The sequence below is a fragment of the Tenrec ecaudatus genome, chromosome Y, assembly GCF_050624435.1.
Source record: "Tenrec ecaudatus isolate mTenEca1 chromosome Y, mTenEca1.hap1, whole genome shotgun sequence".
NCBI lineage: Eukaryota > Metazoa > Chordata > Mammalia > Afrosoricida > Tenrecidae > Tenrec > Tenrec ecaudatus.
The window spans coordinates 16,538,588-16,607,254 of NC_134549.1; the positions used below are offsets into that span (position 1 = coordinate 16,538,588).

Sequence of the window (68,667 nt, forward strand, 5' to 3'; positions counted from 1 at the left end):
CATTCGTGGGCAATTGAATGTGGGGAAAACCGCCCAGCCACGTCCAGATCTAGTCCATCAGTCCGAGGCCTCGCTGGTTACATCTTTACAGGCCACACCCACACAGAGACCTCATTGGTTAAATCTTTACAGGCCACGCCCACACAGAGACCTCGTTGGTTAGATCTTTATAGGCCACGCCCACACGGAGGCCTCATTGGTTAGATCTTTATAGGCAACACCCACACAGAGACCTCATTGGTTAGATCTTTACAGGCCACGCCCACACAGAGGCCTCATTGGTTACATCTTTATAGGACACGCCCACACTAAGGCCTCGTTGGTTAGATCTTTACAGGCCACGACCTCACTGAGGTCTCGTTGGTTACATCTTTACAGGCCACGCCCACACGGAGGCCTCATTGGTTACAGCTTTATAGGACACGCCCACACTGAGGCCTCGTTGGTTACAGCTTTATAGGACACGCCATACTGAGGCCTCATTGGTTAGATCTTTACAGGCCACGCCCACACTGAGGCCTCATTGGTTAGAACTTTACAGGCCACGCCCACACAGAGGCCTCATTGGTTAGAACTTTACAGGCCACGCCCACACTGAGGCCTCGCTGGTTACATCTTTACAGGCCACGCCCACACAGAGGCCTCGTTGGTTAGAGCTTTACAGGCCACGCCCACAGAGAGGCCTCACTGGTTACATCTTTACAGGCCACGCCCACAGAGAGGCCTCGCTGGTTCGATCTTTACAGGCTACGCCCACAGAGGGGCCTCATTGGTTAGATCTTTACAGGACACGCCCACACAGAGGCCTCATTGGTTGGACCTTCACAGGCCACGCCCACACTGAGGGCTCGCTGGTCAGATCTTTGCAAGCCACGCCCACACAGAGGCCTCATTGGCTGAGACCCGATGGGCAGCCTAGACTCCGCCCCTTTGCTCCGAATCCCCTTAGGTCCCAGGTTGACACCACAGAGAGAGAGACACTGGCTTTGGGGGCTCCAGCTCACCCCGTCTTCGCAGCAACCGGACCCCATCCAGGCCCCCTGCCGCGGGGTGCACTGCCGCGGGGTGCCCCGACTCACGGCGCCCCTGCAGGACAGGCGCGGCTGCCCCGTGCCTTCCCACGCCTGTCCGTCGCGACGTGAGCAGCCAGCCTCGTCCTGGTCCCGGGAGCGGCTGCTGGATTCGAACCCCTGGGTCTCCGAGTCCCAGCCCGCTCCTTGGCTGGGGGCCCCGCTTTCCTTTGGGGCGCAGACTGACGGGCGGGGGCCTGCGGGAGGGGTGGGGCACAGGCTCAGATGGGGGTCCACCCCCTCCCGCCACGCTGGGGCCCTGCCTGGGGAGCCCAGCCTTCGCTGAGCGTCCACGTGACGGGCCTCGCTCCAGCCCTCCAGTGGGGAGCTTCATTCCAAAGGGCTGGGGCTTCCCAGGAAGGGCCGCCCACTTCTGGGGGGGCACAAGGCCCGTGACGATTCTCCCCTTTACCTGCAATGCCGAGCAATGGCGGGAAGAGGCTCCGGGCCCCCTGGAGGGGGGTGCGCCCCACCCCCGGGTGCTGGATGAAGCCGTCTTGCTCTGGGGGAGAATTGATGGAGGCGTCGAAAGCATTTGCAGCCGAAACGGTGCAGGAAAAAAAGGAATTCATCAGATAGCCGAGCTCCCAGCTGGAAAAGACCCCCGTTTCGCTGCCAAGCCGAGAGGAAATCCAGGGCAATATGATAAACTCTCCTCGCCGGCAGTTCCATCCTGGGTGATGCAGGCAGAGTGCCATCCACCGGGGGGGCCGGGGGGCCGGTGCTCCTCTGGCTGCATCTGTCCTTGCAGCCGGCGTGAAGCCAGCAGGGAGGACGCATCCACCCCGGCTCCGAGCCCCCCAGCCGAGAACAGCTTCTAATGATCTAATCATCTTGCTAATCGCCCCTGAGAGCCTTCCTCCCTGGTGGCCGCTCCGCGTGTGCCGTGGTGACCTGAGCTTCTGAGGGGTCTGCAAGCCCCTGACCTTCTGCCGGGAGCCTGGGAGCGGCCGTCGGGGGGCGTCCGGGGGGCACCCACGGAGGCCTTGCACACTGCACCCTGGAGGGTGCACCCTGGAGGGTCGCTGGGCACCCTCTTCCACTGGACAGCAGGGGAGCTGAAGCCGCCCCGCTGGGTGCCCAGGTCGCTGCCCGCCTCTGCACGTGCTTCTGTGGGGCGGTGGCTCCAGCTGGCGCCCCAAGAGTGTGCAGCCGGACGGGCCGAGGCGCGAGGAAGGTTGGGAACCCCTGCCCTAGACGGACCCCAAAACGGTTCACCCACAGCCCGCGCTTCTGGGGAGAGAGGGCGCCGGCCGACGGGCTCCGTGCACTGACCACTGACCGCGCCCCCACACAGTGACCACTCTGAGCCCACGGTTCACAGCTGAGAATTTTATTGTGCTTTCTTGCCAGCAGGGTCCAGGAAGAAGCCTGTGGTCACTGAAGCCCGGGCATGGCCCCGCCGCCTTCTCCCCGGTCCTCTGAGAAGCCCCAGGGTCTGAGGGAGCCCCGGCCCCACAGCCTCAGCGGGCCTGGCCCTCTTCAGCTGCCCGGGCCGGACTCCAGCTCGCGGGGAGCCCGGGGGACAGAGCAGAACTGCCCCTGTGGGTTTCCGAGCCGGCACTTGGCCTCCCCTTCCCCGAGCAGAGGGGTTCGTGGGTGGTTCTGAACTGCCGCCCAGCCTGGACGGACACCTCCCTCCTTCTGGTCACAGTGACCCTAAGTCGGGGGGCAGAACCACAGCCGGCGCCCCACGGTCCAGCGGTAAGAGCCCCCAGACCGTGTAGGGGCTGCGGATGCACCCAGTCTCAATACTGAGGGAGCGGCCGGCGACGGGCCAGCCCCACAGCACCCAAGGAGACGCCCCGGTCACCAGCCCAGGGCCCACCAAGCCCACGGGGGACCCGGCCTCCCACATCCACTCAAGAACGGGGTCTCTGCAGGGGCGCAAACCCACAGCCGCATGCTTCTCGGCGCCTGGCCGGCGGGCCGTCCAGCACTGGCTCTCCTTTCTGGGGCTGGTCACCCACCCGAGGGGACCGCGTGGTTGGCGCTGAGCTTCCAAGAATGTCCAGTGTGTGTCTGTGGGTTTGGGGGGCAGCGGGGGAAGGGGGTGACTGGTGTTTTTTTTTAAGGGCAAAACTATGAATGATGTTCACTCCCGAGAGCGTAGCCCGGCCCAGCGGGTCACACGCGTCCGGGAAGAGCGAGAAGCTGTGGACGTGGCCCGTGTGCGTGGTCCCGGCCACCGCTCCGTGGACGCCCTCTCCAGGCGGCCACCTGCCTCCTCACCAGGCGTCTCCGCCCGGGGCTCCAGGTGGGTCGAGATAAAGGGGTTCCCCACGGAGCCCTTCTGGAGGGGCCACAGAGGGTGCTGGGCGCCTCGGAAAACCAGTCTGGAGGCCCCGTGGTCTACAGTCCGTGGTCTGGGGGGCTGCTCATTTTTATTTTTTCAAGTTTCCTAATTCCAAAAATGCAAAGCTCCCCCCAAAACCCGCAGGGTGAAGCCACTGCTGAGCTAAGGGGAGGCGTGGAGAAGTCCTCTGGGGCCTGGGGAATCGGGGTTCAGGGGGGCAAGATGAGGAGAGGACACAGATGGGATACGTGGGGTCTCTTCCCAGGGTGCCTCGCACCTCCACCTCTGTGCCCACGGGGATCTCCCGGCGTGCCCTGCCTGCCCCCTGGACTGCCAGCCAGCCGGGGTGTCGGGGTACATGAGCCTGGGCGAGGCTCTGTGGGACTCGGTCTGAACCGCAGTGCCACGTGGGGGCCACGAGCCAGGCCCCGAGGGCGAGGGGAAGGGGGACCGGCTATGCTGTGGATCCGGGGTCTCAGACGGGGTCCTGCTGAGGACCGAGCCTGTAACTCCCCGCCCCTTGGACGCCACGCTCCCTCCACCGCACGGCCCGAGACGTGGCTCCCAGCCGGGGCTCCAGCCTGGACACACGATCCACACCCGGCCGGTTGGGTCGGCGAAAGACTTGCAGCCAAGCTTGAGGGAGAGGCCTCCGCCGAGGCCCCAGGAGACAAGCACGTGCAGGACGGGCCACGGGGATGTGGCCGGGGTGGCCGGGGCCATGTGGCTAGTGGGTGGCCCCAGGGCCCTGGGCCTCCTTGTCACAGCGGCAGGCCAGCCGCGGCGTGGAGCAGCACAGCTGCAGCCACGGCTTCCACAGCAGGTTCCCCACGGACAGCTGGTCGGGGGCGGCGGTCAGCGTGGCCCGGTGGCCGTCAGCCGCCTCCTGCATGGCTCTCAGGATGTCGTGGAACCGCGGCTCGGTCTCGGGGGTCAGCGGCGTGCTCTCGCGGGGGTCCCGGGACAGGTCGAAGAGCAGGGGCGGGTCGTGGCGGGTGACGAAGTGGCTGTGGCAGAAGCACACGTGGGTGGAAAAGCAGCCGTTGGCGCCCTGGGGCGTGAACTTGGGCGTGAAGTAGAAGGCCTTCCAGATGGACGTGCCTGCAGCAGAGGACAGGGCGGCCCACGCTGAACAAGGGCTCTCGTGACCCACAGGTTGAGAAACCCCCCCCCCCCGCCATGCGCGGATTCGTCCACAGCAAGCAGGCCGCGAGGCAGAGGGGGCGGCTCCGCGTGGGCACGCCGTCTGTGTCGGCCGGGAGGGGGGTATCGGCACAGGGTGGCAGCTGTGGGTGCCTCGGTCTGTGGCCACGGCCCCCTCCCGGGCCAGGAGCGTGGGGCAGGGCAGCGAGGCTGGGGGCGGGCGGGGGCGGGCGGGCACTCACTGCCCCTGGGGTGCCAGCGCACGGCGTTCAGGTAGAAGTTGCAATAGTGGAACAGGAACTCGTGCTCTGACCGCGGACTCCGGCCCTGCAGCAGCGGCATCAGGTCGCGCCCGTCGATGATCCTGCGACAAACCGGGAGCGTCAGCACCGGGCGGGACGCCTCCCCACGACCCCGCTCCTGTCCACCCAGCGTCATCAGGCCTCGCCAGGGAGCCCCAGCGCGGGGCTTCCTGGAGGATCGGCCACATGGGACGCCCCATTCCGGGCCACGGCTGCAGCGCTGTGCCAGGCTGTCCTGTTCCGTGTCGGCCTCGCTTCCCACTGCCCCTCTCTCGCACCAGGCTGGACGTCGTTCTTAGGGACCGATAGGGGCAATGGGGAGCCCTGTCTTCCTCCCACGGGGCAGCTGCTGGTCTGGAACGGCCGGCCTCGTCCGTGGCAGCCCCACCCGGAACCACAGCCGGCCGGCGCTCCCACCAGCACGAGCTCCCCCCGCCGTCCACTCAGGGCTGACCCTCCGCGGCCCCCGTGGGTTTCCCAGGCTGGTGCTGCTCACGGGAGTGGACACCTGTCTTTCTCCCCACTGGCTACAGGGCCCTCGAAAACCCAGGGGGCTGCAGCTCCCCTCCAGCCTGCTAGGGTCCCCACAAATTGGGTGTTAGCTGGGCACCAATGGGGTACAGACAGTACCTGGTCCTCAGGTGAGCCACCCCTGGTCCTCAGGTACACCACCCCTGGTCCTCAGGTACATCACACCTGGTCCTCAGGTACATCACACCTGGTCCTCAGGTGAGCCACACATGGTCCTCAGGTATATCATACCTGGTCCTCAGGTACATCACACCTGGTCCTCAGGTACACCACACCTGGTCCTCAGGTACATCACACCTGGTCCTCAGGTACATCACACCTGGTCCTCAGGTACATCATACCTGGTCCTCCTCAGGTACATCACACCTGGTCCTCAGGTGAGCCACACCTGGTCCTCAGGTACATCACACCTGGTCCTCAGGTACATCACACCTGGTCCTCAGGTACATCACACCTGGTCCTCAGGTACATCACACCTGGTCCTCAGGTACATCACACCTGGTCCTCAGGTACATCACACCTGGTCCTCAGGTACATCACACCTGGTCCTCAGGTACATCATACCTGGTTCTCAGGTACATCACACCTGGTCCTCAGGTGAGCCACACCTGGTCCTCAGGTACATCATACCTGGTCCTCAGGTACACCACCCCTGGTCCTCAGGTGAGTCAAAGGGGCAAAGGTCCTGACAGTAGCAAGGATGGAAGTGTGCTGACCAGGCACCCAGGAAGAAAGCCCTGGCAATTCGCCCACACCAACCACCAACCCTACAGAGCACAGCCCTGCCTGGACTGGCGTCCACTCACTCGCGGCACCTGGCTTTTCAGCCACCCCGAGTCCCACACCTGGACGCACAGAGCACGGGGCAGGTCCGAGGTGCAGGGGACAAGCCAGGGTGACCAGAGCAGACTGGGCTGGGCGGGCAGTACCTGTCGTCGGGCAGTGGGGAGCCGGCCAGCTTGGCCACCGTCGGGAAGATGTCCATGTTGCTGGTGGGCTCGTGGACCTCCTGTCCAGCGGGGATGACGCCGGGCCAGCGCAGGATGCCGGGCACCCGGATGCCCCCTTCCCAGTTGTTGGACTTTCCCCCTGGAAGGACGAGAGGAGCAGCCGGCTGAGCGAGCCGTCCTCCTCGGGGTCGGCTTATGCCGGACAGACGCCCTGCGGTACGAGAGCCCCACGCCCTTCCCGCCCCGCCTCCCGCGCCGAGCACGGCGCTCCATCTGCGGCCTCCCCTGTGATCCGGGTCCAAGCCAATCCCAACCCACGGCGATCCCCAGGGACAAACGGAACGTGACTGGTCCTGCGCCCGCCGTCCCCACAACTGTCCTTCCCTCGAAGCCCATCGGGCAGCTACGGTGTCCGTCCACCTCCGTGTGCCCACGCACGATGTCCTTCTCCAGGGACCGGCCTCTCCGCGGATGGACAACAGGCCCACGGTCCGGTCCGTGGGATGGAGTCTCGCCATCCTGGCCTCTAAGGAGCGCCCCGGACGGACGTCTCCCTGGACGGACGGACGTGTCAGTCCTTCGGGTGGTGTCCGGTGCGTGGACTCCAGCCTTCCCCGGGCAGGTCTGCCTGGCGCATTCCATTCTTTTAAGAACCGTCGGCGTGGGCTCAGCGTGACCACCTGGCTCCACAGGAAGCTGCAAACCCCGAGCTCACTGCCATCGAGTGGACGCCGGCTCACGGTGACCCCGCAGGGCAGGCATCCGAGAGGCCCTGGGAGTTTCCAAGCCGGTGGCTCGTGGGTCGGGGCGGCTGGTGGAGCCGAACTGGTGGAGCCCAGAACCCCTCACCATCACGGCATCGCCGACAGGATCGGTGGGAACTGCGGGGACGGGCGCTTGTGTTCACGCGGAAAGAGCCTCTTGGGGAAGGAGGGGCAGCTCCCTGGTCCGACTCCAGCAAATGCCACGCCTGCCGCGGAATGCCACGCGGAGGGACTGCCGGCCCGCGCCCGTTCTCCACCGCCAGCCAGCAGCGCACTCTGCGCTCAGACCCAGGAAGGGCCTGCCCAGCCGCGGGCGGCAGGTGGGGTCGGGTGGAAGGGATCCCGGCCATCGCGTCCTCCTGTGGCCGTCGGAAAGCTGCGTGGCTCCTCCTGCCGGCTGCCTTCCCCGGGGCCGGGTGTCCCGTGCTTCCAGTCCTGAACCGTGGAGGGACGCGGCAGGCGGGGGGCTCGGTGTTCCACGGCGCCACGGTTGCCCGGGATCTCCGTGGGCTGGTGGGCATTTTCCCGTGGGTGCAGTACACGATTTCCAGGCGGGCAGAGGACAGGCAGAGCTAGTGGACTGACCCCTGTCTAGGGGCAGCGCAGGGCGGGAGGGGGCCTGGGGAGCTGACCACGCTGAGGGGGAGAAGGCAAGTCCCGGTAGGGGCTTGTGTGAGGCCTGGCCGGGCGGCCTGCACGGTGGGCGGCGTCGAAGCCGCCGGAACCACCGAAACACGAAAGGTCTTTGCCGGCGCGTCCCGTCACCCCACCGGCGGGCTCAGCGGCCCTTCCTGAGGGCGACGCCTTCCACACGCGTGTCCCGCGAGGGTCTCACCTTTGAATATCCCGTTGCTGCCCCCGTGGCGCTCCCCTTTGGCGGTCACCTCCTCCACGTGTGCCCCATGGTCGGAGGAGAAGTAGACGAGGGTGTTGTTGGCCAGCTGCGTGTCCTCCAGGACGTCCAGGATCTGCCCTGCAGGGGAGGAGACACGCCGCGTGAACACAGCCCCCCTGCTCCCCCGAGAGGGGCAGAGGGGAGGAGCCGGCTCCCAGGGCCCCGGCGGGCACACGGAATGCCCACACGCAGGGCCACGGGGCAGCAGCCAAGACATGGAGCAACCCGTCTCGCCGGGGCATTCTTCCGCCTGGGAGACCCTTGGACGAGCTCGGGCAGCAGGGTCGGGACCCCGGCACGAGCCTGGTATCGGCGATGCCCGGGAGGCCCGGGAGCGCCGGGCAGAGAGCCGGGAGAAGCAGGGGCGCATGTGAACACGGCCCGGCCAGGGAGCCCAGGCAGGTAGCAGTGGCGGCCGGAGTCCTTGCCGCCGGCGTCCGGCGTGGCCCTGCCTGTGTCCTTCCCTGGTGCCGCCCGGCCCCGGCTCTCCTTGCAGACTCTCATGTGTGAAATCCGTCCACCATTTAATTTCTCGTGAGCTCGATCCGATAAAGGTCCAGCCCATTTCTCTCCGAAAATAATTCTGAACAGAAACATCCCGTGGGGGCCCGGCAGCCGTAACCGCTTTGCTCCGAGAGCAATCTGCTGCCGGCCGCAGGTCTGCGCCTAACTTCTCCTCTCATTTATTTTCCCCGCTTCCCCGGCCAGGCTCGCGAGGCACGGTGATGCCAGTTTATAGGGGAACGGCTGCAGGACGGCGATAAATGAAAGGTTTCGTCTCGCCGCCATCGAAAGAAGCAGGGCCTCCAGGTGGGGGGGGGGGGGGTAAAAAGCAAGGACTTGCAGGGAGACGGCGCCCGGCTGGGGCCCCCTGGCCCCGTGGGCTAAGGGCGGGGATGCCACGTGTGGCCGGCAGGCTGCGGAGCGTCCCTTTGACCACGAGCTGGCATGAAGCTGCTGTCCACCACGGCTGCTGTGAGGGGCCCATGGGTGATTCTGACTCACCGCGACCCGAGGGAAGGCCATGCCCGGTCCCGGCCACCTGCACCGGCAGGGCCACGTGGTGCCCGCCCACCCCACCCCCCCGGCCCACGGAGGCTCGTCCACCTGCCCAGGCCGGACGCCCTTCTCCAAGCACCGCTGTTGTCCGCCGGACGGTGCGGTGACGCAGGGACATCCTGCCGTGTGGACTTGGGGAGATCGAAGCGCAGGGGCGGAGCCTGGCCTCCTGTGGGCGTGGCCTCCTCATCAGGAAGGTCCCGGGACCTCCATTCTCTCTCGACCTCCGCCTTCCTGCCGATGGGTCACCCCGAGACCTGCCTTCCAGTCTCCCCAGCACCCTCTGCTCAGCGGCACCCACGTCACGGACCGCCAGAGGAGCGCTGACAAAGTCCACCCAGTGGACGGTGGGTGCCGACTCCCCGGGAGGGGCCTCGTAAGACAGGGGAGCCCCGGAGCTGGAGCCCCCGGCCGGCCTGTGTCTTCCTCGAGTGAGACCCTCAGTGACCGGGCAGACCAGGGAAGGACGGGCTTATTGCCAAGTGGAGGGTCGGCCGGGACACGGGGAGACCCACCGGGAGGTGGGTGAACACGGAGGACCTTGGAGCCCCTAAAAAATACAGGGACCCACGACACCACAGTGGGGAGCCTGACGTAGCGGCCCCCCCGGGGGCGGCCTTCCCGTCCGTGGCCAGGGGTCAGCGCAGAGTGGATGGCAGGCATATGTCTGCGTATGTGTGTGGTGACCTCTCACTGCAAAAGGCCACCGTGGATGGTGACTGGAGGGTAGGGGACGGACAGCAGGTAGCCCGGCACGCGATGGACGGACAGTGTCCACAGCTCTGGGTCCCGGCGTGCCAGCCGCCTTGGGGCAGGACCGGGCAGCGTCGAGCTCTGCTGCTGGGCCAGCGAGGTTCAGAGGCCGCCTGAGGGCAGCCCCCAGAGGCAGGCTCTGCCAGGGTGCAAGAAGGGAAGAGCCGGGCCCAGGCCGCGCCCCGGGAGCCCCCTTACCCAGGCTCCAGTCCATCTCTTCAGCAGCGTCCCCGTAGGCGCCGTGCTGGCTGCGGCCGGCGAAGTCGGGCGAGGAGAAGTGGGCGGTGTGCACATGCAGGTAGGACAGGACCAGCAGGAAGGGCCTCTCGGCGTTGCTGCAAACAGAGCCGGGGCCAGGTGAGCCGGGGGCCAGGTGAGCCGGGGGCCAGGTGAGCCGGGGGCCAGGTGAACTAGGGGCCAGGTGAGCCAGGGGCCAGGTGAGCCGGGGGCCAGGTGAACCAGGGGCCAGGTGAGCTGGGGCCAGGTGAGCCAGGGGCCAAGTGAACCAGGGGCCAGGTGAGCCAGGGGCCAGGTGAGCCGGGGGCCAGGTGAGCCGGGGGCCAGGTGAGCCGGGGGCCAGGTGAACCGGGGGCCAGGTGAGCCGGGGGCCAGGTGAGCCGGGGACCAGGTGAGCCGGGGGCCAGGTGAACCGGGGGCCAGGTGAGCCGGGGGCCAGGTGAACCGGGGGCCAGGTGAGCCGGGGGCCAGGTGAGCCAGGGGCCAGGTGAACCAGGGGCCAGGTGAGCCGGGGGCCAGGTGAGCTGGGGCTGCGTGGAGGGGAGGCGACCATCTCCTCGGCACAGGGGGCCCCGGGAAGCCCAGCCCCCTTCCCAGAAAACCAAACTCACAGTGACCCCACAGCACAGGACACAAGTGTCCCCACTCTTGGACTAGACCGTGCTCCCGAGGAAGGGGGGGGTCAGCTCACGGGCCGCCGGCCGCCACTGGGCCGTCCCACAGAGTGGGGGGCTGCCTGCTGGGAAGGCCGGCGGTTCAAAGCCGCCAGCTGCTCCCTTGGAGGGCGAGGAGGCTCCCTGCCCTAGAGGGTCACCCCGAGTCGGAAGCAACTTGGCAGGAGCGGATCCTGCTGCGGCTTTTGTTTGGTTTGCGGCACGGTGGCTGCTGGCTGCCCGCCGGCCCTGTCCTGCCGGCTCGCTCCGCGTGGGCGTCAAGGCGATGGCAGTGGGCGGGGTGGCTTAGGCCACATGAACGGGGCAGCCCGTGCCTTGTCGGGCTCAGCCCCTCATCTTGCTCCCCCAAAAGGAGGTCCTAAGGAATTCGGAAATGCAAACGCCTCCTCTTTCTCCGGCGGAGCAGCTGGTGGACTTGAACTGCCCACGCCGAGGCTGACCGCTCGGCACATTTACCGTCAGCCACACCGGGGCTGCCCACTCCTTGCCCGACCAGGACTCACTGCCGTCGAGCCGGCGCTCCGTGAGCCGATGGGACGGAGTCAAACCATCCCATCCCCAGACCGTGGTCCGGTCCAGACGGTGGGATGGGAGCCGGAAGCCTGGACTGGCCCCCTCGGAGCGGCTGTTGGCTTCCAACTGGTGACCACGCGGTTAAAGGCACGCGGTGCCAACACAGCCTATTGTACCCACAGCCCCTTGTTAAGCCTCATGCCCCCACTCTGCGCCCCACCCTCGCCACGTACGACGGCGGCTCCCCACCGCCGGCTGCCAGAGCCTCCTCTCTCTGCAGCTCAATCAGAATGCCCCCCGCCCCCCCCGGCCAGCGCACAGGGCTCCAGGGGAGCGAAGAGAAAGCAGGCAGTGGACAGACGTGGCCTGTCCTCACTCCCGCCATCCCCGGAACCAGAAGGGAGGGGAGCCCAGGGCACGGGGTCTGCGCAGGGCGGGCGGGAGAGAGGCCACGGCTCGTGGTCAGCGAGGACGGCTGTCTGTGGACACGCCCCACGGCGTAGCCCGCAGAGAGACGTGGAGGAAGGGGGGCTGAGCCTGCTAAGCGGCGGGCACTCGGCCAAACGAGTCGGCTTGCCAGCTGTGCCGCGGCCCCAGTCTCTCCCGGGAGGCGCAGTCACGCGTGGCCCCGGGTCCCTCAGAACCAGCTTCCAGGGGACACGCCTTACCCACGCCCCGCGGGAGGCAAGCTGCACTGGCATGGGGTCATCCAGGGGAATATCTATCTATCTGTCTATCTATTTATCCATCTGTCAGTCTATCTATCTATCTATCTATCTATCTATCTATCTATCTATCTATCTATCTATCTATCTATCTATCTATCTATCTATCCGTCTGTCTGTCTATCTATCTGTCTGTCTGTCTATCTATCTATCCATCTACATATCTGTCTATCTGTCTATCTATCTATCTATCTATCTATCTATCTATCTATCTGTCTACATACCTATCTATCCATCCATCCATCTATCTATCTATGTATCTATCCATCTACCTATCCATCCATCTATCTATCTATCCATCTATCTATCCGTCTATCTATCAATCAATCTATCCAGTCTGTCTGTCTGTCTATCTATCTATCTATCTATCTGTCTGTCTGTCTGTCTGTCTGTCTATCTATCTATCTATCTATCTATCTATCTATCTATCTATCTATCCATCCATCCATCCATCCATTATTCATGCCTGTCTGTCTCCATCCATCCATCCAGCCATCTATCCACATATCTATCTATCTACCTACATATCTATTTACATATCTATCTATGTATCTATGTATCTATCTATCTATCTATCTGTCTGTCTACATATCTATCTATCTATCCACATATCTATCTATCCATCCATCCATCCATCTATCTATGTATCTATCTATCCATCCATCCACCCATCCATTATTCATGCCTGTCTGTCTCCATCCATCCATCCATCCATCTATTTACATATCTATCTATCTATCTATCTATCTATCTATCTATCTATCTATCTATCTACATATCTCTCTCTCTGATGCTCTGCTGGGGAAACTGGGGACCAGGAAGAGACAGATTCTGCAGCCACGCGCTCCACACTCACACCCAGGGGGATGGAGGCCTTCTCGTCTCCTGGGGTGCAGATGAATCCCAGCCGCATTCTCCTAAGTCAAAGTTACCCCCCACGGGATGTGCCCCCCGAAATAATGCCCAGCTTCACGTGCTGCTTGCTCCCTAGCTATGTGCCGGCTGCCTGCCACCCGGAGCGACCAGAGCGCCCACTGCCTCCTGATCCAGGGAGAAAGCGCCACAGCCCCGGCCCGGCACGTGGCAGCCCAGGACGCCGATGAGGAGCCCGGTGGCACAGGCAAGGTCAGCAGTTAAAATCCGCCAGAAAGACCAGACTGTCTGCTCCTGGTAAAGACCGACAGTCTGGGAGACCCAGGGGGCAGCTCCGCCCTGTCCTGCAGGGTCCCTGTGAGTGGGCGTCCGCTCCTTGGCAGGGGGTTGGGTTTCGGGTTGGCGCTGCCCACCGCGGGCAGCCGCCTGTGGACGCCCTTGAAACCATTTCCGTTGCTACTCCATGGCTGTCGTTAAAGGGCAAGCCCAGTTAAAGGGCCGTTCGACCCCCAGAGGGCTTGCGGCCCACAGGTTGAGAACCGCTGCCCCAACTGGACCTGCTGCCAGGCCGGCCCGCCGGGTGTGGGGGGGTCCGCATGCTATGTGGGAAGGGGCTGCTCCCGGGAGGCAGCGTTGGGGAGGGGCGGGCTTGGCGCCCTCCTCGGAGATGCAAGAGCAGCAGCAGGCAAATGGAGATGCCACCCGGAACTTTCTACAGGACCCTGGGGACGGCAGCTGGACCAGGGTCTTCCCCGAGTGCCCAGGGGGGGGGTCCCCCAGTGTGTGTGTGGGGGGGGCTTCCCGCTGAGCCAAGAGAGAGGGGACCTGGGCTTTCCCCTAGAGCCAAATGGGGTGGGGGGCTTCTCCCAGAGCCCAGAGAGAGGGACTTTCCCCCCCAGAGCTGGCACCCCGAATTCAGGCTGCCAGCCTCCTCAATCGTGATAAAAGGGGGCCTGGAGGTGGAGAGGATGCAGCGGAATTCTGGCGGCGTGCCCCTCTCTGTTGGCTCTGGGTGAAGCCCGCCCTCCCATCCCAGCTCTGCTGGGTCAATTGTCCAGCTGCTAACTGCAGGGCCGGTAATTCCAACCCACGGGCCACTCCTTGGGAGGAAGATGCCCTTAGGCGCGGAGAGAGATTGGCACCCTGGGGAGCCCATCCGTCCTGTCCTGCAGGCCGCTACGACAGAGTCCGCTCAATGGCAGGGAGGTGGGAGCTTGGCTGGCCACCAGGGCGGCAGTCCAAACCCACTAGGTAGATGAGGCCTTGGGCGTCCGTCACGTCCGACAGTTTCTGACACCTGACCGGGCAGTTCACCTCCCTCCTGCGGGGTCCCCGTGGGCCGGAATCAACATAAATGCCCGGAGCGGCTCCGAGACAAACTACTTCTGCTCCTGAAACCCAGCCCCCGGGGGATTTCACAGGCAGCAGCCCCAGACCGCGAGGCTGCCTGGGGAAGTGGCCGCCCACTCCTGTCCCCTGGTGCCCGCGTGCCCGCCCTCTGCAGCCAGGCTCCCGCAGCCCAGTGGTGCCCGCTCACTGCCCCCACCCCCAGGCCGGCCCACACCCTGCCTCCTGACCTCTCTGCACACACTCACCTGTGCAGATACGGCCCCTGGGGCCACTTCCTGACAAGGGATTCCAAGAGCCTGGTGGTGCCCCGAGACTAACGCCCTTCGCCCCATTTCAAGTCTGAGACTAAAGTCAGTGTACCCCACCCACCTCCACCTGCACCTGCACCTCTGCCCAGGCATCTCAAGGTCACTGCCACGCAGCCCAGGCTGCACCAGGGAGGCCCAGCCTGTGCGTTTCCCAGACGGGAGCTCCTGATGGGCGCAGACAGCCGTGTCCTTGGGCCGTGGAGCTGCGGGTGGATTTGAACCTCGGACTTTGTGGTTAGAGCCCTCCGTGGAACCCTCTCCACCCCCAGGGCTCCTGGGGCCGAGCCGGAGCCGGGTCTGCAGGGTGCAGCGCGCCCTGGGGAGGTGACACGCCTTAGAACAAGCAGGTCTGGTTTTGGGGTGGGGGGCTCCCTAGGAGCAAGTGGGGAAGGGTTGGGGAGGGGTGAGCAGGGGTTTGGGGGCGTGGCTCACAGAGAGGGCAGCCATGCACGATGCGAAACAACGTGTCCCAAGGGCGCAACGTGTCCCAAGGGTGCAATGGAAACCGGATGGGCCGGCCAGCCATCGGCAACCCAGGAGGTACAGGGGCAGATGGATCGCGCTGGCGCCCCGCCCCTCGCCCCGCCCCTCGCCTCGCCCCTCGCCTATCGCCACGCCCTCGCCCTGGTCGAGCCCTTGTTCTTTGCCACGCCCTCTCGCCACGACGTCACCCCCTAGCCACGCCCTCAACACTCACCACGCCCTCGTTCCTCGCCACGCCCATCACCACGCCCCCTAACCACTGGCCCCGCCCTTACCACGCACCCTGACACTCTGCCGTCGTCCAGCCTACGCCCTGTCCTCACCACTGGCCCCGCCCCCTCACCGCTCACCACTCCCCCCACCCTCACCTCAACGCTCACCCCCTGCCACGTCCTGACCACGCTCTCATTCTTGGTCCCGCCCCTCGCCACTGACTCCGCCCCCTCGCCACTCGCCCCACCCTCACCTCAACGCTCACCCACTGCTACGCCCTGACCACGCCCTCGTTCTTGGCCCCGCCCCTCACCCCGTCCCCTCGCTACTCGCCCCACCCTCACCTGAACGCTCACCCACTGCCACGCCCTGACCACGCCCTCGTTCTTGGCCCCGCCCCTCACCACTGGCCCCGCCCTCACCTCACTTCTCACCCGTCGCTACGCCCCCTCACCACTCGCCCCACCCTCACCTCAACGCTCACCCACTGCCACGCCCTGACCACGCCCTCGTTCTTGGCCCCGCCCCTCACCACTGGCCCCGCCCTCACCTCACTTCTCACCCGTCGCTCCGCCCCCTCACCACTCGCCCCACCCTCACCTCAACGCTCACCCACTGCCACGTCGTGACCACGCCCTCGTTCTTGGCCCCGCGCCCTCGCCATTCGCCCCACCCTCACCTCACCTCTGACCCACGGCCACACCCCGACCACACCTTCGTTTTTTCACCACGCCCCCTCACCACTGGCCCCGCCCTCACCCCTCGCCCTACCCTCACCTCACCTCTCACCCATCGCCACGCCCTCGTTCTTCGCCACGCCCCCTCACCACTGGCCCCGCCCTCTCACCCCTCGCCCCACCCTCACCTCACTTCCCACCCATTGCCACGCCCTGACTACGCCCTCGTTCTTCGCCACGCCCCCTCACCACTGGCCCCGCCCTCTCTCCCCTCGTCCCACCCTCACCTCACTTCTCACGCATTGCCACGCCCTGACTACGCCCTCGTTCTTCGCCACGCCCCCTCACCACTCGTCCTGCCACTGCCCCTCGCCCAGCCTTCGCCCCGCCCTCACCACTCGCCCCGCCCCCAGTTCTCGCCCCGCCCTCGCACGCACGCACGCACGCACGCACGCACGCACCGTCGGATGAAGCGCGCCGCCTCGGCCGTGAGCCGCTGCGTGAGGCGGTCGTAGGAGAAGGGCTGCTGCGTGACGTCGCGGTCGCGCATGAGGAAGCAGTTGAGCGGCCGGAAGAAGTGCAGGAAGGCCAGCAGGGCGGCCAGCGGCGCGGCGGCCAGCAGCAGCAGCAGCAGGAAGGCGGCGGGCGGCACGCGCACCAGGCCCAGCGCCCGCAGCGCGCCCAGCGTCAGCAGCGCGGCGCCCACGGCCTGCAGCGGCGCCCACACCAGCAGCCGCGCGCCCGACGCGAACACGCTGCCCGCGCCCGGCTTGCAGTCGCGCAGGTTGGTCACGGGCAGCCCGTAGAAGGCGTCGAAGCCGTGGCTCAGCGGGTGGTGGCACAGGTCGGCGGGGCGGTCGCAGCTGAGGCCCAGGTGCCACTTCCCTGCGGACACGGGGCGGGGGGGCGGGGCGTGTCCACTGGGGTCAAGCGTCCACCCAGGGACAGGCCCACCTGCCCTTTCCCGTGGGGACCCCCCACCCCAGCGACCCCAGGGCCCACGGGAGGGGCAGGGGCAGGCCCTGACCTGCGAGGCCGCGCCCACCGCGCCCCACGCGGTCAGTCATCGCTGCCCACCCGCCCCAGGTAGCTGGTCACGGCTGTCCACTCCATGTGCCCAGCCATGCTGCCCCGTAAGCCCGCGTGTCCAGGGCCCCCGTCCACTCCACCCCGCGTGCCCAGTCACCGTCTGTCCAGTGCCCCCACATTCCCAGAAAACGCTGCCCACTCCTGTGTCCACTGCTCCCCAGTGTCCAGTCCGTGCGTGCAGGAGCAGAGAGAAGCTCCCGGTGGTTCCCAGAAGGTGTAGCCGTTCACGGACACCGAGTCCACGTGACACTGAGTGTGCAAAGACCCACACTCAGAAAAACCCAGAGGAGGAACACGGGCCAGTGAGTGTGAGCAGTGAGTGTGAGCAGGTCAGGGGGTGAGCTGAATCTGAGGCATCTGAGTGTGAGCAGGGTAAGGAGTGAGTGTGAGCTGAATCAGGCATGTGTGTGAGGAGTGAGTGTGAGCAGGGTGAGGTGCGAGTGTGAGCAGGGTGAGGTGTGTGAGCAGGGTGAGGAGTGAGTGTGAGCAGTGAGTGTGAGCAGGGTGAGCAGTGAGTGTGAGCAGGGTGAGCAGTGAGTGTGAGCAGGGTGAGGAGTGAGTGTGAGCAGGGTGAGCAGGGTGAGGAGTGAGTGTGAGCAGGGTGAGCAGTGAGTGTGAGCAGGGTGAGGAGTGAGTGTGAGCAGGGTGAGCAGGGTGAGGAGTGAGTGTGAGCAGGGTGAGCAGTGAGTGTGAGCAGGGTGAGGAGTAAGTGTGAGCAGGGTGAGGAGTGTGAGCAGGGTGAGCAGTGAGTGTGAGCAGGGTGAGGAGTGAGTGTGAGCAGTGAGTGTGAGCAGTGAGTGTGAGCAGGGTGAGGAGTGTGAGCAGTAAGTGAGCAGGGTGAGGAGTGAGTGTGAGCGAGGTAAGGGGTGAGTGTGAGCAGTGAGTGGGAGCAGGGTGAGGAGTAAGTGTGAGCAGTGAGTATGAGCTGGGTGAGCAGTGAGTGTGGGCAGGGTGAGGAGTGTGAGCAGTGAGTGTGAGCAGGGTGAGCAGTGAGTGTGAGCAGGGTGAGGAGTAAGTGTGAGCAGTGTGAGCAGTGAGTGTGAGCTGGGTGAGCGTGAGTGAGCAGTGAGTGAGCAGCGTGAGCTGTGAGTGTGAGCTGAATCAGGTGTGAGCAGTGAGTGTGAGCAGTGAGTGTGAGGAGTGAGTGTGAGCAGTGAGTGTGAGGAGTGAGTGTGAGCAGTGAGTGTGAGCAGTGAGTGTGAGGAGTGAGTGTGAGCAGTGAGTGTGAGGAGTGAGTGTGAGCAGGGTGCGGGGTGAGTGTGAGCTGGGTGAGCAGTGAGTGTGAGCAGGGTGAGCGTGAGTGTGAGCTGAGTCAGGCGTGTGCGTGTGAGCAGGGTGAGCGTGAGCAGCGTGAGCGTGTGCAAGAGGACTTGACTTCCCAGGGTCCCAGAGCCCAGGAGCCAAGCTCGCCATGGAGAGCGAGGGAGGGGGTTTTCTCGGGAAATCGCGGGAAGGAGCTGCTTCCGTGGGCAGGAAGCGAGCCGCGCGGGAGGCGCCGGCCGTGGGCGGACCCGTGTCTGCGAAGTGTCCCAGGTAAGTGCTTACCGCGCGGCGTTTCCCTCCCGGCTGGGGACCGAGAGCCAGTCTCCCCGAGGCCGCTGTCCCGCGGGCAGAAGGAAACTGCTGCAGGACTCGGCAGTTTCCGCAATCTCCCAGGGGAATTTCTCACGGAATGCCGATGGACCGCCGCCCGCGGCGATGGCTTCCTGAGAAGGCTGGTGCGCCCGTGGCCAGGAGGCCTTCCTGCTCCCAGAGTCCCGCATGTCCAGGCGTCTCTGTCCACTCCGAGTGCCCACCGCTCTGCCCGCCCCACCAGTGTCCGGTCAGCCCTGTAGAGTCCCCCGCACGGACCCAGGCACTGCCTTCCTCAGTCCACCACTCCCGTCCGGTCCACTCCCCGGGACGGTGTGGACCTCGGATTCATGCACACAGCTCATCACCCCTCCGTCCATTCACCCGTCGACCTGCCTGTCTGTCTCCTGCCTCTCGGTCTGTCTGTCTGCCGATCGAATCATCCATCCACGTAGCCGTCCACCGACCTACCTGACATCTCCTGTCTCTCAGTCTGTCTGTGCACACATTTGTCCATCCGTCCGTCCGTGTATCTCTCTACCTGCCTGCCTGTCTCTCATCTCTGTCGCTTTGTCTGTCCACCGATGGAATCATCCGCCCATGTTCCTCCATGCCGGTGAACTCAATAGCACTGAGTCTGTCTATCCATCCATCCATCCATCTATCTATCTATCTATCTATCTATCTATCTATCTATCTATCTATCTATCTATCTATCTATCTATCCATCCATCCATCTATCTATGTATCTATCTATCTATCTATGTATCCATCTATGTATCTATCTGTCTATGTATGTATCTATGTATCCATCCATCTATCTATGTATCTGTCTATGTATCCATCTATCTATCTATCTATCTATCTATCTGTCTGTCTGCCTATCTATCTATCTATCTATCTGTCTGTCTGTCTGCCTATCTATCTATCTATCTATCTACCTATCAATATCTATCTATCTATCTATCTGTATCTGTCTGCCTATCTATCTATCTACCTATCAATATCTATCTATCTATCTATCTATCTATCTATCTATCTATCTATCTATCTGTCTGTCTGCCTGCCCATCTATCTATCTATCTATCTATCTATCTATCTATCTATCTATCTATCTATCTGTCTGTCTGCCTGCCCATCTATCTATCTATCTATCTATCTATCTATCTATCTATCTATCTATCTATCTATCTATCTGTCTATCTGTCTATGTATCTATCTGTCACCTATCCATCCATCCATCCATCCATCCATCTATCTATCTACGTATCTATCTATCTATCATCTATCGATTATCTACCTCCCAGCTCATCCATTTATCTCGTCTACGGCTCGGATGCTCCACCGGTGAGCTCTCTGTGCACGCACACGCGTGTGTGAACGCACGCATGCATGCCTCCAGATTCCCGCTCCTTCCTGTCTCCCGTGGGAGTGGCCCTGGAGCGCTGTACCGGCGGGAAGCCATCCCGCAGCAGCAGGCTGCTCCGTCGCCCTGCCCGTCCATCCGTCCGTCCGTCCGTACCTATGAGAGCCGTGGCGTAGCCCTGCTCCTTCAGCAGCCGCGCGAAGGTGATCTCGCTGGTGGGCAGGCCTCCGGAGGACGCGCTGAAGAGGAACACGCCGACCCGGGAGCGGGACGCCATGCCTGCAGCGGGGAGACGGGCATGCAGGTGGAGGCCCTGCCGGGTGGCCCCGAGGACAGGGCGGTGGCCCGTGGGTGGCAGCCAGACGGTTACCTGATCTGACGGGGTACCGGCCGGTCATGAAGGCCGCCCTGCTGGGTGTGCACAGGGGGGACGCGGCCAGGTGCTGCGTGAGCTTCACGCCCCCGCGGGCCAGGCGGTCGATGTTGGGCGTCCTGGAACGCGAGACCCGGCGTCAGTGGGGGCCCCATGTGCCTCCCGGGCTGGGCCCAGGGCCCCGCGGGTGGGACGCGCGCCCGACCAGGAGGGACTTCACACTGCAGCGCAACGCAGGCCTGTCGTCCATTTGCACCCCGTGACCCAGGAAAGCCGCCCTCCCAACACCCTGATGCAGCCCAACGATACGTGGGGTCCCAGTGCGCCCGCTGCAGCCCCCCCCACCCACCTGAGAGTCCGGTTTCCATAGCAGCCGGGGTCGCCAATGCCCAGGTCGTCTGCCATCACCAGCACGAAGCTGGGCCTGGACGGGGAGCGGCTCTCGGCACCACAGGGGCACAGCAGCAGCAGGAGGAGGGCGGGGAGCAGGGGACGCATCTTCCTGTGGGGGACACGGCGGACAGGGAGGTGAAGGACATAGGGGACAGGAAGGTGAAGGACACTGGGGACAGGAAGGTCTCAGACAGTGGACAGGAGGCGGCAGAGAGGTGAAGGACTCTGCCTCTGCCGGCCCTCTGCCCTGAAGGCCCTCCCCCCGGGGGCCTCCACGCCAACCCCTGCCCTCCAGTCCACTCCGACATCAGGACCCCGGAGGACAGAGTGGACGGCCCCGGGGGCAGACAGCCTCGTCTCTCCCCCTCAGGGCGGCCGGTGGGTTTGAACCACGGGCCCTGCCACCAGTGATCGGCATGTCACGGCTCCTCCCACGGCTGCCAAAAGGTGCCTTCGAGAGGGCATGAGACCCCGTGCCGATCAACGCCGCTCTCGGGAGGGAGAGGACATGTCCCCCACGGCCGCCGCCTGCACGAGGGGTCCCCACGGTCAAGTAAGAAACAGGCTCTGCCACGCTCTGGAAGACGGCGCCGGGGCAGAGGGGGACACACGTGCACACTCAGGCTCCGTCTTCCCAGGCCTGCACCCTGAGGTCCCCCCCAAGGGTCCTCTGGAGCAAGGCTCTCGACACTCCGGTCCTGTACGGTCACTGTGCGCCGGCCATGGACTCGATGGTGGGGAATTGGGTTTAGATTTTTTGTTTCAACCAGTTAATTCGGACTCGGCTGCTTCTCTGAGCCCCGCAGGCAGGCAGGTTCCACTTAGGCCCAAACTCGGTGCCCTTGAGTCAGTGCCAAGCCCACGGCGCCCCCACGGGAGAGGGCGGAGCGGCCCTGTGGGCTTCCAGGACGGTGACGCTTTGCTGGGCGGATAGTCTCCTCTCCGTCCTCCGGAGCAGCCGGGGGCAAGAACTGCCGACCAGGCCGCTGGCTGCCCAGCTCTCCATGCACCGTGCGCTCCGGCACCGGCCTGGTGATCTAGGTCCCGTCTAACCGGGCCCTGGCGCAGGGAGCTGACGGTTTCCCACCCTGAGCAGGTCCCACCGGCGCGCCTGGGGCCAGGCTGGTGTGACCCGGGCGTCTCGGGTGATGACCCCAGGAGAGGGGAGTGGGCGGCCACCTGGCCCCTCTGTCCTCCCATCTGTCCGGGTGCTGGGACGCTGGAGAGAGGACCTGGGCGGCTTGGTTGCTGTATTCGTCCCCAGCGTGCTTGGCTCTGCTTCAGGGCAGCCTCTCGGGGGACACCAGGCGGCCAGCCCCGGGGGACACACACAGGCCGAGGGGACCCCAGCAGAGCTAGGAAGCCAGCCGCCCAGCCTGGCAGGAGGCCCTGCTCGCTCCGCCCGCCCCACGGCGGTCCCCAGCAAGAGGGCAGGCTCGGGAAGGTGAGCATTAGCAAGTGGTACGGCAATCTGATTTCATCACGGGTCACCGCAAGGTTGCCCACCAGCCACGGAAAGCCATTTGCATCTGACTAATTAGCCTTGGGTACAGGCCTTGGCGAACCTGCCCCGGCTCGTAGGGACGGGAAATCAATGTGGTCGGTGGATCCGTCAACGGGGATGCTGAGCCTGAGGCCCCGCACCGTCCAGGTGCACGGTGAGGACCTGCCGGAGGCGGGTGTGTGTGGGGGGCCAGCCACAGCCAGAGGTGGGGTCCCTGGGATGTTGGCGGTCCAGGGACAGGTGTGGGCGGTCCAGGGGCAAGTGTGGGCAGTCCAGGGGCAGGTGAGGGCTGTCCAGGGGCAGGTGTGGGCTGTCCAGGGGAAGTATGGGCTGTCCAGGGGCAGGTGTGGGCGGTCCAGGGGCAGTATGGGCTGTCCAGGGGCAGGTGTGGGCTGTCCAGGGGCAGTATGGGCGGTCCAGGGGCAGTGTGGGCGGTCCAGGGGCAGGTGTGGGCAGTCCAGGGGCAGTATGGGCTGTCCAGGGGCAGTGTGGGTGGTCCAGGGGCAGGTGTGGGCTGTCCAGGGGCAGTGTGGGCAGTCCAGGGGCAGGTGAGGGCGGTCCACGGGCAGGTGTGGGCTGTCCAGGGGCAGGTGAGGGCGGTCCAGGGGCAGGTGTGGGCTGTCCAGGGGCAGGTGAGGGCAGTCCAGGGGCAGGTGAGGGCAGTCCAGGGGCAGGTGAGGGCGGTCCAGGGGCAGTGTGGGCTGTCTAGGGGCAGGTGAGGGCAGTCCAGGGGCAGGTGTGGGCTGTCCAGGGGCAGGTGAGGGCAGTCCAGGGGCAGGTGAGGGCAGTCCAGGGGCAGGTGAGGGCTGTCCATGGGCAGTGTGGATGGTCCAGGGGCAGGTGAGGGCAGTCCAGGGGCAGGTGAGGGCAGTCCAGGGGCAGGTGAGGGCTGTCCATGGGCAGTGTGGGTGGTCCAGGGGCAGGTGAGGGCGGTCCAGGGGCAGTGTGGGCGGTCCAGGGTCAGGTGTGGGCGGTCCAGGGGCAGTGTGGGCGGCCCAGGGGCAGTGTGGGCGGTCCAGGGGTAGGTGTGGGCTGTCCAGGGGCAGGTGAGGGCGGTCCAGGGGCAGTGTGGGCTGTCTAGGGGCAGGTGAGGGCGGTCCAGGGGCAGGTGTGGGCGGTCCAGGGGCAGTGTGGGCGGTCCAGGGGCAGGTGTGGGCGGTCCAGGGCAGTGTGGGCGGTCCAGGGGCAGGTGAGGGCTGTCCAGGGGCAGTGTGGGCGGTCCAGGGGAGTCAGGGAGGGAGGGTACAGGGCTGAAGGAGGGGAAGGGGCAACGGGGAGGGCGGAGAAGGGTCCCCCCACTAAATCATGCCACCCTGAGCCCTTCTCCGCGACCACGCCCAAAGGCCTTGCTCCTCTGGCTCCGACCCTCCAGGGCCGGCGCTGGCCCCCTCAGAACAGGCTTGAGCAGGGCTCCCAGTTGAAGCTGGGGTTGCTGTGTCCCCTGAACCGTAACGCACGCGTCCACTGGCTCCGTGATGTTTTGCGTCCCTGCCCGGTGCTCGAGGCCCCGTGAGGGTCCCGCACAGACCCTGCATCAATCACCATCCCCTGAGTCCGCAAGGAAAGGCCGCGCCTCCAGGCCCGACGGGGGCCCCGGCACAGAGCACCTGCGGCCACGCCGAGGCCCCGCGCAGTGCCGGGCAGCAAGGAGTCGCTCTGAGGACCCAGGTGCACGTGGCCCGAGGCTTGGCGCTGCCCACACCCCCTGGGCAGGCGCCCCCCTGGTGGGCTCAGAACGCCGCTTGCACCCGGCCTTGCCCCAGGGCCCCGTGCGTCCTGCAGACAGCTCCCGAGAAGTGAGGACAACGAGGCGGCTCCGTACTTTGGGCACGCTGCCCGGAGGGGCCAGTCCCTGGAGCAGGGCATCGTGCCCGGGAAAGCAGAGGCCAGAGGGAGGCCCCCGGGAGGCGGATGGCCACCGGAGCTGCCACCCCGGGCCCCACCGTGGGTGACCCTACGTCCACAGTAGGCCTGAGCCCCAACTGTGTCACCCACACAACGACCAGGGTCAGCACCCCACAGGTGACCAGGATGCCAAGGGCAGAAGAGCTCCTGGGCCGGGCACCCAAGGGCCCTGGGCACCCAAGGGCCGGCGCCCTGGGAAAGTTGCACATGCAAACCAGCAACCACGGAATGGCCAAGGGGCACCCACGGGCCCGACTGTGTGGGTGCGCCCAGCCTGAGGGACCCTTTAACCCCGGAGCTGCCACCCCGGAGGCTTCCTTTGAAGCAAACATGGAAGCCCTGGAGCGCGGTGCTGGGGACCCGTTCTTGGGAAGCCGAGGCGGGGGCTTCGGGGCAGTGCGGTCCCATGGGTGTTGGCGGACAACTGGGGGGGAGGGGGGCGAGAGCAGGTGCCGGCTTGAACCCCTCCACCCCGTCCCTGGACCCCGGACCGTGCAGTGCGGGGGGTGGCGAGTTCTGCCGCACCTGCTCCGACCAGGAACCCTGATGGACAAGGCCACGCTCCCTCATTTGCATTCTCCAGGTGCCCGGATACAGGGTAGCGGCTGCCTTCCTCCCTCCTACCTCTCCCTCTTCCTCTCCTTCCTGTGGTCGCGAGACGATCCAACCTGTCAATCAGGCCACAGCCCGGTGACGCCCCCCTCAGGGCGTGGCCTCCTTATGAGGGAGATGCCTGGTGCCGCCCCTGGGGGAGTGGCCTTGAGGGATATTACCTGGTCCCGCCCCTTGGGGGCGTGGCTTGTAATGAGGGAGCTGTCTGGTGCCGCCCTTGGGGCGTGGCCTCAGGAGGGTGCTGTCTGATGCCGCCCCTTGGGGCGTGGCCTTGAGGGAGATGCCTGGTGCCGCCCCTTGGGGCGTGGCCTCAGGAGGGTGCTGTCTGATGCCGCCCTGGGGGCGTGGCCTTGAGGGAGCTGCCTGGTGCCGCCCCCTTGGGGGCGTGGTCTTATAAGGGAGCCGCTGGGCACTGACTGGTCCTGCTCCCTCTGCCCCTTCACCCTCCTCCTGTCCGGGACTCCCTCGGGCCTGCGACCACTGAACCCCGGGCGCCCCGCCACCTTCCCACTGCCCTGGGGCCCAGGTGGGGCTGCAGAGGGACGGGGGGGCCTGGGCCCTGCCTGCCGCCCGGGTCACCCAGATGCCCGACTCTGCAGAGGGACGGGGGCCTGGAGGACGGACAGACGGACGGGAACGCCTGCTGGACATCACATGATAGGAAATTCTTCCTTAAACACAGATGGGTGTCAGTGGACCACTGTCTCTCCCACACACGCACATGCATGCACACACACACGCTCGCACGCACGCATGCACACACTCGCACACGCATGCACACACTCGCACACATGCATGCACATGCACACTCACTTTCACACAGAACCACCGCCCAAGGACGTCTCCCTGCGACACTGCCAGCATGGCAGCCGGGAGGCGGCCAGTCATTCAGCAATCTCGCCCCCAGATCCCTGCGGTCACGGGTTCCTTCCAAAGCCACGGATGCAGCCGAGGACGGTGTGTCTTGCATGTTCTCTGCGGGTTTCCTGGTGGCTTATTCCGTGCTTGTTTGGGAGGATGCTCTGTAGCGAGTGTGTCCGGCAGCCGCCCTTGGTTCACTCAGCAGAGCCGGCCAGGGCTGGCGGCCGTCTGTTCCGAGAGGACGTCGCCCAGAGGAGACGGAGCACGGCAGGACAGCGGGCTCCGCGGGACTGCAAGAGGCGGGACGCCGGCAGCTGCTGTGACGATGCCTCACAAGATTCTGATCTAAAGCGGGCGGGGGCCGGATTGCCAAATCTCCCAGGCTCCAGGCTTTCTGGGCCTCTGGCGGCCGGACCAACCCCTGGGAGATGGTCCCATAACCGTATCCCGGAAGCAAGCAGCCGTCGGCCACGGCCCTGTTCTGCTTAGACCCCGGCTAACAGCAGCCCCGCACGGTGACATGAGCTGGCGAAGGCCGAGGGGACGTCCCCGGGAGAGGGACCATCCGGGAAAGGCAGGGTCCCCGCTGGAATTGCACATGGAGAGACCGCCGGAGGGGTGTGGTCGGTTTGTCAGCCGCCCAGGGGCAAAGCGGGCTAATTAAGAGCCCGAGGTGGTTTGGGAAAGATGCTTTTACAGAAACAAAACCAGACATGGCTTTAGGCAGCCTGGTTCTCGTGCTCCTAAGAAAATCACAATTCCCCGTCACCGGGCTTTCTTCTCCCCCCGTCCCCTCCATCACGGCTCTCCCACGCTGGGAAGACATCAGAAAACCGGCAGCCGGATTAGGAACGTGTTCTCCATGGTTCTCCCAGGCCTTCCCATCACGGGAGCAAGGAGCCCACGCTGGGCGGCATTCCAGAATCCGGGGTGCTGCCAGCCCGGGAGGGGGGCCTTGTGCCGGGGGCTCTACCGGGCGTTGTTAGGAGCAGATATCTGGGTGCTTGCCGAAGGCTCCTGCTCTGGGGGGGCCGGAGGGAGCGTAATGAAGGCGGGCGCACTTCATGAATTAACCATGAGCCTCCGGAGCGGCAGACTTCTAATTAGCTACGGAGCCTGTCAGCTCCTTTATTCGGCTTTCCTTCCCTGCACCCCGGCCCCCCGGGAAGGCTCTGGCCGGGTGTCAAGAAGGCCGGCCCCGGCGACACACCGAGGCCTGGGGGCTGCCGTGCTCGTCCAGGGGTCACAGCCCACTGGCCCGGAGAGCCCGGTCCGGATGCAAGGCCAGCTCGCTCCCTGGCACGATTGCCAAGGAAACCTTAGAGCCCCCCTCGTCTCCTCTCCGCCTGGCGCAGGGCTCCCCGCCTTCCTCAGGCCGCGGCCCTTCCCTACGGCCCCGGCCAGCACCTTACTTCTTCCCCGCCGGCCTGCTCCCGCGACCCCGGCCCACAGGCTGAGACGGCTGCCTTCAGCTGTCCCCCGGCCAGGCAGGCGCTGGACACACGTCCTCCAGACGTCTGTGTGTCTGTCTCTGTCCGGGCTCAGCTCTCCCCCTTCCCCGGCCGCTCGCCCTGGGCCCGCACGGTCTCCGCCCTGGCAGGTGGGCCCATCCTCCATCTTCCCGGTGCCCTGTCCTGTCCCAGCCGCAGTCCCAAGGACTGACGTCACCCTGACCCTTGACCTCCTCCCAAGGACTGACGTCACCCTGACCCTTGACCTCCTCCCAAGGACTGACGTCACCCTGACCCTTGACCTCCTCCCAAGGACTGACGTCACCCTGACCCTTGACCTCCTCCCAAGGACTGACGTCACCATGACCCTTGACTTCCTCCCAAGGACTGACGTCACCCTGACCCTTGACCTCCTCCCAAGGACTGACGTCACCATGACCCTTGACCTCCTCCCAAGGACTGACATCACCATGACCCTTGACCTCCCAAGGACTGACATCACCCTGACCCTTGACCTCCTCCCAAGGACTGACGTCACCATGACCCTTGACCTCCTCCCAAGGACTGATGTCACCCTGACCCTTGACCTCCTCTCAAGGACTGATGTCACCATGACCCTTGACCTCCCAACGACTGATGCCACCCTGACCCTTGACCTCCTCTTAAGGACTAATGTGACCGTGACCCTTGACCTCCCCTCAAGGGCAGACGTCACCGTGACCCTTGACCTGCTCTCACCGCAGATACAGCACAACCTCAGGGCCTACCAGCGGGCGGCGGGGGCACCGGCGCAGCCTGGCATCACGGCCAGTCCCTGCCCCTCCCCCTGCAGGCCCCAAATACCCTGGGCTCACGGTGGTGGCGCGATGGGGGATGAGTCAGGCTGTTGATCGCGAGGTCCTGCCCCCGAGGCAGAGAGACGGGGCCGCGAAGGCCCAGCAGGCGGCCCCCCGGCACACGGGGCCCTGTGTTCCCTGCGCCCCCCGTCCCCCCGGCAGTGCGGGCGCCGCGTCAACAGGGAGGCAGAAGCGGGGCCTCGTGGACAACACGGAGCAAGAGGGTCTGGTGGCCGCCGTGGCCGCCGTGGCGAGCGCGCCTGGAAGGCAGCCGCGTGCCCGTAGGAAGCGTCCTCACCCTGGCTTTCCCGCGGGGACGGGCGCGTGGGGGGCACTTAGAGCTCGGAGACGGACGGGATTCCGCTCCGACTCCCCCTGCCCAGGCTCCTGAGGCGCGGTCGTGCGGAATTCCGCCCCTGGTGCCCGGCTGCCCGCATTCCCCAGTGGAGCCGGCCCAGCCGGGATAACCATGTCTGTAGATGCCGACACACAGTCCCCACAGCCCAGCGCGGGCGCCACGGGAGAATCCGAGACACCCACTCGCACGAGGCCCGGAGAGGCCATTCCCCAGACACGGGTCCGAGAGCCTCCTCATCCTCGGCTCCAGCTTCCTGGGGACCAGGCCCCGGCGTGATGTTTCCCCTCGGCTCTCAGCTTTCTGGCACCTCGGCGAGTCCCCGATGCGTCCCTCCAGCCGACCCGCCTCCCACAAGAAGGGCGGCCATTCAGCCCCCCGAGGCCGTGAAGACAGCAAGCCCCCTCCCCAGGATAAGTGGGCCATGGGATCTCTTTAGAGCCACGGACGCAGGGCATGGGGTGAACCTGGGCCATGGGATCCCCTTAGAGCCACGGACGCAGGGCATGGGGTGAACCTGGGCCATGGGATCTCCTTAGAGCCACGGACGCAGGGCATGGGGTGAACCTGGGCCATGGGATCCCCTTAGAGGCTTAGAGAGCACGGGATCACGTTGGTCTAAGAGGTGCCTGATTGGCGCCGGTGTTTCCAGCTCCTCAGTGCAGGGAACCGTCGGACACGGACAAGGAAGGCGGGGGAGCCGCTGCTTCTGAACGGTGGAGCTGGCGGAGGACATTGGAAGAGCCCCAGTGCCCTCCCCGTGTTAGAAGGCGGGAGCCCGATGCCGAGCGGCACCGCCAGCCCGGGCCCTCATGGTCCCGGTTGCTGCCGCGAGTTGCCGACCAAGGGCCACCCTGCGGCGCTGGAGGGACTTCGAGGCGGCAGCGCCGGGCTCTCCGCACAGAGGAGCAAGGTGCAGCCTGGCACAGGCCGGGGCGAGGCTTCCCCCTGCTGGGCACAGGCTGCCCTGAGTCGGGGCAGCCGGGAGGCATCGGCATCGGCATCGGCGGCCGCGGGTGCATTTCCCAGGGAGTGCGGCTCAGGGAAGGGGAGCTCCGGGCTGGTGCCCCTGGCGGCCTGCTGGACACACGGGCACCGGGCATCAACAGGAAGAAGGCTGAGTCACCCGCCCGCCTCCAGCCCCGGGCACGCCGGACCCGCCCTGCTGCCTGATTCACGGAGGCGCTTCTGGAATCTGGGCCGCGGCGGCAAGAGCCAGCGGGCGGAGATGCCTCCAGGCGACCTGGGGAACCGGAAAGGCCGGAGGCCCACCTGGGACCCCCTCCAGGGGCAGCTCTGCTCTGTCTGCCCTGGCTCTGTGGGGCCACGTGGCCGGCTCCGAGCCCTGAAGGCCGGGCACGATGACCACGGAGCATCCGGGCCCAGCCCATCGGGCAGGGCAGCCCCCTGTCGGCCAGGCAAGCTACGGGCAAGGGGCAGCTCCGCTCTCAGGGGGCCGGCTTGTCCTGGCTACGCTGGCGTTCTGCCCCTGGGCCACCTCCTCGTCCACGCTGTCCACCCCATGCCCCCTGTGGGCAGGGACTGTGGCCACTCACAGCTATAATTAGGGGTGACCTTCAGCGACCTTGTGCACAGCAGAGCAAAGCAAGGCCCGGCCTGCGCCTTCCTCGCCCGTCCCTCTGTCTGCGCCCACGGTGGCCGCCATGGCCGCCCATCTCCCGGGGGGGGGGGGGTGACTTCCTCCCGGTCGCTGCCCCCTGCCTGACCGAGCACACGCCCTTCTCCAGGGACGGTCTCTCCTGGACACTCGCCCCGAGTCCCGGCACCTCTGTTTCTGATCGTCGATCGTGTACGGATGTATCGATCCTTTATCAGTTGATCTGCCGGGCACACGTCTGTCCATCACCCGGCTGGGTGTCTGCACGCCAACCTTCCAACCCATCTAGCCATCTCGTCACCCACCCGTCCGTCTGTCTGTCTCTCTCACATCCTCTGCATCTATCTGCCTCCATCCACCTGTCCACCCAGCCGTCAACCATCCCTGTCCACCATCCACGTGGCCACCCGCCAGGTGATCTGCTCATCGGATCCGGTCACGCATGTGCGTGTCCATCCAGCGAGCCGCGTTTCTACGGCTCGCCGACTTGTCTGCCGTCCAGCCGTCCACCCCCCGTGTCTACACGGCAGCCATTGTCCCTCACTCTGGTCTGTTCCGCCTGGGACCAGGGACCCCGGTCACCCTGTGGACTTGCTTCCCCAGGACAGCCCCCCCCAGAGCTGCCCCCCAGGACTGTCCCCCCAGGACAGCCCCCCAAGAGCTTCTCCCCCAGGACAGACCCCCCCAGGACAGCCCCCCCCAGAGCTGCCCCGAGGACTGTCCCTCCAGGACAGCCCCCACCAGAGCTGCCCCCCCAGGACAGCCCCCCCCAGAGCTGCCCCCAGGACTGTCCCTCCAGGACAGCCCCCCCAAGAGCTTCCCCCCCAGGACACCCTCCCCAGAGCTGCCCCCCAGGACTGTCCCCCCAGGACAGCCCCCCCCAGAGCTGCCCCCCCAGGACTGTCCCCCCAGGACAGCCCCCACCAGAGCTGCCCCCCCAGGACAGCCCCCCTAGAGCTGCCCCCCTAGGACTGTCCCCCCAAAAGCTGCCACCCCAGGACAGCCCCCCAAGAGCTGCCCCCCAGGACAGCTCCCCCAAGAGCTGCCCCCCCAGGACAGTCCCCCCAAGAGCTGCCCCCCCAGGACAGCCCCCCCAGAGCTGCCCCCCAGGACTGTCCCCCCAGAGCTGCCCCCCCAGGACTGTCCCCCCAGGACAGCCCCCCCAAGAGTTTCCCCCCCAGAGCTGCCCCCACAGGAATGCCCCCCCAGGACAGCTCCCCCAGAGCTGCCACCCAGAACTGTCCCCCCAGGACAGCCCCCCCAGAGCTGCCCCCTAGGACTGCCCGGCCCCAGGCCCCTCAGTGCCACAGAGGACAAAGGTCGAGTGCCCGGGAAGACCCCCGCGTCCTCCCCGCGGGCCCAGAGGCCGGGGCGACGTGGGAGAACGGCCTGCAGGCCGCGGGTGAGCTGGGCCCTCAAACCTCATTCACACCCCGGCCGGCCCTTCCGTGTGGCTGGCTCAGGGATGTCTGCCTGCCTGTCTGTCCCGGGGTGTGGGGGGGCCTCCCTGCTCACAGGGAGCTCCCCGCGATGGGGCGCCAGCCGCCACCAAAGTGCTGCTCCCTGCCTGCCGCAGAGCAGCTGGGGGCTCGAGGGGGAGCCCCAGGGCAACAGCAACACAGCCTCACACAGCGACCCCGGAGGACGGGATGGCCCTGCCCCTGCGTGTCCCCCAGGCTGCCCCCCCCCCAGGAGAGCCTCATCCTGCTCTGTCCATCCGTCCGTCCGTCACGCCTCGCGGGAGCCGGCAGCCTCATTGTACGCTCGTCAGCCACTGACCTCAAGCTGGGCAGCCCAACAAGTGAGCCAGGACACGGGGTCCCCTCCGCAGGCCTGCGTGAACCCCGACAGGCCTCACCTGGGAGGCCACACACGCACACGCACACGCAGACGCCCCAAGCCAGAGAGCGGTAAGCAGACCACAAACGTCGGCCCCAAAGCCAGCAACGGGCCGTCTGGACATAGCACACCCCACGGGCCAGAGGGCCAGCCCGGCCACTGCCCACTGCCGCTGTAGGAACCCCTCGATTCCGCCGGGAAGCCCCCTCTTTCCCCGTCTGTCCGACACCATTCCCAGGTGCCCTGTGGAGCCATCCGAGTAAGATTCGAAAGCCCTAATGGGGTCCCCCCCCCGCCGGGCCTTCAGGAGGCTGACCGTGACCTCGGGCTGCGTGGCCGCCCACGGAGGGACAGTGAGACTGACTCCCGCGGGCTTGGAAGCTGCAGGTTCGTTGCGGGGAGAAGACAGACCGGCCCTGGCGGCGTCTGTTATTCCTGAGTCCATCGCGGCTGGTTTTAGGAGAAGCCGGCGGTCACTCACGGCCCGGGGGCTCGCGGACAACCTCCAAGACTGGCCCGAGCCGCCCTGTGGGCTTTGGGGGCGGGAGGAGGGCTGTCCGTCCTTACGGGGACAGACAGCCTCATCGTTCTCCCCCCGGGCGGCTAGTGGGTTTGAACAGCCCACCTGGCGGTCAGCGGCCGGAAGGCCCGGCGGCTCCTCCCCTCTCCCCTCAATTGCACAAGAAAACGGAGCCTAGGTCAGCCTGTGGGCGGGTGCCCTGCTCTCGGGAGTGAAGCAGCCCCGGGGAAGTGGCCCCGGCTTTCCCTGACCAGCTCCCCCCTCTGTCCATCCACCCCTTCCACCCTCTTCCCCCATCCCCACTGCAGCCTGGGGAGCTGGGCGCCCCAACCCGAGCACTCACCGGTCAGTCTTCCGGCGGGGAGCTTCCCGAGGGGCTGGTCACTGCTCTGGGGAGGCCGCACGGGCACTAGGGCCTGGGGACCTCGGATGGGCTTTTCAAGAGCTCGGGCAAGCAGGCCGAGGGCGGGCGGTCAGGTGGGGCCGTCCACCCCAGACTCCAGTCACCACTGGTCCAGGCCATGGGGGTCATAAAAGAGCTATTTAACTGCCTGCTTACGCCCGCATGTCTTGCGCGTCACCCAGGAGCCATCCCTGGCCCGTGGGGAGGGGCAGATTCTTATCAAAGCCCAGGGGGCTGGGGCTGGACGTCCCCTGGGGGAGGAGGCCGGGGCTGCAGGCTGGCCGGTGGGCGGGATTTCTCACTTTCCTGCAGGTGGAGCATTTGCTGGGACTGCCCGCGTCCCACGTCCAGCCCGACCTTAGCCAACCTTAGCCAACGTCCAGTCCACCTCGGCCTTAGCCAACGGCAGGGGCTGGGCGGGCAGGTGGCCCCGGGCAGCTGCTGGTTTCCGTCCTCGGAGAACACTCAGCCTGGGAAAAACGCCGGGAGGAATTCTTCCTCTGTGTCAACAAGGAGGGAGAATCCGGCTCCGCGGGCGGCGGGGGCGGCCGGCACGCAGGTGTCCTGGGCAGCACAGGCGGAAGCGAGGACCCACCGGGGACCCCAGCTCGTGGCTCTGACCCTCGACCCCCAGAATCGGCTTCCCTCTATCTGCAAACCCACAAACCCAACCCGGGCATTCTCCCGGCGCTGGAGGGGGGGTCCCCTTTCACACGGCTGCTCTGCTAAGAAGCTGGGCACCCCCAACACCCCCGCCCCACTTCTTTCTCGGGGGCTCCCCGGTCCCCACACTCAAGAGCCCTTCCCCAATGGAGGGGGCGTGAGGGGACGGGGTGACTGCCGGGCCCTGGAATCTTCCCGGCGTCCATCAGACGTCTGCAGGTGGGGGGCAGGATGTGACAGGGAGCCTGGGGGTGGGGGTGGACATGCCCTGCCCCCGGGGCAGTGACAGAAGGCATTCTCTGGGGGGCAGGTGTGTGTCCTGGCCCCGTAGACCTGGCTACACCCCCTCTCGCTGACACCCCTCCGCCCAAGCAGGCAGTGGGGGCTGGGACAGAAGGACTTAGATAAAGGCTGTCCCCCAGGTCCATCTGTAAGGGGATGTCGGTGGGAGTGGACGCTGAACTCCTGGGGGACCCCCCCCCACTTGCAGCTCCCGAGGTGGGATGGGGGCTACAGCCTTCTCCCTCCCCCAAGTCCACCCACGGGGCTCCCCGAAACGGAAGCCAAACTGGCGGCCATCAGTCGGGCCCCACTCAGGGTGGTCAGCGGAGTGGCCCCTGGGGTTTTCCAAGAGTGGAATTCTTCCTGTCGGCGGAAAGACCCCCGCTGGGGGGCACCTGGGGGCTCAGTGCACAACCACCGCCCCTGGGCTCTGGCCTGGGGCCCCCAACTGCTCTAAATGAGCCACAGAGGCAGAAGCCCCCTCTCCCTCCCTGCACCCCCACCCCGTCCTCCCGCCCAGCAGGAAGCCCCAGAGATGTTGGGCAGGGGGGGGGGGTCCGGCCTCAGTAAGTCATGCAAACGTGGCACCAGAAGGCAATCTTCCCTGCCCAGCGTCCACTGCAGACGCCAGCGCCCCCCGACCCCCAGACCAGGGGTGCCCCCCTTCCCCAGGACGCGGTGCTTTCACGCAGGCGAGTTCTGGGGTGTTTTTTTGGGGGGACTTTCGTGTTTTCTGATGGTCAAAGAGCCGCTGCCCTGGACCTTTCTCCAGTTACTGCCTCCCCCCAGTCCCGGATGCCGCACGGAAACGTCCCAGGACACACAGCCAGGAAGCGACCCGCGTGCAGCCAGCAGAGACCGGGCAGCACCGCCGGCTGGACACAGGAAGACGGCGCCGGGCAGAAAGCAGGAGATGCGGCACACAGAAGCGGCTTTCAGACAGGCCGAGGGGCAGAGCACGGGGCGACCTGGCCTCACCCCCCAGACTGGGTCCACGGCTTGTGGGGGGCCCAGCCTTCCAGACACCCCACGGCTCCTCCTCCCGGATCGCCGGGCACCAGCTGCGCCCCGATCTTCTTCTGGGATCGCTTCCTGAGAGCGAGCGTCCGGGAAGTTTGGAATGCTTAAGACTCGGCGCAGAGGCCTTTGCAGAACTGGGGGGGCGGGGGGTCCCTGCCGCAGACGCCGATGCACAATGAGCTACCAACTGCCCGGTCAGCGCGTGGAAACCGCGAGGGCCTCCCAGTCAGTGCCGTACACGCTGCCGGTCACGACCACCGGCTGGGCGCTCCTGGGGACCCAGGGCGGCTTGGCTGGACTTGGGGGGCCCACCGCGCGGTGACCTGGCCCAGAGGCCATCCCAAACTGGTTAGGAATTTTTTTCCCCCTTTGGAAGGTGCATCATGGAATTGCTGCAGGCTGAGCCTGCCCGACGTTTGCCAATCCAGGCGGCCCTGCCCGCGAAAGCCAGCGCCGCCCGATCACTCACGCTCAGCCCGGGGGCAGGCGGGGCCACCGAGGTCAGAGAGCCGCCCGGCTGGGTGGGGCCAGCCTGCAGGAAGCTCTCCTGGCTCAGAGGGCAGGAGGGAAGGACAGAAGGACACAGGGAACCAGGGAGGAATCAGGGCAAGAGAGCACCCCCGTCATCAGCTATGCCCCCCGTCTGCCCATGGTCCTCCCTTCCCTCCCCTCTGCTGACCGGCCGCTGACGACGGACAGACGGGCATCTATCTGTCCTGGAGGACGCACAGCCAGGATGATCCTCGGACGCAAGGATGGGGACACGGCCGTCAGGCCAGAAAGGGCGTCCCGGACACGAAGGCCCTCGGGGAGACGGACGGACGGATGGATGGACACGGGGGCTGCAGCCCTGGGCTTGCGCACGGGAGCGAGGGTGAGGACAAGGCAGGACAGGTCAGGGCGGGAGCCGGCTCGCGGGAGCTGAGCACAGCACCCTAAGGACGGACGGACAGCCCACTGCAGGGGCAGCGGTTTGAGCCCAGCAGCCGCTCCGTGGGGCCAAGATGAGGCTCTTCCGGCTCGTCCTGGGTGGGGGGGGGGGGTCCTGGACGAGCCGGAAGGTGCTTAGCGGCGGCAGGACTGGTTTGGGTCACACTCACCTGCCTGCCTGCCTGCCTGTCTGTCTGTCTGCTGCTCCATCCTGCCAGCTGGCCGGTCCCCCCCACAGCTATCCTACTGGACAGTCGAGCTGCCCGTTGGGGCTCCCAGCCTGTAACGCTTTAGGAGCGGCTGCTGGCTCGGATCCGCTGACCTCGTGCGCCCAGCCCAGTGGACGCCCACAGGCCACCCCGGCTTCCAGTGTCGGGGTGCCAGGGCCACTGCCACCCGAGCCCCAGGACTCCACCCGCCGGCCTGGCACCTCCGTGCATCCGGCCCCACGTGGCTGCCCGTGGCTTCGTGAGTCTGAAGGGGGGCTGGTGGGTGCGTCACGTGCCGCGTGACCCCAGAGTCCAATCACAAATGGGGGGCGCCGCTCCTGTCCGTGTTTGAACAAGATCTCGCTTCTCGGCCCCCCCCTGTGTCTCTAACTCCCCAAACCCGCCCCGCGTCCACTCAGGGCCCAGGCGGCCAGTGGACACGCCCCGCGTGGCCAGCCCCATCGCTGCTTCTCCGTTCTCTACAGCGTGGGGTGCCGGCCCCCCACGATCGAACGGGGCCAAGAGGCGACCGGGTCGTGGGGCGCGGAGCCCCATATCTCCGTCGGACCCCCATCACTCTCGTTCTGCGGCCGCGAAGCGTCGCCGCGCTGACTGGCCGGCGGGACGCGCGTTCGCGGGGACACGTCCAGCGGCCTGGGGATGAATCGGAAACCGCTCCGGACAGCGCGCCAAGCGCCGCGGGTGGGCGTGGCCGAGTGGGCGTGGCCGAGTGGGCGTGGCTGAGGGCGACATGGTTGCGGGTGGACGTGGCTGTGAGTGGACGTGATTGCGAGTGGGCGTGGCTGCAAGTGGACGTGCTGCGGGTGGGCGTGGCCGCAGGGCGACATGGTTGCAGGCGGGCGTGGCCGTGGGTGTGCGTGTCTGCTGGTGGGCGTGTCTGCGAGTGGGCGTGGCTGCAAGTGGACGTGCTGCGGGTGGGCATGGCTGTAGGTTGACATGGTTGCAGGCGGGCGTGGCTGCGGGTGGGCGTGGTTGCGGATGGGCGTGACTGTAGGTCGACGTGGTCGCGGGTGGGCGTGGCTGTCGGTGGGCGCGGCCGCGCGCGGCTGCGGGTGGGCGTGGTTGTGAGTAGACGTGATTGCGAGTGGGCGTGGCTGCAAGTGGACGTGCTGCGGGTGGGCGCGGCCGAGGTGGGCGTGGCTGCAGGGCGACATGGTTGCAGGCGGGCGTGGCTGAGGTGGGCGTGTCCGCTGGTGGGCGTGGCTGCGAGTGGGCGTGGCTGCAAGTGGACGTGCTGCGGGTGGGCATGGCTGTAGGTTGACATGGTTGCAGGTGGGCGTGGCAGCGGGTGGGCGTGGTTGCGGGCGGTCGTGGTTGCGGATGGGCGTGACTGTAGGTCGACGTGGTTGCGGGTGGGCGTGGCTGCGGGTGGGCGTGGTTGCGGATGGGCGTGACTAGGTCGACGTGGTTGCGGGTGGGCGTGGCTGCGGATGGGCGTGGCTGCGGGTGGGCGTGGCTGCGGGAGAGCAGGGTGCAGGACTGCAGGCGTGTCCACCGCTCTGTGCATGGGGCGCTGTGAGTCGGAAGCGACCGGAGAGCCCCCAACCAACGACAGCAGCGTCCAGCAGACCGTGCTCGCGGGTCAAGAAGGCGTCCACCGTGGGCCTCCCCTCAAGGCCTCCTCAATGCAAGACCCAGCTCCATTAACCCGGCATGGCATCCCTGATGGGCACGTTCCCGACACCAGCGGGTGCGTAAGCCCATGTGGTGGAGAACGCCGATGGTGCCCGGCTACCCAGAGACACAGTCTGGGGTCCTTGGGCAACCAAGCCCACGTGGAAGCAGCTCACCCGCCTGTGTGATCGGCAGGCGTTGGCAGGATCCGGCATCAGGTGTCAAAGATCCAAAGCAAACAATTCTATCAATGCAATTGAGGGGGGCTGGCGTGGACACCCGGAGCCCATCGACGGACCAAAAGGTGGGTGAAGGAAGACAACCGACAGTTAAAGACACGAAAAAACGGTCGTAATATCTGATTGATCAGGGATTCTTGACTGGGGGGGAGCGGGGAGGGAGGGGCAACCTAGGAGCTGATACCAAGGACTCAAGCAGGAAGAAAAGGTTTTGGAAATGTTGGCGGCAACCTATGGACAAGCGTGCTGGATGCAACTGGATGGCGGATCGATGCAAGCTTTGTCTAAGAGCCCCCCCAATAAAATGGCTCATTAACAAGTGAAAGAGAACAAAGAAGGCTCCCCAACCCGGTCCCACTCCAGCCCGTCAGTCCCACGGGAGTCCGTACGTCCCTCCTCAGACTCACGTGATGCAGAATGCTGGACCGAGAAGCAGAACTGGGTGAACCGGGAGGGTGCAGACTCCGGTGGGTCCGGGGTGGGGGGTGGAAGGAGGCACATAGCAGGAGCGGGGGGGCAGACAGCTCTCAGGGTGGGGTGTCCCACACAGGGCCGCCCCGGCCGCTGACGCAGTGCCAGCCACGATCACTTTGCAGATGTAGCCCTGAGATTCGCCAGGAGGAAGGCGAAGGGTCACGGCGGCGGCTCCCAGAGCCCTTGACTCTCCTATCGAAGGCCCCGCCACCAAGGACGTGTGCTCAGGTCACCACGTGATGGACAGGCCTGACTCCATCCCTAGCCAGGAGTTTCTGGTGGACACCATTCCACGTCCCCCGAGTCCCCCACGAGGCACCTTCGAGTTCTGAAGGGTCGGAACATGTCCTCACTCTGCTGCTGGTCGGCTTTCCTGCCGTGGGCCCATCCTCGGGCGACGCCACACCAACGGTCCCCCCATGAGATTTCTGCCGGCCTCCCATCCCCAATTGACAGGCCTTTTTCGACGCTGCTGGGTGGACTCTTACGGCCAAACTTGGGCTGGTGGCCAAGCGCTTAACCCCTCGCGGCACCAGAAGCCTAGGCTGCTAGGCTGAAACACACACCACAGGGTCGGCTCCGGGTCAGAGCAGCCCTGGTGGGACGGGGAGCTCTGAACGGAGCAGGAAGCCTCTCTCTGCCTCTGCTGGGTCCCCCCCCACCTTTGACCTTGCGGGCGATAAGGCTAGTTAGCAGCCCGACACCTGACAGCAACCCCTCCCCGGACGCTCTCAGAGTCAGCACTGAATGGGCCCAGAGCAAAGGATGCATTTCTGAGTCTAGTGATGGGGGGGAATAGGGGTGCGGGGCGAGGGGTTTCCCTGGTTGCATGCAGACGGAAGGAAGGGCCAGACAAGGCCAAGGTGAGCGCTGCGGGGTCCTTTTGGGGGCGCTTAATTTCAGCTTTCAGCAGCAGGGCGCGCAGGGAGAGCACACCCGCCCGGGCATCCGGGATGCAGGCCAAGATGCAGGCCTTGGGTACCAGGCCATCCTCCCGCCGCACTGCGCATGCGCCACGCCCGCCGAGGGTCCCCGAGACCAGCCCACGGGATGTGGGGCCACGTGACGCGGCCCGCCTGCCCGCAGTGCACCTGCTGGCTTGCAGGGACGTCACTCGGACCACCTCCGCCCCTCCCCCAACCTCCGGGCCCAGGTCGAGGTGCAGCCCGGGGACGCGCGTGCGCAGAACGGCCCTTCAGGCGCCGGTACGGGCGGAGGTGGTTCGGGGCGCGCATGCGCGGGAGCCTCCCGGGGGCGGGCCCGGGCGGCGGCTCTGCGCATGCGCAGGACGGCCTCCAAGGGGCCCGGCGCGCACGCGCGGCGGCGGCTCTGCGCACGCGCAGGACGGCCTCCAAGGGGCCCGGCGCACGCGCGGCGGCGGCTCTGCGCACGCGCAGGGCGAGGCGGCGGGGGCGCGCGCGCATGCGCAGTGCGGCGCGAGAAGGGCGCGCGCGCGCGCGGCTCTCCCCGCCCCCACCTCTCCGAGACGGCGGCGCCATGGCGGCGCCCGCGACCCCGCCGCGGCCCGTCACGCACCTGCTCTTTGACATGGACGGCCTCCTGCTGGGTGCGTAGCCGGCCGGCGCCGCGTGGGGAGGGGTCGCGGGGACCCCGCGCCCCCCGACGGGCCCAGGGGCGCGGCCCGAGGGCCCCTGGCTGCTCCCTGAGGCGACCGCCGGCGGCGTCTCCGCGGCCCGGAACCCGCTTCCGGTGACCGGCGCCGCGCGCGGGGGGAGGGGGGGCGGGGCGGGGCCGCCGCGCGTCCGGGTCGCTCCCCGGGGACCCCCCCCCCCCCGGGACCCCTGCAGCCGCCGCGCTGCCCACGCGCTGTCCACGCGCTGCCCACGGGCCCTGCTGCCCACGCGCTGTCCACGTGCTGCCCACGCGCTGCCCACGGGCCCTGCTGCCCACGCGCTGCCCACGCGCTGCCCACGCGCTGCCCACGCGCTGTCCACGCGCTGTCCACGGGCCCTGCTGCCCGCGCTGCCCACGCGCTGCCCCCGCGCTGCCCACGGGCCCTGCTGCCCGCGCTGCCCACGGCCCTGCCCACGCGCTGTCCACGGGCCCTGCTGCCCGCGCTGCCCACGCGCTGCCCACGCGCTGCCCCCGCGCTGCCCACGGGCCCTGCTGCCCGCGCTGCCCACGGCCCTGCCCCCCGCACCCCCACACCTGCCCCTCGAAGCCCCCAGGTTGGACCTGAGTGGAAAGCAAGTGGTCAGCGGCCCCAGAGTGACCAGTCCTGCTGGACCCCCCGGGTCTCGGCCGGCGGGAAACCGCCCAAGAACAACACGGGGAAAATCCCCCAAACTCAGTGCCCTGGAGTCACTGCTGACCCCAGGGGGACCCCTCCCCTCCTGAGGGTCCCTGAGCCCCGCGGCTCGCGCGCCCCGTTGTGCCTCCTGCGGAGCGGCCGGTGGGCAGCGGCTCAAGGACATGGTCACTTTGCAGAGGTGACCCTGAGAGGCACCCGGCGCCCCAGAGCGCCCGTTTGCAAGACCTGGGGCTGCCTCTGACGCCAGTGACCCCAGTGACCCCTGAGGACGCAGCGGTCAGCTTCCCAAGGCTGCTGGGCAGCCAGCACGTGCGGTGGGGAAGGGGGCGGGTTGCACTGGACGCACCTGCAGCCCCCGGGCGGGGCTGCAGCCCGGGACCCTCCGCACCCTCCCTCGGTCGCCGGCCTGGGGCTGGCAGCCCAGCAGTGGACGGTTGGGACACCTGGGTCTGCGGCGCCGAGGGCTTCCGGGAAAGGGTGGACCTGCCCTGGGCTTGTAGCCGAGGCGGCTTCTCCTCCTAAGAGACCGAGTGAGAAACAGAAGGGACGGGCTGATCTGCGCCGGCCGGTCAGGCGGCTGAGTGTCCAGCAGGGTGGATGGTCACCTGGCGGGGGGGCGAGGGGGCAGGGATGTCCCTCCCCCGCCGTGGGGACCCGTCCCGTGTCCTGCAAGGTGGCCGTGCGTCTGTCCGTCCACTGAGTGGACGATGACTCGGGTCGTTGAGTGGATGGGCACGTCGCCGAGAGTGGCCACGGAAACACGAGTGAATGAGCGAATGAATGAATGAATGATGGGGGCATTTCCTTTGAGCTCAGCCAGTGGAAATTCCTTGGTGTCGGCAGCACCTGGGTTCCCAGCTCTGCCGTGTGGACGGGAACTGCCCTCCCCAGGTGGGCAGGAGGGGCCTGGTCAGCAGGCTCCAGGGCTCTGGAAGGACAGGTCAGGGGGCCGCCTGCTGTCTGGTGTCGGGGGGCTCACGCCAGTGGAGAGGGCTCATCCGCAATCCGGGATTGACCTTCCGAGTGTCCCGCCCTGGTTCTCCCTGCCGCCCGTGCAGCCGGGCCCTTGTAGGGGTGACCCTGCCTCTGTGCCGGGTGGGGGGTGGGGGGCGGCCTCTCGGGGCTGCAGGCTCCACTCCGGGGGGATTCGAACCTCCAGCCTTCGGCTGCAGCGACCTTGGTCACTAGGAGTCTCCGTGGCGCATTGGGTGGCGGTTGGAACCCGCGGGGTGGGGGGGGCAGGTCCACTCTGCCCGGTTCTAGCTGTGCTTGGCACCGTCCGGCCGGCGGTGGGTGGGGTGTGGGGCTGAGCTGCTGGTCTGGCTGGAAGACACCCCCTCCCCAGGCCGTTCGGTGGGCGGTGTGGCCCCGGGGCCTCCACCTGGAAGTACAGTGACCGGGAGGCAGCTGCCGGTGCTGCGTCAGCGCGGGGAATGAGGAAGCTTGGTGGCACGGCTGTGTTTTTGCAAAACCCCGGTCAGCCTCCGGCACCCACTTCCTGGTACCCCAGTTCCTGCGCAGCCCTTGAAATCCGCAGGGGTGCACGTGGCAGAGGCTGCGGCCGGTGGCTCACACGGGGTTCTGGGGAAGCGGAAATGGGATTCCGACGCCCGTTACACCGGGTGTGTGCCCGGCAGCCTGCTTCCCTCAGCTGCCACCTCCGGAGCCCCCACCCCACGGAGTGCTGCCCTGCCTGGCCGCATCCCCACCCCCGTGCGTCCGCCCACCGCAAGGTCGGCGGTTCGAAACCCCCATCCGCTCCATCGGAGAACGATGAGGCCTTCTCGTGAGGATGGGCAGTGCCCAGTGTGGCCAGCATCAGTGTGTGGACTCGCTGCCAGCCGTCTGTGCCCCCCCCCCCCAGTTGCTTGTCTGTCTTTGGCTCCCGGCTGGGAGCTGGGTGCGTGGTGAGCGGATGGTCAGCCTGGCTGCCCGCCGTTGTTCGCTGCCATGCTGACCTGGCCTGTCCACCGCGGTCCCCAGGAGGCACTGCCCACCTCCCCGCGATCCCGGGTCCCGTCCTGCACTCCGCTCAGCCTCTCTCTGGACCTGGCCCTTGGGCCACTGCTGCCCTGGGGGCCTGAAATGGAGGACACCCCCTGACAGGGCGGGGAGCCCGGGCCACACCCACAGGTGACGGGGCCTTTGCCCTGAGGGTCCCCCCCGTGTCTCAGTCCGCCAGCCTGGTGACATCTCCTGGTCGGCTTTTCCTGGACACGCGCTGAGCCCCGTGCTTCCGGGAGCAGGACTGCTTGTACGGAGGGGAGGGGGTGTCCGGCAGGCTGGGGGCCGGCGGCGCAGAGACGGGTCTCACCAGCACTTCAGCACGGCCCCCCAGCTTCAGTAAAGGCCCCCTGCGCTGTGGCCGGGACGTATTTGCTCCGCCTCACCTGCCCTGAGGTCCCGTGCTCCTGTCCTTGGGGAGCTGAGGCTGGCCGCCCCCAGGGAGGCGGTGAAGGGGGGTCCTCTGCAGGAGTCAGTGGGGTTCATGCAAACTTGCAGCCTCTCCCCTGAGAGCTGCCCCCATTCCTTATACTGGACAGGGAATTCCCAGCATTCCTGGGAGAGGGGAGTGAATGGTTTTTCCACAGGCTGCTGTGGGAACCCCTCCCCTACGGGGCTTTTGGTGCCTACGGGGTCAGGGGGTCTTAGCCAGCACTGCCCACTCTGTGGCCAGCTGCCGATGGGCGTCCTGTGGTGGCTGGACACAGCCCGGCCTGCGTAGGAGGCCGTGACCCTGAGAAGGCCCCGACCTCGTCCTCGGCCTCCTCCTCCTCCTCTTCCTCTCCCGCAGACCCCGGGGTGCCCCCTCACCCGGCCAGGCCAACCTTTGACCCAAACCAGAGGAGCCCCCTGCCTGCCGTGGGGTGGGCGCCCGCTCACGGCGACCCTGTAGGACAGGGCAGAGCTGCCCCGTGGGTCTCCCGGCTCCTCACGGGGACTGGCAGCCTCGTCCGTCTCCTGCGCTGGCCAGGGCTGCGCGGCTGTCCGCCGGGGTCACCCTCTTCCTGTCCCTGTGGCCAGGTCATGGAGCGGCCGTGCCCACGCTGTCCACGCGGCCCCTCCTCCTCCCAGGTCCCCCGGCCTCTGTCCCTGCGTGCCGTGTGCTGGCCTTTTCTAGAGATTTCGGGGCACGGTCTGTCAGCGCCCCATGAAGGCTCCAGAACTGAGGGTCCACTTCCCGACGGCGCCAACAAAACTGACCCCTTACCCAACCCAGTCGACTCCCGGCCACCTTGCTGTGACCTGTGGGCGCCCTGCCCCTGGAGAATCTGCGGAGACTGGCCTTGAATGAGCGGCTTGTCCAGAGACCTGGGCGCCCAGGTCAGCAGTGGGGTGCTGTCTGTGGTGGTGGCCCCCACCAGAGAGCCCTGGGGCCCCCGTCCCCGTCTGCTGCAGTCGCCTCACCTCAGTGACCTGCAGGCTCCCGGGCACCTGGTGAACTCTGGCCCCTCTTTCACCAGCTCGCTGACTGCAGGGTCCCCCCCCCCCCGTTGGGCCGTGTCCTCTCTGTGGGTCAGCCCCGAGCAGCAGGCTGGACTTGTTCTTCCTGGGCCCCTGCCCTCTAGGTCTCTGCCCATCTCGTTAGACCTGTTGTCACCTGGCAGGGCCTGATGGAGGCTGTGAAAGTGGCACCTGGGGAGACGGGAGCCACCAGCCAGCACCTGGGGGCTGTGGAAGGGCGGTGGGGGAGGTGCCCAGGGTGCCCGGCCACCTGCTGCTGCTGCCCCTGGGTGCTGACAACCTGCCTGCCAGGTGCCTGCTCCCGCTGGTGGGGACACAGAGCCTCCACCCCACTTGGACTTTCAGACAAGCCTGCAGGGGGGCGGGGCGGGCACCCTGGGGTGCTCAACTGCCAACTGAGGTGCTTGGGGCTGGAGCAGAGGCGGCAGCAGGATGTGGGGCCTGGAGCTGACGCCGTGGATGGGAGCGCTCGTCTCCCCAGGTGCCAGCCCCGCCTGCAGCTGGCACGGGTCCCCCAGGGCGGCACCTGGGTCCTGGCCTGCACGTGGCGCCGCCGCAGGGCCGGGAGACTGCGTGGCACCGGGCTGAGGGGCCTGGTCTCTGGCCTGCCCTCGGTGGCCCTCGTGTCGCTGTCGAGCGGGATGGGGTGCAGGGCAGCCGTGGGGTGTGCTGGGGGTGGGGACTGTGTGCGTCCTGGGGTCCCCGTGTGAACGAGAGTGGAGCCCAGACGCCCGGCCAACAGGGTGGTGCCCACTAGGGCCACCCCGTGAACAGGCGGGCCCGTGGCACTGCCCCTCCAAGCTTCCGACACGGGCGCCCTGTGCGGGACCCGACAGTCCCGTGGAGCGGAGGGTGGGTTTGGACCGTGGACGGCGTGAGCAGCTCAGCGCACAGCCTGCCCTGCCACCGGGCTCTCTGTGGAGGGACAGGCCGGGGCCACCAGTGACCCCTGACCCCACCCTCCCACCGGCAGCCTCTGTTCACGGCAGCAGCAGCAGCCAGCGCCCAGGGCCGGGGCTCTGCCTGCCCGCCCAGCACTGGACTGGCAGTGGACGTTACCTGCAAGAGGTCCTGGTCCAGGGCTCGGGAGAGCAGGGACGGCGCGTGGTACAGGGGACAGGCGGCCGGGACGGCGGGCTGGCCATCTCCGTAACCTTTAGCGGACCTTGGCCTAAGGCCTGCCGCCTGGCCGGTGGCCACAGACGCTGGGCCCGGCCACTGCCGTCCCCCATTAGCACGGAGCACGGTGCTGAGCTGGTTTCGGTGGCTCTGGAGCCTTGGGCTGCGTCCCCGGATGCAGGTGCTATAAATAGCCAGCCTGCACCTCGCAGACCTGCGGTCAGGAGGCCTCCAGTGCGCCCAGATGCCCGCCCGCTCCCCCGCCCGCCCTGCGCCGTGGCCACGCCTCTGGGTGCCTCCAGACACCCATTCCCCCAGACTCCCCGCCGCTACCAGGCGCTTCTGCTCAGTGGCCCTGGGGACACGCTGCTGCCCAGCCCCGTCCAGCCCTGACCCGCACCCACCCCGACTCCCCTCCGCCCCACTTGCGTCTTGCTGGGAGCAGCCTCAGCTCCCTCCCACAGGGCAGCTGGTGGGTCTGAACCGCCGGCCACCCGTCTGCTGGCCCGAGGCCCACCCCTAGCCCACTGCACCCCCGTGAAGGACAGTGGCGGAGCCTGACCTTAAACTTGCCAATGTCCACTTAAACGGGGTCTCGCTCCGGAAGCCGCGGCTACCAGCCCGGCCTGTCTCCCCTGCCCGCCGAGGCCCTGGGGCGGGGGGTTCTGCAGCGGCCGGTGGGTGAGGGGTTTGCACCCTTGCGTGGACGCCAGTGTCCCGTCACACACACACCCCAGGTGGGACCTCAGCCCTCCGGCGGCCTGACACCCCTCGGCTTCCTACCTGTGCACCCAGCTGCTCTCTGCTCCTGTGGGTGGGCCGGCCGTCCCCCAGGGGACCAGGCCACCTGACCGCCCCCGAGCGTCCATCGAGTCTCGCGGCCCTGTAATTAGGAGCCAGCCAGAGTGGCGCCTGTGGGGGTGGAGGACGTGGTCCCCACGGCACCCTGGACCTGCCAGGGGTGGGGGCTACAGTGGGGACAGGACACCCCCCGCGTCCCTGCCCTCTGCCACCTGCCGGGCAAGCCCCTCCGACGGGCACCTCTGCACAGCTGGACTGCGTGTCGTCGCTCTCCCTGCAGCCTCTGGGCAGGGCCCGGCCCTGGACAGCATGGAGGTCACTGGGTCGAGCGTCCCCGCAGAGCTCTGGCTGCTGCCACCCGGAGGCGCCCCAGTGCGATGCGGGTGGGCGTGGGCGGTTCCAGCCCCCCAGCCGCTCCTCGGGATGAAGCTGGGCTGGGACTCAGGGTGGAGCCGGCGGCCGTGGGGAGAGGTGGGTTTGCCCACCGTGGGGACCGTGGCCGCTTCCAGCCGCCCCCGCCCACGGTGCGCCCCCTCCCGCGCGGCCCCGAGCTCGCCCGACGCCCCCGCCTGTCTCGGCAGACACGGAGTGGCTGTACTCGGTGGTGTTCCAGGACATATGCGGCCGCTATGGGAAGACGTACTCCTGGGAGGTGAAGTCCCTGGTGATGGGCAAGAAGGCGCTGGACGCGGCCCAGATTATCGTCGACGTCCTGCGGCTGCCCGTGTCCAAGGAGGCGCTGCTGGAGGAGAGCCAGGCCAGGCTGAAGGAGCTGTTCCCCACGGCCGCCCTCCTGCCAGGTGCGCCGCCCCCCCCCCCCCGCAGGTGCACCCCGGGCAGGACTTGGGGACGCTGCCGCCGTGCGCTGTGGGGGGAGTTGCCCGCTCCCTGCGATGCAGCCAGTGTCTGTCCGTCTCCCTGAGGGCCCTCCTGCCCTCGCTGCCCTCGCTGCCCTCCTGCCCTCGCTGCCCTCGCTGCCCTCCTGCCCTCGCTGCCCTCCTGCCCTCGCTGCCCTCCTGCCATCGCTGCCCTCCTGCCCATCGCTGCCCATCGCTGCCCTCCTGCCCTCGCTGCCCATCGCTGCCCTGCTGCCCATCGCTGCCCTCCTGCCCTCGCTGCCCTCCTGCCCATCGCTGCCCTCTTGCCCCTCGCTGCCCATCGCTGCCCTCCTGCCCTCGCTGCCCTCCTGCCCCTCGCCCTCGCTGCCCTCCTGCCCTCGCTGCCCTCCTGCCCATCGCTGCCCTCTTGCCCCTCGCTGCCCATCGCTGCCCTCCTGCCCTCGCTGCCCTCCTGCCCCTCGCCCTCGCTGCCCTCCTGCCCCTCGCTGCTCTCCTGCCCCTCACTGCCCCCCCCCGCATCACCAAGCACGAGGCCCTTCTCCGGTGACTGGTCTCTCTGGACACGTCCAGGTTCCCCCCCCCGGCGACTAGGCGCACTCTGGCCTCACGTCTGCGCAGACGGACGGGCTTAGGCGTTTGGAGCCTGGGGGGGGGGGGGTTCCTTGTCCCTCCCGCGTCCCCAGGCCCCTGCTGCCCCTGTGGGACCCACCTGACCCCTCCCCGGCCCCCAGGTGTGGACAGGCTCATCGGCCACCTGCAGAAGCACGGCATCCCCTGCGCCGTGGCCACCAGCTCCGGCACGGCCTCCTTCGAGGCGAAGACGAGCCGGCACCGAGACTTCTTCCGCCGCTTCCACCACGTGGTGCTGGGGGACGACCCCGAGGTGCCCAGCGGCAAGCCCAGCCCCGACATCTTCCTGGCCTGCGCCCGCAGGTTCTCCCCGCCGCCCCGTGCCGACCAGGTCAGTGCTGTCGGAGCGCGGGGGTCGTGGGGGGACGAGGGGGGCTCAGAGCTTCTCGGGCAGAGGCCTGCGTGTGACGGCGTGGAGGCCTGGCCGGAGGCTGGCCCTGCCTGGGCCCACGTCCCTCTGCGCCTCTCTGCACACAGGGGACCCCCACGTACCCCTCGGACGGCGAGGACATGCTCAGACGGCAGGGCGCAGCCCCGGGCACTGAGACGGGGGGAGAGGGCCCCGTGTGACCTGGCAACACCCCCATCCCTCTCCTTCCTGGGGGCCGGGCTCCGAGCTGCCCAGCAGCGAGGACGGAACACAAGTCCCCGCAGACCGGGCCCTACCTGCCCGCCAGGTGCCAGCTCGCCCGGCCTTGTCAGGGAGGGCAGACTCAGAAATCGGGTCTCCTGAGACCTGCGCCCCGAGGGATCCACAGGGAGACTGCCAGGCCTTTCTTCCGAGGGATTCCAGAGAAGGACCCCGCTCAGCCGCAGTGGCTTTGCCCCTGTGCACGGCCCGAGCCGGGCAGGCAGGGCACTTCTGCTGGACCCCGTGGCTTGGGGCCCTGCCCCCCAGGAGCACTGGCCGCCTCCTCCCCGAGGCCGTGGCCGGCTCGTCCAGGCACGCAGAGGGGCTCCTGGCCGATGTGCCCAGTTCTGTGCCGTCTCTGCTGAGCCCCAGCGGCCGGGACGGGGCGACTGTGCCTGCGGGGCTTTGGGGAGAGATTCAGCCGCGGGCAGGCCTGGCGTCGGCTTTGCTGGCAGAGGCGCGGCCTGGCTCGGAGGAGCAAGCGGGAAAGGGCTCACGGGGCCGAGGAGAATCGGTCTTCACACCCACGGCCCCGAGCGAGGCGGCACGAGGACCTGAAGGCTTGAGGGCAAACGGTGAAACGCGGGCGCTGACCCAAGTGGCCTTGCCTCGCCCGCGAAACCAGACTCCCTGCTGCCTCCCCTCAATGCCAGCTCCCGGGGGGGGGGGGCTAGCCCCCTCGTTGCTGTCCCGTGGACTCACGTGGACCCTGCAGGACGGGGGACCCTGCGGGTTCCTGAGACCGTCGCTCATCACAGGCACTAATTAATCACAGGCGCTAATTATTCACAGGCGCTAATTAACCACAGGCAGTAAATGAAGGGGTGTCTCTCTCTGGAGGAGAGGCTTTGGGGTTCAGACCACTGACCGTGTGGCTGGTTGGCAAGTGCTGGAGGCCTGGGTCGGGGCTGAGTTTCTGTTTAGGGACAAGTCTCCCTCCGGGGTGCAAGGGGAGCCTCTGTGCGGGGCTCCGGGGCCTACTGGCTTGAGCTGGGCCGCCCACTGCGAGGTCAGCAGCTCAGAGCCGCCCGCTGCGCCTCAGGAGAAGGACGAGGCTGCGGACTCCCCGCCCGGAAGCCCACGGGGGGCGGGGGGCCAGTCCTCTGAGCGGGGAAGGGACAGTGGGTGTCTGAGATGCAGCGGCTCCCGGGCAGGCTGACCGCCCCTGGACCGGCCGCCGGGCAGGCCCATCGGAGGCTGGGGTCAGTCGCCGCGGGTGGTGTCCGTTGACCCGACGGCCTCGTCTTTCCCCCGCCCGCAGTGCCTCGTGTTCGAAGATGCCCCCAACGGGGTGGAGGCGGCCCTGGCAGCCGGCATGCAGGTGGTCATGGTGCCTGATGCCAACCTGGACCCGGCCTTGACCCGGAAGGCCACCGTGGTGCTGAGCTCGCTGAAGGACTTCCAGCCGGAGCTGTTCGGCCTGCCGCCCTACGAGTGAGGGCAGGCTGGGGCGCCCTGCGGACAGGCCTCCACCCTCGGACAGCAGCGGAGTGTGGGTCAGGCGGCACCAGGCAGCCCCCTCGGGCCCCGGGCTGCGCAGAGCACCCCGCAGACGGCGCCCACACGGGGCTCAGGCGCCCGGGGAACTTCCGACGGGTGTTTCCCAGACCACCCGCTTTCCCTGCCGTTCTCCACGCGACCCGGTGACCCGGCAGTTCCCACAGGGGGGGCCGAGGAGGAAAGGCCTGGCGATCCTCCTGGCTCAGCAGCCACTGCCCACCCGGGGCCTCCCTGCGCCCCGAGTCCGCGCGATGTGGCTGCACCCTCTGCGCAGACGCACCTGGCTGCCCGCCTCCCTGTGGGCCAGACGCCGAGCCGGGGCCTCCCTGCGCCCCGAGTCGCACTGAGAACACCGTCTACCTCAGCTCGCTGGTCTGCGCCCCCCACACCGCCCCGCCACCCCCAGATGCTGACAGGGGAGGGCCCTTGGCGTTCCGTCGTGGGGGGCCCCTAACAAGCACCTCCACCCAGCACCCCGGCATTGAGCGGCCCCTCTGGACAGGAGAGGGGTGCTGGGGGACCATGCCCTGCGTTGCATGTGCCCCGGAAATGTGCCTCGGTTTCCCCGCCCAGCGCTGCCGGGGCCCCGACCGGCTCATCTCTTCTCACCGGCCTGGCCGTTCCTTGGTCCAATAAAGCCGTGGGCGGGCGACGACGGCTCAGTAAAGTGGAAGCTGGGGTGTCCCTGTTGTGAGGTTGGCGTGTGTAGCCCTGGGGGTGCTGGGGAGCAACACGGAAAGTCCCTCGGCCGGCCGGAAGGACGCACCGATCCGTCCCGGGATAAGTGCAGCCGAGAGCGCCTCTGGGCGTGTTGTCTGGACGCAGGACGCCCTGGAGGAGGAAGTCGTGCCTGGCCACGCGGACGGCCGGCGAGAGAGGAAGGGCCTCGGGGACATGGATGGACGCCGGCTGCAGCCTGGGGCTCGGGCTTGGGAGCCGGCGCAGGACCGGGCGGCGTTCTGTTCTGGGGTGCCCGGGGTCACTGAGGGCGGTGGAGGGCTGGGGCACCCAGCCGCAGCACCCACTTCGCTTCCAGTGGCTGGTCTCGAAGCGTCCAGCCCAAGCCCCGCCGTCCAGTCCCATCTGCCTCAGAGTGACCCGCGGGGCAGGCAGCACTGGCCTGGCCCCGTGAAACGAATGTTCACATGCTGGGAGCCCTGGTACGGAATCCAGTGGGTTCCCACTCACGGCTCCTGCAGGACCAGGCGGCGCTGCCCCGTCCCCGGGCTGCCCCCTGTGCAGGACGCCTCGTCTTCTCCGGCTGCTGGGTCTGAACGGTGTCCGTCTGGGTCGTTTAGAGAAACAGATCCACAGACACTCGTGTATCAGAGAGAGTTTTATAAGAAGGTTAAATGCACGTCAAGGAAACAGCCCAGCACTGCCCACGCCCATAAGTCCCACATGAACCCACATGTACGACACCGACCACAGAGCCCCCCGTCTCACAGACACAGTGACGCCGACGCAGGAGGGAAGCCGAGTCAGTGACGTGTCAGCGTCTCAGCGCTGCAGGGTCTCCACACGGGGCTCCAGCTCCCAGGCTGCATCGGGGCAGCTCCATGCGGCTGCTCCTCGGGGTGCTGTGCAGGAAGGGAGCCTTTCTCCTCGGGGTGCTGTGCAGGAAGTGAGCCTTTCTCCTCGGGGTGCTGTGCAGGAAGGGAGCCTTTCTCCTCGGGGTGCTGTGCAGGAAGGGAGCCTTTCTCCTCGGGGTGCTGTGCAGGAAGGGAGCCTTTCTCCTTGGGGTGCTGTGCAGGAAGGGAGCCTTTCTCCTCGGGTGCTGTGCAGGAAGGGAGCCTTTCTCCTTGGGGTGCTGTGCAGGAAGGGAGCCTTTCTCCTCAGGGTGCTGTGCAGGAAGGGAGCCTTTCTCCTCGGGGTGCTGTGCAGGAAGGGAGCCTTTCTCCTCAGGGTGCTGTGCAGGAAGGGAGCCTTTCTCCTCGGGGTGCTGTGCAGGAAGGGAGCCTTTCTCCTCGGGGTGCTGTGCAGGAAGGGAGCCTTTCTCCTTGGGGTGCTGTGCAGGAAGGGAGCCTTTCTCTTCGGGGTGCTGTGCAGGAAGGGAGCCTTTCTCCTTGGGGTGCTGTGCAGGAAGCTAGCCTTTCTCCTCGGGGTGCTGTGCAGGAAGTGAGCCTTTCTCCTCGGGGTGCTGTGCAGGAAGGGAGCCCTTCTCCTTGGGGTGCTGTGCAGGAAGGGAGCCTTTCCCCTTGGGGTGCTGTGCAGGAAGTGAGCCCTTCTCCTCAGGGTGCTGTGCAGGAAGTGAGCCTTTCTCCTCGGGGTGCTGTGCAGGAAGGGAGCCTTTCTCCTCGGGGTGCTGTGCAGGAAGGGAGCCTTTCTCCTCAGGGTGCTGTGCAGGAAGGGAGCCTTTCTCCTCGGGGTGCTGTGCAGGAAGGGAGCCTTTCTCCTCGGGGTGCTGTGCAGGAAGGGAGCCTTGCCAGCTGAAGCAGGAACTGGCTAAGGCAGCTGCACCCTGGTCCGACCATCAGAAAGCAAGACACCCGAGAACTAGAAAGACGAGGCTCACTGAGCCATTGATCCCTCCTCCCTTCAATGAACCCCACGTGTGTTTATGGGCCAGGTTGGCACAAGGAACCTCCTCAGTTGGGGGAAACCATCCTAAGCCCGTTCACCCTGTTACCACGTGGGCAGGCCCATCTGTGAACCCCGGCTCACGATCAACAGCAGGGCTCGCTTAGGAACCCCGCTGGCCCAGGGGTCACCCGGAGCAGCCAAGCGCAGGGTCAGCCCTTGCGTAGGACCACGAGGCTCGGCTCCCCTAAGAGGCTTGCAGTCTGGCTCAAGGCCCCCCTAAACACAAGAACACCTAATAACCTGGCGCTCTGATACCCACCTTCCCGACGCGATCCCTGAAGACAAACGGGTGCACAAGAAAATGGGGTGAAGAAAGCTGACGGTGCCCGGCTATCGAAACATACAGCGTCTGGGGCCTTAAAGGCTTGAAGGCGAACAAGCGGCCATCTAGCTGAGAAGCAACAAAGCCGACAGGGAAGAAGCCGCCAGCCTGGGTGACCACGAGGTGCCGAAGGGACCAGGTATCAGGCATCAAAGCAGTTCTGTCGATGCAAATGAGGGGGGTCGGCGTGGAGCCCCAAAGCCCATCTGTAGACAGCTGGACGTCGCCCCACAGAGGGGTCCCAAGGAAGGGGCGATTCAGCCAGGGGGCCGTGGAGCACCGACGAAACACATCCTTCCTCCTGCCCCTCCCTGACCCCCCCCAATACCGTGACCCAGTCCTAGGGCAGCCCGGAGACCCCACGCTGGCTCCGTAGGGGCTCTGGACACGGCGCTCAGGACAGATAAGCCCCTCGGGGCAGCAGTGCAGATGTGGGGGGAGAGGGAGAAGGGGGCGCCATGACGAGGTTGGAAGCCTCGTCCCCCCACCCAGCGACGGACAACAGAAACGTGGGTGCAGGGGGACAGCGGGCGGTGGAACACAGAACCGCAACCGGCATACGGGGCCGGCGCAGGATTCGCGAGGGAGGGAATGGTCCAGGACTGATCCATAAGGAAACGGGGCTCAGTCTCGGAAAGCAGCCGTGCCTGTCCTGCAGGCGGCTCCGGCCCGGAAGACTCGGTGGCAGCGAGGGAGGAGGCCGGGCCGGCTGTATCCGTGAGTCCTGGCACCTGTGTCTGTGTCTGTTTGGGCCCCTGAGGGAGCGAGCAGGGGTTCCCCCCGCTGACCCCCAGGCCAGGTGGGCCCCGGGTGCTCGGGACAGCGGCAGCCTGAGCGTGGCCCCCGGCCATGGGGCGCACAGTGCCGGTGGCGGCAGACAGCTCCGGGGTCCATGTCCTGGGTCGCCTGTCAGTCACCAGGTGCTGGGAGCCGGCCTGCCCCCGTGGTCTGGCGGCATTACGGGGAGCCTGGCAGGGGGGGCAGGTAGCTGGGTAGGAGGTTCCTCGCCATGCGTGGGGGCCCCTCACAGCGAGGTCGAAGCTGCTCCGGCTGGAGGACACGCACAAATTCCAGCCCTCGAGACGGGAAAAAGGGGACCCCTGCAAGGACCCCAATCTAGGCCAGGTGAGCCCAACTCAGCCAATGGGGTCAGCGGGAACCGACGACCATGCCCCCCATTAGAAGGCTCCCCGTAGGGCCTGCCTGCTGCGGCCAGTGTACTTGGATGCTCCTGGGGGTGGGGGCACCCCGGGCACTGCCCGGACTGCAGGGGCTGTGGGGGTGTGGAGACAGGTCAGAGGGACCCCAGCAGTGCCCCCCCCCCAGCCCGCAGCCAGCGCCCTGTCACTTCCCTGCTGAAGGCAGAGCCCCTGGGGCCGGCTTGGCTGTGGGATCCCGGCGTCCACTCTGACCCCCGGCCCCGTCACTCTGCAGGACTCGAGGCCTCTGTCCTGTCTCCCGAGGGGCAGGCGGTGGTTCTGAAGGCGCTGAGCCCAGCGTGCCAGCGGCGTGAGCGTGCACCGGTGCAGGTGCATTTCCGTGGTGGGTGGGTGGGTGGGTGCCCTCAGCTGGCCCTGCAGCCTGCTTTGGGGAGCAAAAGGCTGGGGGGCCAGTGAGGTCCCATTGAGGGGGTTCCGACCCACCGCGGCCCGATGTGCAGCAGAGCGGAACACGCCCGGCCCTGCGCCGTCCTCCTGTCCTCCCTGTGCCCGCCCAGCCGTCCGTCTGTCTCCTTGGGGGCCTTCCTCTCTCTCGGCTGCCCCTCCGCGTCTCCACGCACGGCGCCCTTCCCCGGGGGTGAGCAAACCCGGGCAGAGGTGTGTGTCGGGGCGCGCGTCTCCCCAGAAACTGACTGTCCATCTGTCTGTCTGCGAGCGCAGAACTGCCGGGTTCTGGGAGGAGGAACAGGGCATCACGTCGGGGGGAGACCCAGGCCACGGGGGTTCCAGTCCCCTGGCGGCGTCGCAGAGCGGGACCCTGAGTCGGGAGAGCTCAGGCCTGGAGAAGGACGTCGGCTTGGTCAGGCGGGGAAGGGAAGGCCCCTCCCGGAGAGGGGTGGACGGGGCGCAGGCTGGGACAGACAGGTGGCCTCTGGCACGGAGGAGGAGGAGGAGGACCTGGGTGGATGCAGGGGTCCTGCTATTGGACTCGGCCGGCAAAGGCTGTGAGCAAGGTCAGAGGGCCCCTCCCCACGCTCCACTCACCCCCGTGGCCCCCGAGGCGAGAGCCGTCGGCCTCGCTAGCCCACGGCAGCCCCACGGGTGCGCAGAGGGGACGGATCTAGGTGCCCACTGGACACGGCTTCGAGCCTCCCCGGAGCCGGTCCCCAGGCGCCTCTGGGTGGATCCACCCGCCCCGCCTTTGCGCCCACACGGAAGGGCTTGCCCGCTGGCACCACCCAGGCCCTGCCCACCGCCGGCCCCTCCCGCTGGCTGCCTTTGCAGACCAGGTGTCCGTAGCTGGCCCCTGGACAGGGCTGCTCCGTGTCACGCAGCGGGAAGCTAATCGCCTTGGACAGACACTGGTGAACCTGGATGGAGCCCAGACTTGGTGCCGCATCTGTGGGAACAGAATTACAGACACAATTTGAGATGGGGGAGCACTGAGAGATTAGGGACCCGCTCTGGAGAAAGCGTAGCTCCCGACCTCACAGAGCCTCGGGCCAGTTTTCTTTTTTTTTTTTTTTGGGGGGGGGGGCCTTCGGCAAAATTTAAATGGCTGAATAAATGAAAGAGCATATGGGGTCCCACGTGGCGGGAATGCAAAGGCCCGCCCCCGGCTCTAGACAATTCTGGTGCTGTTCCCAGGGATGCTCTGGCAGAGGAAAAGCAAAGGGAGGGGGGGGAGGAGGAGGGGGCAGGGGGGAGGAGGAGGGAGAGGAGGGAGAGGGAGGAGGGGGGAGGGAGGAGGAGGGAGGGGGGAGGAGGGAGAGGGAGGAGGAGGAGGGAGGGAGGGGGGAGGGGGAAGGAGGGAGGGGGGAGGAGGGAGGGGGAAGGAGGAGGGAGGGGGAAGGAGAGGGGGAGGAGGGAGGAGGGAGAGGGAGGAGGAGGGGGAGGGAGGGGGGAGGGGGAAGGAGGGAGGGGGGAGGAGGGAGGGGGAAGGAGGAGGGAGGGGGAAGGAGAGGGGGAGGAGGGAGGAGGGAGAGGGAGGAGGAGGGGGGAGGAGGGGGGAGGGAGGAGGAGGAGGGAGGGGGAGGAGGGGGAGGGAGGGGGAAGGAGAGGGGGAGGAGGGAGGAGGGAGGGGGAGGAGGAGGGAGGGGGAAGGGGGAGGGGGAAGGAGGGAGGGGAAAGAGGGAGGAGGGAGGAGGGAGGGGGAGGAGGAGGGAGGGGGGAGGTGGAGGGGGAAGGAGGGAGGGGAAAGAGTGAGGAGGGAGGGGGGAGGAGGGGGGAAAGAGTGAGGAGGGAGGAGGGAGGGGGAGGAGGAGGGAGGACCACAAACCGTCCAAGTCTTCCGACCACGTGGTGCCAGGACTGGGTGGGGCTATGCAAAACAGGTGCTTGAGGCCCACCAATGGGAGTGCCCCCTCGCCCACCATGCAAATGAGGTGCGCCTGGCCCTGGCGGGCTGGGTCTATGCAAATAAGGGGCTGGAACCGTGGCCGAGGGATCATCGCCAGGTGGACAGTGGGCGATCGGGTGGAGCTGGGAGACAGAGCCTCGCGAAGGCTGCACCAGAGCGGAGCTCGCCCGTGGACGGGCCTGAGAGCGAGGGACGCGGCGTGACACTGGCCGCTCTACCCGCTGACCATGGCGGCCGCCGAGCAGAGGAGCGGCCAGGCGGCCTCAGCAGGACGGTGGCCGGGCCTGGAGGGAGGGCAGGCCCTCCCGGTTGGTTCTGCTGTGCGGGGACCTCGTGAGGCCCGGCTGGATGGACAGATGCTGACCATCTCGCTCCCCGACCTCGCCCTTCAACAACGGGGAGACCTCTGCCCCCCCTTTGCCCCCATCCTGTGAATCACGACGGGACGGTGGCCATGGCAGCTGCTGTGTCTGCGTCCGTGATGTCTGGGGAGCTGGCAGTGCCCGTGTGTCCAGCGATGGTCAGTCAGTCTGTGCCGGGCACCCCGGGCCGCCGGCTGCAGCAGGAGTGCCGCCGAGAGTGGGTGTCTGGAACAAACACGCCCAGGGGCTCAGGATGGACGCGCCTGGGAATCAGAGTCCAGGGCTCCGGCTCTTGGGGGGACGGCGCTCTTGCCCGCTCTCAGGAGAGGTCACCATCTCGGCTTCTCTGGCCAGTCCTTCTGGGAGTCTTGCTCCCGCTCTGCTGTCTCTCAGGACAGGTCACCACTAGTCCTTCTGGGAGGCCCTGGGCGGGCGGGCTGGCCACCTCTGCCCTTCGCTGATGGCCCGTGGACCTTCCCCTGGAGCTGCCGGCCTCCTGGTCGATGCTGCCCCTTTGGGACATCTGACCGGCCTGAGACAAACCCTCCTGGTGAGGCCGCCATCCAGCCTGTCCGCCCGCTTGCGCCCAACCTGCAAACACGTCTTTAAAAAACCAACCAACAACCAGCCTGCTGCCCCCCGGCCGGCGTTTCAGGGACGGGCTCAGAATAAGCTCGATGTCCATCATCTGGGGACCAGCGTGAGGGACGGGATGGCCCCAGGGGCGCCCGTGGGCGTCTCTCTACCTGCAGGCCCCCTCCCCACCGGCATGGCCTTGCATCTGCAGGAGAGCAGGTGGCCGCAGGGAAGGCCGGCCGGGCACACCCACACCAGGCCCCGGGCCCCCGAGGCCACCGGTGAGAGCCAGCCGCGCTGGCTCCTCATCCATCAGCCAGCAGCCCCGGCCTCCTGCAGGCGCCCGGCATCCATCACCTGGCCACTGCGGGGGCCTCGCCCTCTCCATCATCTGGACAAGCCTCTGACTGGGGGGCGGGGGGCGGCAGCGACACTTCCCGGCCCCAGCAGGCCGGTTCCGTGTGGGCGTCCCCCACGTCTGTGTGGCCCTGGTGGAGCTCGCCCGGCCTCCTGCCGTGGCCCTTGCGGGGATCCAGGAGCCGCCCGGCCTGCGGCAAACCCACTGCCTCTTGCTGCTGCCTCCACGGGGTGCACCCCGGGTCGCTCGTGGCCCTGAGTCTGCCTGCACTCACTGCACCCCGAGAGGGCAGGGGAGAGCCATCCCCAGAGGATTCCAACCGGGACTGACTGCTCGGAGCTCACAACCTCCATTCTCCCTCCCGGAGCAACCGGTGGCTTTGAGCCGCTGACCTGGCGGCCGCAGCCCCATGCCTCACCCGCCGCGCCACCAGGGACCCCGCGCAGGGTCTGCCTGAAGCAGGCTTTTCAAAACTGCAGTCCGGCCCTCCAACGGGCAGGGGGACAGTGAACTGGCCCCCTGTTTAAAAAGTTTGAGGACCCCTGGATCCTAAAGCCTCAGGGGAGGGGGGTGCAGCCTGGCCCTGTCTGCACGTGGGGGGGGGGCTGAGTAGGGGGGGCGTGCAGAGCCTGTACTGACACCCTGACAAGTCACTGGTCATTTCTGAGCTACAATCCGGGCAGCTGCTGGCTCGGGTGCAGAGTGTCGCCGCTGTGGGGCCCTGGGCGGCCACCCTGAAGCGTCCACGGCCTGAGATGGAGGACACGGCCCAGGGCTTGCTCGTCCTGGGCGGCGTCTTCAGAAAGCGTGTGGCCGCCTTCCAGCTGCTCGCCTGCAAAGCGGAGGCTCAGCTGGTCGGGGACGCGCCCTTTCTCCCGGATGCCGGCCTCCGGGTCTCCGTGGCGTCACCGGCTCCGCCCCAGGGCGATGCTTGTCCCCGTCCGGGCTCAGGGTCTTCCCGGAGATCTGCATCTTGGCCTGCGGGTGACGTTGGACAGGACCCACATGAAATGGCGGAAGCAGGGAGCCGAGAGCCGCTGACCAGCACCGGTCACCGCAGGCTCCGCCTCTTTCTGAGAGTCGTGAGCCTCGTCTGTCCCCCAGGGGCGGCTGGTGGCTTCGAACCCCGGGCCCTGCAGTCAGCAGCCCCGCGTGTGACCCCCTAGCCCGCCAAACCAAGAAGCCAGGCTCGCTGCCTGCAGGTGATGCTGACCCCTGGCTGCCCCCGAGGTCCACCGGAGCCAGGTCACGTCCTAGGACGCAGAGATCCTCCGCCCGGCCCATTCTCCCGGCAGTCCGGCGTCCATCGGTCGCTCGGGTGGGAGGTCCTGCGAGAAGCTGGCCCCCTGGCAGCTCACCCCCCTGCAGGCCGGGCCTTGCTGCATCGGGAGCTGGGAGCTCCCAGGAAGAAATGCTTGGGGATCTGGTTTGGAAAATCAGGCAGTGGGCACCCTTGGGCCACGGCAGACTGTGGTCTGAGCAGCCACGGGGCACCGAGGAGAAGCCTGCTCCCCTCCCGAGAAAGGCAGCAGGAGGGGAGCCTTCTGGGTGCAGCAGGGCCCCCCCAAAAAGACCAGCTCCCCGCCTCCTGATGGGCGAGATGGTGCACTCCTTCCCCTGAAGCCCCGGCCCCCGACCCCGGATCCCAGCAGCCCCAAGACGCCCGGTTAGCTAGGGGTTCTGACTCACTGTAGGGGGGCAGACGCGCTCCAAAATAGCACGTGAGGCTCCTCTGAAATTCAGATGCGACCAAATGTGCTGGGTTTTATATGGAAACGCCGCCGGGGGTGCAGACAAGAACCAGATCTCACCAGGCACCTGCACGTGCTGGATGGGGAGGGGGCGCCCAGAAAACACCGGGCGTGTGGCCCTGGGAGCCCTTCTTGCAGGAGATGCATGCTTATTACCAAGGGCTTGGACGGTGCCTAACGGGCCGGGCGAGGTTGCTGCGGGTGGATCCGTGGGGAAAGCCTTCCAAAGCCGGCCTCACGGGCAGAAGGCTCTCGTAGGCACACGCGTGGGGGCCGCGCCGTCCAGTGGCTTCCGCCTCATGGCGCCCTGAGGCTCAGCAGGAGGGACGGCCGCCCGGGGCGCCCTGTCCTCGCTTGGCTCTTGGGCCCGAGCCCCGGCGGCAGCCCCTGGTCCGTCCATCTCCCACAGGGCCTTCCTCTCGGTCGCTGCCCCTCCGCTTCACCCAGCACGACGCCCTTCTCACGGGGGAGGGGGCCCCTCCGTCCTCTGGAACAGGGTGCGATTGGCTACTGTCTCGTGGGACCCTGCAGGACAGGGCGGAGCTGCCCCTGGGGGTCTCCCAGGCGGTCAGTCTGCACGGGAGCAGACGGTCTGGTCTCTCTCCCCAGGAGCTAATGGATAGAGAGATGTGTAGATAGATAGATAGATAGATAGATGGATGGATGGATAGATAGACTGATAGATAGATAGATAGATGGATGCATAGATAGACTGATAGATAGATGGATAGATAGATAGATGGATGCATAGATAGACTGATAGATAGATGGATAGATAGATGGATAGATGGATGGATGGATAGATAGACAGATATGTAGATAGATAGATAAATGATAGATAGATGGATAGATAGATAGATGGATAGATAGATAGATAGATGATGGATGGATAGATAGACGGACAAACAGACGAACGGATGGATAGATACATAGATAGATAGATAGATAGATAGATAGATAGATAGATGCATAGATAGACTGATAGATAGATAGACTGATAGACAGATAGATAGATAGATAGAGTGATAGACAGATAGATAGATAGATAGATAGATAGATAGATAGATAGATAGATAGATAGATAGACGGATGGATGGATGGATGGATGGATGGACTGACGGACGGACAGGTGGCCGGCTAGCTGGTTCTGCGGGTGGTAGGAGGCTGAGTCATGATTGTGTGTGAAGGGTATCAGTGCTGGAACCGGGAGACTCAGTGTCTCGTGCGTGTGACCTGGGCCCGGCTGGACCCTCGGACAAGGGGGCAGCAGGTCGGCCCGTGAATTGGATAAAACCCAGGGACAAATCAGGCCGAAGGCTCGGAGGAACGCCGCCCCGTCTATTTCGAATTCCACTCCTGGTTTACAGCAGTGCCAGCTGGTGTAGCCCGGTATCATTTTGTGAGACCCAGTCTTTGAATTACAGTCATAAAAGCCGTATCTCGGTATAATTTTGTGGGGCCTGGTCTTTGGAATGAATTATTTAGAAGTGCCTCCGCGCAGAATAGCAAAAGCGGATTTCAATTTCCAGCCCGGAGAGAGCCAAATAACACAAGACGGCCTTGCAAATCCCAGGGGACGGATGGCGAGCCGTGCACATTTCTTGCCGATGTTTAATTTTTAAAAAATTGTTTTCCTCTGATTCTAACTGTTCTGAGATTGGAGGCCCCGATTGCTTTAAACTCTATATGTTTTGGAATTTCTTGGGCTCTTAACTAACCTACAGGTCAGAGTGTTTAAAAATCAAACAAGCAGCCCCCACGCGTGTGCAGGTGCGTGGTCGCTATTCCGTGGGCGCATTAAGGAATGTGAAAATTACCAGGCCGGCACCCTTGCTCGTTTCGAGCTGCCGGGGACATAGCTTCCAGCCCGTGTCAGACCGGGCTCCGTGTGATCCATGGCGGCTTCTGTGGCTGCTTCTGGAAGTCGGCCTTTCTTCCTGGTCTAGCGCAGCCTGCAGGCTCCGCTGGAACCTGTCCACCCTGGGTGACCCTGTTGTGGCCTGAGAGGACCCGGCATCGCAGCGACCAGGACACACTGACAGGTGGGCAGCGGCCTGTGGCTTTAGCCGTTACAACGGCATTTGTATAATGTAGCAGTTACAATGTAGCATTGTATAATTTAGCAGTCACCTCGTTGCATTGCATGGTGCAACAGTTACAATGTAACATTGTGTAACACAGCCGCTACAGTGTAGCCTTGCACAATGCAGCAGTTACAATGTGGCATTGGACACTAGAGTCGTTACATTGCATTGTATCATGCAGTAGTTACAATGTAACATTGTATGGGGCAGGAGTTACAGTGCATTGCTGTGTGATACAGCAGCTACAATGTAACATTTTTTCTGTGCAGCGGCTACATTGTTGCACTGTGTAATATCGTAGCTACAATGTAGCGTTGCATGGCGCTATAGCTACAGTGTATCATTGTACACGATGGTCGTTACATTGCATTGTATCATGCCGTAGCTACAATGTAGCGTTGCACGGTGCAGCAGGTACAGTGCAGCACTGATGTGCACACCATCTTCTCCCTCCCGGGAGAGGAGACTGAACAGTCGTGATGCAGGAAGGTGCCTAGGTGCTTGGCCTTCTTTAGCTCCTCCGCCTGCCCTGAGACACCCTCACGGCTGCCTCTAGATCACCCCGGGACTGTCTTTCCTGAGAAGGGGCCCCTCCCTGGCTTTCCAAATCCGCCTCCCTCTGCAAATCATCTCCTGGAGCCCCGGGAAGCAGATGAGGATCACACGGAGCAGATGTGATATGTTTGCACACGAGCAGATGCCTGAAACGGCTCATTTTTCACACAAAGCCGTTTCCAAACAACAACAGCAGAACAGTGATCCAAACCGCACCTCCCCCGAGGATGACAGAGCACCCCAGCCAGCGAGGGGCTGGGGAGGGGAGAGGAGGCGTTTTTTTGCAGTGGCTAATGGATTATTTCTCCCTTTCCCCATCCCGGTCTCTTGTCTCCATCTGCGGTGCTGTGGCTCTCTTGGAATCCTCCCGCTTAGAGCTTGGTCGAGGTCCCTGTAAAAGGCATCTCACCTGCCCCTGGGTGGCTGGGATCCTGCCCCCCGCCAGCCTCTGCCTCCTGCTGCCTCCGCTTCCTGTTCACCGGTGACTCCCGTCACGAGGAGCCTGGCTTGACCACTCACGCAAGCTCCCTGCCTCAGTTTCTCTGAAAGGCCCAAGTGAGCACAGACAAGTCCACCACAGGCCGCCCGGGGCTGTCCACTGCCTCTCCATCCCCAACCCCCCCACTCGTAGGCGACAGCCCCAGGAAGCTAGGGGGTCCCAGTGAGGTGGGGGTCCCCGTGTCCAACAGAGACATCACGGGGGGGGGCAGGGAGGGGTGCCCCTCTGAGTTGGCCTTCTCGGGGTGCTTGGAAAGGTCCTTGTCCCGGAGGAGAGAGGCGGCAGGAGCCAGTTTCCCCAGAGGCCCCCACCTCGGAATGCCGGTCGGTTCATAAGGACCCACGGGGACGCGCAGACTGACCTCTGAGGCTGGGTTTGGGGAATGCACGCCACCGATTTGGGGGGGGGGCTTTCACGGACTGAAGGGGCCCTGAGCTCGTGGGAACCCTGATGGTGAGCCGGGTTTCACATCGGCTGCAAGGCCCCCAGTTCAAACCCCACAGCCGCTCCTGCAGGGGCGGCTCTGCACCATCCTGTGGGGCTTCCGTGAGCCTCCGTCCACCTGATCTAGCAATCTGTCCTCCATCAGTCATCTCTGTCCTTCCATCCATCTTGTCCATCTGGACATCATCCATCCATCCATCCACCCATCACATGGATCATTCTATCTATCATCTATCTATCATCTATCTATCTATCTATCTATCAATGTTTCTATCTATCATCTGTCTATCTCTATCTATCTATCAATGTATCTATTTATCTATCTATCATCTATCTATCTATCTATCTATCATCCATCTATCTACCATCTATCTATCTATCTATCTATCCATCTATCTATTTATGTATCTATCTATCCATCCATCCATCCATCCATCCATCCATCCATCCATCCATCCATCCATCCATCCATCTATCTATCTATCTATCTATCTATCTATCTATCTATCTATCTATCTATCTATCTATCTATCCATCTATCTCTCTATGTATCTATCTATGTATCTATCTATCAATGTATCTATGTATGCATCTATCTATGTATCCATCTATGTATCGATCTATCTATCTATCTTTCTATCCATCCATCCCTCTCTCTCTCTCTATCCATCTATAGATTGACACATCACCAGACACCCCCAGGGGGACGTGGCCGGTGGCCTTCTGCAAACAGCCAGCCTGGTCTCTGCCTTTGGCCAACACTGGGGGGGGGGGGCGGGGGGGAGGCTTTCAGAGCCCAGACAGGGGCAATCTGTCCATGCATGGCGATAACATGTAGTCCATGTGTATGGTTAATGAACTTAGAACTAATCAATGTGCAACGACATGGTTTCCTGGCGGAGGGCGGAGGGCAGTGGCCGGGGCAGCAGAGACGCAAATCTCACTCAGCAGCCACTTGGGGGAGGGGAGGGGGGCTCCCAGCAGTCTCCAGGGGAGACCAACCTTCTAGAATGTTGGAGAACAAAGGGGCTTCAGCTGCAGCCCCCCCCCCGTCCCCGCCCCCCTGGAGACCGGTCACTCACGTCCACAGACACCAGGAGGACAGGCCAGCCGAGGCCTGGACTCTGGGCCCAGGATGCAGGGCCCACAGGTGGTCGGACTTTGATGAGCTGTTGGGGGTGGGAGGGAGGGGGGTGAGCGTCTGCAGAGCCTCATGGGAAGGCTGAAAGGATGGGAGGGGGAGGGGCCCTCCCTGGCTGGTCCTGGGGGGTTGGGATCCGCCCCCCCTTGGTCTCACTCACTGAGCCGCCCAGCCCCGTAGAATAAAATAGAAGCTGAGTTTCCGACGCTGTGATTCTTGGGGGAGTTGAAAGTCTCATTGTTCTCCCCTCCCAGAGCAGGGCGGCGGGCGGTGGGGGTGGGGGTGCACCTGGGCCTCTTTGGGGCATAAATTAGCATCATAAAGGGCGGCTTAGCCCCTTGATTCAGGGCACTGGCAATTTCCCTGAAACCCGGAATCCTTCCAAGCAGGGGGTGGGCTGCTAGAGGCGGGATGGGGGGGGCCCCTCTTTCACCCCCTGGCTCCTGCCCCAGAGGCCCATCTCAGGGGTGTCCGGGGTCCCCCTGCGCTCTGCTTCCCCCTGGCCGCGCTGAGCCTTCCAGACCTTAGCGTGAGTCCCAGCCTTTGCTTAAAGCCGAGCCCCCCACGCCCCCCCCTCTTTCCCCACTCACAGGACCCCTTTCTCTGAGAGCCCTGCCTCCATCTGAGCCCCACGTAGCTGGATCCCTGGGTCTCCCCTGTCCTGCAGACTTACTGCGAGTCAGGAAACCCACAGGGGCTTTAAACCCTGTCCTGCAGGCTCACTGTGAGCCCTGGATAATTTATATGTCATTATTTTGTCATATCTTGCCCTATCCGGAGTCTCCCTTCCCCCCTTCTCTGCTGTCCCTCTCCCAGGGAAGAGGTCACATGTGGATCCTTGTAATCAGTTCCCCCTTTCCAACCCACTCACCCTCCACTCTCCCAGCATCGTCCCTCACACCCTTGGTCCTGAAGGTATCATCCACCCTGGATTCCCTGTACCTCCAACCCTCATATGCACCAGTGTACAGCCTGTGTCCTATCCAGCCCTGCAAGGTAGAATTCGGATCATGGTAGTTGGGGGGAGGAAGCATCCAGGATCTGGGGGAAAGCTGTGTTCTGCCGACTTCTGTTGAGCCGCCCAACGCGTTGCCAGGGCTGCACGGAGTCCCCCAAGGGCAGGCAGCAGGCAGGAGCGCTGGGGGGCAAGCCTGCAGACGGCAGGGCGCGCCCACCAAGTCGTGCAGCGGCACAGAGACCTGGCTGTCTGCCCACGGAGAAGCGGCCACTCTGCTACGTGGGGTCACCGGGAGTCCGCGTGGACTCCCAGACGTGCGTCAGCAAGCACCAGGGGCAGGCTCCCCACCATGCTGTCCATTCTGGCTTCCGGGGAGCCCTGGTGCCATCCCAGGCCACGCTCCACAAGGTCCCCCAGAAGTGGGAACCGGCCAGGGGCCCTGGGAGACCCAGACGGGGCTGTCCAGCCTGAGTAACAGAGCCAGTCTCTGAACCCCCCAGGGGCAAGTAGGGTCCCTGTAGTCAGACTGATTGATGTGCCCGCTGGGAGTTGGGGGTCAGAAGAAAGGGGGGAGGGGGGTTGGGGGTCAGCAGAGCAGGGGGGGGTTGGGGGTCAGCAGAGCAGGGAGTTGGGGTCAGCAGAAAGGGGGGAGGGGGGTTGGGGGTCAGCAGAGCAGGGGGGGTTGGGGGTCAGCAGAGCAGGGAGTTGGGGTCAGCAGAGCGGGGGGGGGTGGGGGTCAGCAGAGCAGGGAGTTGGGGTCAGCAGATGGGGGGGAGGGGGTTGGGGGTCAGCAGAGTGGGGGGGGGAGGGGGGTTGGGGGTCAGCAGAGCAGGGGGGTTGAGGGTCAGCAAAGCAGGGAGTTGGGGTCAGCAGAGCGGGGGGGGGGTTGGGGGTCAGCAGAGCGGGGGGGTTGGGGGTCAGCAGAGCAGGGAGTTGGGGTCAGCAGACGGGGGGGAGGGGGGTTGGGGGTCAGCAGAGCAGGGGGGTTGAGGGTCAGCAAAGCAGGGAGTTGGGGGTCAGCAGAGCGGGGGGGGTTGGGGGTCAGCAGAGCAGGGAGTTGGGGTCAGCAGAGCAGGGAGTTGGGGTCAGCAGAGCAGGGAGTTGGGGTCAGCAGAGCGGGGTGGGGGAGAGGGGGGTTGGGGGTCAGCAGAGCAGGGAGTTGGGGTCAGCAGAGCAGGGGGGGGAGAGGGAGGTTGGGGGTCAGCAGAGCGGGGGGGGGGGGTTGGGGGTCAGCAGAAAGGGGAGGGGAAGGAGTCGCTTGATGCTGAAAGCAGTGGTCCTGGGCGGGTGGGGGGTTTGCTAAACGTGCGGATGGACAGATAACCGGGCTTCCCTGTGCGCGGGCCTTTGCCGGCCGCCCGGCTCTCCCACATCGGAACACAAAGGCTTCTGGGTGGTGTTTAGCCCGGCGGCAGGCTTTGAGCAGGTGTGCACCCCGCCCCCCATGTAGTGCACGTCGCCCCAGCGTGGAATGTGCAGCCCCGCGGGCCTCGGCCGGTATTTATGAGGCTCGTTTATAGGTTTCCTCACACGGAGAGCGCCTTCGGCGTCTCGCCCAGGTGCGGACGATATTTCATGGCAAATGGGCATCTCCTGTGATGGTCTGAGCGGGAGCGGAATTCTGGAGGCGGCTCCGCAGCGCCTGAAGCAAGAGCCTCCTCGGTCGGTCAGCACCCAGCCCCTTCCCCGCGCCGTGGCCTGCAGCCCTCCTGCAGCCTTTAGACAAACTCCTCATCCCTGAGCCTACGGGAGGGCTGGACACTGACTCTGCTGGACGCAAGGTCAGCAGTTCAAAACCAGCAGGCGGTCAGCGGGAGGAAGCTGAGGCTGCTGCTTCTGGGAAGAGTTACCATAGATAGATAGATAGATAGATAGATAGATAGATAGATAGATAGATAGATAGATAGATAGATAGATAGATACGTAGATAGATACGTAGATAGATACATAGATAGATACATCGGTAGATAGATACATTGATAGATAGATAGATACATAGATAGATAGATAGATGGATACATAGATAGATGGATACATAGATAGATGGATACATAGATAGATAGATGCATAGATAGATACATAGATACATAGATAGATAGATACATAGATATGTAGGTAGATACATAGATAGATACATAGATAGATACATCGATAGCTAGATAGATACATAGATACATAGATAGATAGATAGATAGATAGATAGATAGATAGATAGATACATAGATACATAGATAGATAGATACATAGATAGATACATAGATACATAGATAGATAGATACATAGATATGTAGATAGATACATAGATAGATACATCGATAGCTAGATAGATACATAGATACATAGATAGATAGATAGATAGATAGATAGATGCATAGATAGATAGATACATAGATACATCAATAGATAGATACATCGATAGATAGATAGATACATCGATAGATAGATAGATACATAGATAGATAGATAGATAGATAGATAGATAGATAGATAGATACATAGATACATAGATAGATAGATACATAGATAGATACATAGATACATAGATAGATAGATACATAGATATGTAGATAGATACATAGATAGATACATCGATAGCTAGATAGATACATAGATACATAGATAGATAGATAGATAGATAGATAGATGCATAGATAGATAGATACATAGATACATCAATAGATAGATACATCGATAGATAGATAGATACATCGATAGATAGATAGATACATAGATAGATAGATAGATAGATAGATAGATAGATAGATAGATAGATAGATAGATAGATAGATAGACTGATAGATAGATACATAGATACATAGATAGATACATAGATACATCAATAGATAGATACATCGATAGATAGATAGATACATAGATAGATAGATAGATACATAGAAAGATAGATAGATACATAGAAAGATAGATAGATAGATAGATAGATAGATAGATAGATAGATAGATAGATAGATAGATAGATGGATGGATGGATAGACAGATGGGTGGGTGATGGGTGGGTAGATAAAGAGACAGCTATTCAGGCAGACAGGTAGTGAGAAGCAGGATGGACACATGACTGGGTGGATGGATAGACAGATGAGATATGATGAGCGGATGACTGACCGAGAAGGACACAGAGCAGATGGGGAGATGGGGGATGGCAGGCAGGGCGGTCGATTGGATGGACCGATGCCTGATGGATGGACAGACATGATGGAAATGAAACAGGGATCTAGGCAGAGAGACGGGTTGGATGGGTAGATTGATGAATGACAGACAGACAGAGAGCTGATGGGACCGCAGGCCTCCTCCTCTCGACGGCCAGCATGTCCAGCCGTGCGCCAGATCGTCTGTGAGGGTCTCCCCCTCCCTCTGACCCACCAGCACGGGCCCCCCTTGGCGACCGAGCCCTGGGAACCAGCAGGGGTGTGTGGGGGGCTCTCAGGACCCACTCTGCCTGACTCAGGAAGCCGGCCCCCGGGTCTGTCTCTCGATTCCATCCTGACCTGGGAGCCCCGCTCCTCACCCCGGTGGACCCGGGCGGTGGTGGACATTCCGGTGGGGGCGCCCCCAGCACCCCCCGAGCACGCCAGTCCCCACGGAAGGACGGGGAAGGGGCGTGCGCATGGTCGGCCTGAGCTCGCCCGCCTCCCTCCCCACAAACCGCCATTCCGTGTCTTCGGTGGCCACGTCCGTGGGGCTGGGCAGTGAGCTGGGGTCTCTCCCAGCCCCGGGGCTCTGGGCGCGTCTGCATTTATGGTGTTCAGTGGCAGCCCCCCCCCCGTGGGTCACGTGGACTCGTTTGGGAAGGACATTACCAGGCCCGTCTTTCCAGTCTTAGTCTATCTATCTATCTATCTATCTATCTATCTATCTATCTATCTATCTATCTATCTATCTATCTATCTATGTATCTATCTATCTATCTATCTATCTATCTGTCTATCTAGTCTATCTATCCAGTCTATCTATCTATCTATCTATCTATCTATCTATCTATCTATCTATCTATCTGTCTATCTAGTCTGTCTATCTATCCAGTCTATCTATCTATCTATCCATCTATCTATCTATCTATGCATCTATCCATCCATCCATCCATCCATCCATCCATCCATCCATCTATCTATCTATCTATCTATTTATCTATCTATCTAGGTATCCACCTATCTATGTATCTACCTATCTATGTATCTATCTATGTATCTATGTATCTATCTATGTATCCATCTATCTATGTATGTATCTACATATCTATGTATCTACGTATCTATCTATCTACGTATCTATCTATCT

At 65.0% G+C, this 68,667-nt stretch overlaps 2 protein-coding genes across 2 annotated transcripts; one reads left to right on the top strand and one right to left on the bottom strand.

The window, feature by feature from the left end:
* Nucleotides 1-2,397: 2,397 nt before the first annotated feature.
* On the bottom strand, nucleotides 2,398-39,645 carry LOC142435537 (steryl-sulfatase-like). Its single transcript, XM_075539762.1, has 10 exons — nucleotides 39,502-39,645; nucleotides 20,566-20,718; nucleotides 20,214-20,335; nucleotides 20,000-20,122; nucleotides 16,278-16,701; nucleotides 9,962-10,098; nucleotides 7,892-8,029; nucleotides 6,272-6,431; nucleotides 4,752-4,873; nucleotides 2,398-4,467 (listed from the first exon to the last, which is right to left on the bottom strand). The coding sequence occupies exons 1-10, from the start codon at nucleotides 39,513-39,515 to the stop codon at nucleotides 4,094-4,096; spliced, it is 1,767 nt and encodes a 588-aa protein (XP_075395877.1). The 5' UTR covers nucleotides 39,516-39,645; the 3' UTR covers nucleotides 2,398-4,093.
* Nucleotides 39,428-49,888, top strand: LOC142435538 (pseudouridine-5'-phosphatase-like). The gene is made up of 4 exons (XM_075539763.1): nucleotides 39,428-39,532; nucleotides 46,204-46,422; nucleotides 47,193-47,422; nucleotides 48,984-49,888. Exons 1-4 carry the CDS (start codon nucleotides 39,463-39,465, stop codon nucleotides 49,158-49,160), a joined length of 696 nt encoding a protein of 231 aa, XP_075395878.1. The 5' UTR covers nucleotides 39,428-39,462; the 3' UTR covers nucleotides 49,161-49,888.
* The last annotated feature ends 18,779 nt before the right edge of the window (nucleotides 49,889-68,667 follow it).

Bases quoted from the DNA above. Each gene is read 5' to 3' on its own strand.
- LOC142435537 (XM_075539762.1), bottom strand. The intron at 20,336-20,565 runs GTGGGTGGGGGG...CTCGCGTTCCAG, and splicing joins TATGGAAACCGGACTCTCAG to GACGCCCAACATCGACCGCC. The intron at 8,030-9,961 runs GTAAGGGGGCTC...CCTCCCCTGCAG, and splicing joins AGAGATGGACTGGAGCCTGG to GGCAGATCCTGGACGTCCTG.
- LOC142435538 (XM_075539763.1), top strand. From the start codon at position 39,463: ATGGCGGCGCCCGCGACCCCGCCGCGGCCCGTCACGCACCTGCTCTTT. The intron at 39,533-46,203 runs GTGCGTAGCCGG...CTGTCTCGGCAG, and splicing joins CATGGACGGCCTCCTGCTGG to ACACGGAGTGGCTGTACTCG. The intron at 46,423-47,192 runs GTGCGCCGCCCC...CCCGGCCCCCAG, and splicing joins CACGGCCGCCCTCCTGCCAG to GTGTGGACAGGCTCATCGGC.